Source organism: Mesoplodon densirostris, chromosome 7, assembly GCF_025265405.1.
Source record: "Mesoplodon densirostris isolate mMesDen1 chromosome 7, mMesDen1 primary haplotype, whole genome shotgun sequence".
NCBI lineage: Eukaryota > Metazoa > Chordata > Mammalia > Artiodactyla > Ziphiidae > Mesoplodon > Mesoplodon densirostris.
The window spans coordinates 39,722,774-39,794,862 of NC_082667.1; the positions used below are offsets into that span (position 1 = coordinate 39,722,774).

General features: G+C 39.6%; 4 protein-coding genes across 6 annotated transcripts in view; 1 reads left to right on the forward strand and 3 right to left on the reverse strand.

Moving 5' to 3' along the window:
* Window positions 1-2,088: 2,088 nt before the first annotated feature.
* LOC132493860 (lysine-specific demethylase 4D-like) lies at window positions 2,089-4,051 on the reverse strand. The gene is given in 2 exon segments (XM_060104774.1): window positions 2,089-2,227; window positions 2,229-4,051. Coding segments are annotated over 2 exon segments (1,962 nt in total).
* A 22,676-nt stretch (window positions 4,052-26,727) lies between these two features.
* LOC132493648 (lysine-specific demethylase 4D-like) lies at window positions 26,728-28,681 on the reverse strand. The gene is given in 2 exon segments (XM_060104384.1): window positions 26,728-26,866; window positions 26,868-28,681. Coding segments are annotated over 2 exon segments (1,953 nt in total).
* An 11,027-nt stretch (window positions 28,682-39,708) lies between these two features.
* On the reverse strand, window positions 39,709-41,274 carry LOC132493789 (lysine-specific demethylase 4D-like). The gene has a single exon (XM_060104602.1). It carries the CDS (start codon window positions 41,272-41,274, stop codon window positions 39,709-39,711), a length of 1,566 nt encoding a protein of 521 aa, XP_059960585.1.
* Window positions 41,275-69,953: 28,679 nt separating this feature from the next.
* CWC15 (CWC15 spliceosome associated protein homolog) overlaps window positions 69,954-72,089 on the forward strand; it is an 11,013-nt gene continuing 8,877 nt past the window's right edge. The window contains exons 1-3 of one of the 3 annotated variants that reach the window (XM_060104330.1): window positions 69,954-70,068; window positions 71,236-71,374; window positions 71,964-72,076. In XM_060104330.1, coding sequence (XP_059960313.1) covers window positions 71,244-71,374; window positions 71,964-72,076 — 244 coding nt within the window. In that variant the 5' untranslated portion in view covers window positions 69,954-70,068; window positions 71,236-71,243. Of the gene's footprint in view, window positions 70,069-70,209; window positions 70,339-71,235; window positions 71,375-71,963; window positions 72,077-72,089 lie in introns of those variants that run through there. The other 2 variants (XM_060104331.1, XM_060104332.1) reach the window with 2 other exon arrangements.

Here is a 72,089-nt window from a genome sequence, read left to right on the forward strand (position 1 = left end):
ACTTTACAGTTGAGGAAACTGAGTTATCATGAAGTTAAATAATTGAAGTTAAATAATTTGCCAAAGTCATACAAACTGGTAAGAATAAAGCTGGGATTCAAAATCAGGCAGTCTGGCTCTAGAGTTTATACAGTTATCAAATATTTTTTCTATGTCCTTGTCTCCAGGGTATTTAGCTATTGTGGTTTATATCCCTCTAACTTACAGGTCTTTTAATAGAGAATTTTTAACTTTCCAGGAGGGACCTATATATTTCCCGATTTTTAAAGTTAATTTCTAGTTTTATTGCATGATAATTAATGAGTTTGATTTTTTTCCCTTACTTTGGAATTTATTGGTATTTTCTATTCATCCAAATGTATTGTCAGTTTTTGTGATTGATCCTTTGGTAATGACAAAACTGAGTACTCTATTACCAGGTATGTAAATTCTACCTAACTGTTAATGCTGTTGACGTTTTCTACATCCTTAAGTTTGTCCACTTTTTCTCTCTTGCACGAAGTAAGGTAAAAGGGGGTTCCATGCCCTCTCTAGGTGCAATACTGTCCCCAAATGTCTACATGTTCACCGACCTAGAAGCTCCCCAAACTTCATCCTTCTGGGGTTTTATGGAGACTTCATTATATATGCACAATTGGTTAAATGAGTGGCCACTCATGATTGGTTCAACTTCCAGCCCCTTCCCCCCCCAGCCCCTTGGAAGTCTAGGGTGGGACTGAAAATCTCAACACTGTAATCACTGTAATCAGGGTTGGTTCCCCTGGCATACAGCCCCCACCCTTAAGTGACCTAGGGGCATTCCAACAGCCACCTCATTAACATAACAAAATCATAAAACATAACTCTCTTAGGAAATTCCAAGGATTTTAGGAGCTATTGACCAGAAACAGAGATGAGGACCAAATATATATTTTATTATAAATCACAATATCATATAAGGTGACTTAAACTCTCCTATTTTTAATGCATTTCTTTCAACTTGTTTGATTTTCTGTAATTTATACTTTATCAAAGTTGCATGGGTATTCATGACTGCTACACCTTCATGGGGAAATTTAGCCTTTAGAGCCCTTTCATGCACCTTTGACTTTCTCTGATACAAGATCCATGACTTCTGCTTTCTGTTTGCATTTTGCTTGGTATAGTTTTGTCTGTTCTTTTAATTTTAACTTTTCTGGATCACTCTGTTTTAGACAGTTAAAAGATAAACTGAGGCATATTAAACATTTTAAAATTTTATTTATGCGAAATTCAATTCAAATTTGGCAGCATTCCATCTAGCAGGAAGTAGCACCGAGGAGCTGTACAAAATAAAAGATGTAGGCAGAAGGGAGTGGGAACAGGAAGTGATACTAAGCAAAAGAGCGGGTTGGTTATTGCAAGGTTACTTTCCTTTAGGGGATAATTCTGATTTTAAAAATATATTTTAAGGATGTTACCTTTCTTTGCTTTGCAGATACACATTGGGATAACAACTTTAATAAACATCAATAAAGTTAAAAAATCTATGAGACAAAACTAGCGAACAGACCCAAATGGGCAAAGGTCTAGTTTAGGCCATGAGCAGTGGCCTGGGAAGAGGAGGGTGTCAGATTCACAGGCGTGTGATATGAGAAGCTCCTGAGGCTTGCTTGTGGTTGCAGCACTATCCACTGGAAACCACGGTCAGTGACTCAGAGGCCCAGATGAAGCTTGGGGATGGAAGGGGCTCAGCCAGATCCTCAGCATCATCCAGTGTTGCCCCAAATTATTATGGGGACTAGAGGCACACCACTGCAAGGAGGTCCCCTGAGGGTGCCATCAGAAGCGAGCAGTGTCCATACCATCTAAGCCAAGGCAGAAGCCAAAGGCCCGTCAATGTTCAGTTGCGAGATGAGAATACCTGAGAGGTACAACATTCTATGGCAGCTGTCCTCGTGGGAAAGTCCACTTCAGAGGCTGCTGGGAGCCCTGGTTGTCATGGTAGGAGAAAGCATCTGGCAGCTTGGGAAATGGGTCATTTCTAGGAGATAAAGCATCTCCACTGAGGACAGGCCCAGCCCAGCTTGTTGCTTGGCTGGGAGCTTCTGTGGTTTCTGAGGTGGAGGGTCAGATAAAGTCACATTTAGCAAATTCTTCAGTAGTCATGGGCTCACAGATTGAAGACCATCCACTGGTGAGGAATTCCTCCCAGGACTCGAGAGATGCAGGTGCCTCTAGCTTTAGCCCCAGGGGATCACAGTCAAGGGTGCGGGAGACTGGTCTCTGCAGCTGGGACAAGACTCTTAGAGGCATAGGAGTGGTCCAACCTTACAACCTCACAGAAGTTCACGGGGGCCCTGCAGTTCCCAACATCAGGGAACACTCTCAGACTCCCAATGACGTTGGGAGGTATCAAAGGGAGGCTGTCAAGGTAACTGGATGTAATACCCTCCAGAGATGGCAGGCATGGGCCAGGGTGCATCGGATTTTCGGGATCCAATGGAGGACCCAAGAGTTGAAGATCAGGGGCACAACAGCACCCGGAAGCCTTAGAAGGATGCTGGAGCCATGGGCTCAGCAACGCAGGGTTGTCCATCAAGGGATCGCCAGCAAACGGGAGCTGAGCTTCGAAGTCCAGAGATGTGGCCGTTGTGTCTAAGGAGAGACGCCTCTTAGCCCGGGCCCGGACAGTCTGGTCCCGAGTCCCCTCCTCCCGAGCACGATGAAGAGGACCGTATCGGCCAGTTAGGTGGAGATCCGCGACAGATGGACCTGCGGTCAGCAGCGGAGTCAGGCCGGGTGCCGCAGAGCTGTAGGCAGCCGCAGCCCCGAACTGGGCGGCAGAGCAAGAACCCCGGGCATGCGAGGGGCGAGGAGACACAGCACGCACAGGGACTTGGTGGCGTGTCCCACCGTACGTGGCTACAGGCCCAAGGGGGCGCAGAGCGCGTCAGGGCTGGTGATACCTCGAGCCCAGAGCGGCTCCGCAGGACGTGCAGACGTCCCTCCAGGCGTTCATGCCCTGGCTGCTGGGCTCCAGGAACTGGATGTGCTTCAGCATGGTCTGGTCCTGCCCGCGTTTCCACAGCTCGTAGCGCTCTGGTTGCAGGATGCACACGAAGGGGTCCATGGAGAAGGCGACCCGGGCCTCCCCGCAGCTGCACTGCGAGGCCACTTTGCCATAATCGATCCAGCGTGGGGTGGCGAAATTGATGGCTTCTGCACAGTTGAAGCCATGGTTGAAGCCAGAGTGGTAGCCATAGGGAAACGTCACTATGAACTCTCTAGCCTCCTGAGTGACCCGACTGAAGGGGATGCCGTTGTCCTTGAGGACCGTGGGCGAGATGAGCGCCACCTTGTGCCGCAGGAAGGCCTCACAGCCCCGAGAGCTGCCCGGGAAAAGCTCCCTGGGCAGGGGTTCCAGGCACTGGCCGTGCTCCGGGGGCACTGCATACCAAGTCTTGGGCTCCCCGAAGTGCAGGTAGTTGATGCTGTAAAGGTCCATGTCCTCCATGTGCCAGGCGAAGGCGGTCTTCCACATGCCGAAGTACAGGTAGGGGGTGTTGATGCCTTCGATGACCATTCCGCACTCCTGTTCCAGCAGGTCCTGATTGGTTCCCAGGTGTCCAAGGTTCCACTGCTTCGTGTTTTTATTGAATAAGGAGCCACTGACGTCCGCACCATATACTGGTGAATCATAGGGGCGTTTTTTCCAATATTTTCGCTCCAGATCCTCAAAATCAGAGTAGAATGGAGTCCGGTGTCTTTCTCCGTTTGTTAAGCGGCAATACTCGCTCACGGTCATGGCTTTCTTCTGTTTGTGGTGCTGAGTAAACACACCTGCCTTCCCAGAAGCCACCTGCTGGAGGGGAGAGGCTATTAAGATGTCATCGATATCATCATAGGTCTCTCTGGCTTTCCAGTCCTTGGGTGGAATTATCTTAGCCAGGCCTGCTCGGTGTGCACCTTGGGATTCCATATAAGCAATGTATTTCTCGAAATCATTAAACTCTTCTTTGGTTGGATGAAATACCATTATGCTACAACTTGGGTTCTGGTCCCAGTTGGACTTAGACTTCATGGCTTTCATTAATAAGCAAGAAACTCCCAAGTTTTTATTTATGTTCTGGATAGGTGAGGATGCTGGAAAACACTACTTTTTCAAAAATGGGTTGGAGTATATCAGCAGGAAACCCCAGTAGACTTTAATGCAATGAGTTGATAATATTTCTTAGGCTTGCTGATTCTGCAGGGGACTCCACGCTGGGCAGAAGCCTTGCTCAGGACTGATGCTGGCTGAGCCTGCAAGTCTTGGATGTCCTCGGTTGACACTTGACTCTGTCCTCTTGAGGTCTAGTGAATCACCCAGCCCTGGGTGGGTATCCCAAATGTAGTGTCTTCAGGGCAGTATTGAAAACAAAACCTAAAAAAAAAAAATACAATAGAGACAGGTTGAAAACTAATGTTTGCAAATAGTTACTAGGGAACTACAAATAAAACACCACCATGGAATATAATTGCATATTCAAATAAAGGCTAAAATTTCATAAGATTGACAATACAAGAAATGGTGTTGTGAACAGTGGAAATTCCTGTACTCTAGTAAGGAGCATGGAAATCACTACATTCACTTTGAAAAACTATTTGGACAGTATCCACTAAAATTGAACTTACCCATGAGCTATGATTCATGCCTAGGATATGTGTATGTGCAATGAAAGTCAAGTCCAAGAATGTTCAGAACAACATTATTTCAGTAGCCAAACACTGGAAACAACTCAAATGCCAGTCAACATTAGAATGGCTAAGTACGTTTTAGTATATTCATACAATGAAATACAATACAACAATGAAGATGAACAAGAACTACATGAAAATATAAGAATAATTCTATAAACAGAATACTGAGCAAAATTATCCAGACTCAAAAGAATGCCTATTCTATGCTTCCATTTATATAAAGAGAAAACGGAGGCAACATAATCTATGTTAGAAGTCAGAGTAGTGGTTACCGTTGTGAGAGAGGTTGTGAGTGGGGGTGTGAGGAAGTCTCTAGAATAATGTGAATATTCTATCCTGAAGGCAGGTGCTGGTTACACAGCTATCAGAATGGCTCATTGTCATAAAACATCAAGTTATGATTTTTACAAATTTTGGTGAAATTTTTTAAAATTTATTTAAATTATTTAAATACATTTTTAAAAGTATAGTTTAGGGTGAAACGAATTAAAGGAGACATATCTTTCATCGTGCCAAAAGGAAAAGTGTGATTGAAAATACATGAACTAAACATTCAATTGAAGAAGCTACAAAAGAGAAGAAGAGAAAGAAGGGGTAGGAGTAAACAAATAACAAAGAATAAGGAGAAAGTTCATCAAAGAAAACACATACAAGACCAAACACTGATGACCAAAATTATTCTTGGAAGAAATTAATGATAGCAATAAAACATGGGCATAACTGAACCTAAGAAAAAAAGGGAAAATAAACCCCTAGTAATGAAATAGTGCACAAAAGAATTTTTAAAATCTCAGAATCTTAGGAGAAACTTGATAGCAAAATTTTCAAAAGATAAGAGAAAAGAATAATTTCCTGGAGAGGAAACATATCCAAAATAGACCCATGAAACACCAGAAAGCTTGAATAATACCCCAGGAAAAGACGCTGGTTCAAAGTATTACTCCTGAAAGTCCAGGAGACATATCATTTTATATGTTAATCTAGAAAAGTTTCAAGAAGCAGTTAACTCTTATTGTGCACATTGTTTCAGAGTATAGAAAAAGTTGGAAAGCTACTCAGATGAGGCCATTCCGATCTCTGATAGCAAAACGAAAAAGGAATAAAAAATAAAGCTACAGGCCATCTTTGTTTATAAGCATAGATGAAAACATAAAATGGAATGTTATCCAATGAAATACAGCAATATAATTAAAGAATAATACTTCATGACCAAATAGGAAGGATGATTCAACATTGGAAAATTTAATGATATAATTCAGAATATTAAGAAAGTAAATGAAAAATATCATCATCTTATAGTTACCAAAAAAGCATTTGATGAAATGCAAAATCCATTCATGATTTTACAATTCTTATTTGCAAAGCATCAAGAGAAACTTGTTTTGTAAGATAAAGAATTTCAAGGTAAAAAATACCAAGGATCATTCTTCACAGTGAAACAAAAGTAACATTCTCATTAAAGTTAGGAAAAAGAGATGCATCAACATGAAAAGCTTCTCAACACCACTAATTATTAGACAAATGCAAATCAAAACTAAAATGAGGTATCACCTCACACCACTTAGAATAGACATCATCAGAAAAACTACAACAGAAGCTAGAGAGGGTGTGTTGAAAAGGGAACCCTCTTGCACTGTTGGTGGGAATGTTAGTTGATAGAGCCACTATGGAGAAGAGTATGGAGGTTCCTTAAAAAAGTAAAACTAGAAATACTATATGATCCAGCAATCCCGTGACTGAGCTTACACCCAGAAAAAAACCATAATTCTAAAACACCCAAGCACCCCAATGTTCATTGCAACACTATTTATAATAACCAGGTCATGGAAGCAACCTAAATGCCCATTGACAGACGAATGGATAAAGAAGTTGTGGTACGCATAAACAATGGAATATTACTCAGCCACAAAAAAGAACGAAATTGAATCATTTGTTGAGACGTGGGTGGATCTGGAGACTGTCATACAGAGAGAAGTAGGTTGAAAGAGAAAAGCAAATATCGTATATTAACGCATGTATGTGGAACTAGAAAAATGGTACCGATGAACCGGTTTGCAGGGCAGAAGTTCAGACACAGATGTAGAGAACAAACATATGGACACCAAGTGGGGAAAACTGCGGTGAGGCGGAGATGGTGGTGTGCTGAATTGGGCGATTGGGATTGACATGTATACACTGATGTGTATAAAATTGATGACTAATAAGAACCTGCCCTATAAACAAACAGCTAATACTAAACTTTCTTTAGGTTATTTGTATGGAAATACGTTAAAATAAATGTTTCAGACATTACACGAAATTTCTAAAAATCTTATATGTTCTCGTATAATGTTATAAGTCATAATTCTAGTTATTACTTTAAAATGTATATCTCAGAAATAACTAAATTTCCTTGTCAATTGCATTATTATGAACTTTCATCAAATCTTTAACAGTGGTCATTTTTAAGTCTTTTGTCATTTACAGAGAGTACTGCATGTACTCTGATGCTTTTGCAAAAATGTTCCTATAAAAGTGTTTCATCTTGAAGAAATTCATGGACAACACTCTGACAATTACAGGTTTCTGGTAACTGACTATACTGTGGAACTGAAGGAATAAGCATTTTCAGAACTCTAATGGCAAACTGATGAATTCATAAAAGTGCCTTACAAAACATCAAGAAGAAAAAGAAATTAATTACATGGGAATGAGTGAACTGAAGAGGATGATTATAATTTTTGTGACTTTGTGTTTGAATAAAAAAAAAATCCCACAAGAACTCAGAGGCAAAAAATATACAAGTTAATTTTCACTGCAAAGTAAAGGAGCTGTTACAGTGGAAGATTACTGGACTGAATGTCACTATTATGACATAATAAGAGTGTGTTTCGTGTTTGGTAACTGCAATCATTTTTGCTTTTCTCATGGTCATCCATTTAAAATGCTTCGTGTCAGTTTATTTATCACTTGTAAAAATAAAGTGTGTGTGTGAAGAAAAACACTGAAAAAAATGTCAAAAATAAATTTCACTATGTATACTCCATGTTCAACTTGAACTCTAAGGAGCATATGTGATAGTTATAATTCTAGCACAGAAAATATATGTGTACAAATAAAAAATGAAAAAAAAACTATCTCAGCCCAATTTCAAGTGCTCCCTTAATACTGTTTCCTAATCCTCTTAAGCTCCCCTCATTTCCACCATTCAAAAATTCTCTTTTACTTTCCACTGTTTTCAAACTTCAGGCACACCTATTCCACCCCACTTCTAATCCTTCGAATGTCCTAAAAGTCCCTAAGTGATCTGGCCCACCATCACCTCTTGACCTCAACGCTTTCTACCCGGCTCCTTGCTCTCCTTCCAAACACATACCTAGCTGTGTCTCAAAAAAGGCCGATATACTCTTGTCTGATGGTCTTTGCACCCAGGCAACTCTCAAGCCTCAGCCCAAGCATCACCTTCGCAGTGAAGTCTCCTCTGATCTTCGTGCTTTGGATAAAAGTAGAGACAATTTTCCTTCCAAGAAAACAGGTACTCTCTCAAGAAAACATTTCCAAATGAAACTTGAACTGATGGCCAGTACCCATGTATCTCTCCCAGATTCTACTCAAATCAGCCCCACCCTAACTCCATCATTCCTGATTCCATCACAATTGAATGCAACCAGCTCTTGACACTGTCTACTAAAAGGCCTCATTTTTAATGTTATCAGCCCCCAAAACAGGTATTTCGCCTGAAACTTTCCCTTTAAGACTTCTTACAAGAAAATATATGAGATCGATAGGTTATACAAATTTCAGGGTCCTTTTAAGTACAGAGGGTTTTCCCTGGGAAAGCTGCCAGAATGGGTAGAGGTAGCACAGTGGTCAGGGCACTAAACACCACTAGTATCGGGTCAGCACAAGAACCAGGGAGAGGAGAAGAAAACCATGTAAAGAAATTGGTGAGGAAGAGCTCAACTGCCTATAGAGAACAAAGGCATTTAAACTTCCTCACCCTGTAGTCTCCTCAATAAGACTAAGAAAGATTAGCTGGCCTGCCATTGTTCCAAGTAATAGAAACTCCCCACATCTCCTATGGTCTGCAAGAGGTGCCAGAGGTCCCTATATCTTATCTGAGGTCCATTCAAGACAAGAAGAAGCTGGGGCTGGGGCCCAATCCTCTACCACCCCTCTCCCCAAAGAGGTCACCACAATTTGGCTTAAACATTAACCCTTTATTCTTTGGGTCTGAGATCATGGTCAAAAAATATAACCAAGGAAAGCCTTGCTCTATATGACCCCTGCTGGTAGCTTTTGTAAGAGTGCATCAAAGTGTTTGCTGCAGATCTGAATACTGATGGCAGGGACCCTGTGAGTGAGCAGTAGTAGTTCTTTGTACCTCTGCCCTGGAGCCTCAATCACCATGGAATATGCAGCAGGTAGGTAATGGAGGATCAATGCACTCTTCTCCTTTTCCAACTTGAATGTCAAAGGATAAAAGAAACAATCTCGAGGTCTCTATACAATGAATTGGTAATAAATGGTGGGGAGGGTAAGGGGTTGACAATGTAGCTCATCGCTGAGGGAGTGTGACAAATGCAATTAGTGTAACCCCTAACGATTAGGTGGAAGTCAAATAATATCTCTCTTCCTATTCCAGAAACACCTGATGAGCACTCAAGGGTCGTGGGGATATATTGTTATGAAGGAGAAGCATTGTGAAAAAATGATCTGAGATGTTCATGCTGAGATGCCTGAACAGTAGGCTAGCCTAGACTCCTTCCATGACTGGAGGGCTATAGCATCCAAAAGGGCCCAAGGTCCCCAGGTGTCTCCTAACGTACAGGGCTGCTGGCTTTCCCAGACAGCTCCTATAAATGGCTGGCATGATATCTAGGCAGCTTAATTCCCCAAGCATTCTGAAGGTCCCTTTCCTAATAAAGTTGCTGTCATCAAAGCCCTATATGAAGGAAGAGCAGTGGGGAAGGGGCCTCCACTAGAACAAAACCCTCCTCAACATGGGATGCTTCTCCATGTAGATGCTGAAGAAATGCAGAACCTATGTGTGCCTTGGTCTTGATGTGTTTCCTGAACTCATATTGTATGACTTTGTGGAATTTTCCTCCATGCAGAAGAGGACTCAAAAGATGTGAAGAAAGCAAATAGTAAGGTTTCAACAGGGTTAGGGTTTTCCAGCCATGTGTATTTCAAGAAGAGAGGAACAAAGGTCTTTATGGATTGGAGGGAGGGAAAAGATAGTGATTAAAGTGATGGGATAGTAAATTTATCCTGGGTAAAAAAGGAAATGAGAACATGAGGGCAATGATGGAGAATGAAACAGTGTTTGATTCATGGGCTGAATGTCTCCATTAGGTCAAATACTTGTATTAGAACACTAGGAAATGTAAGCTAGAAAGAGAATGGGATGCTTGAAACATAGCTGTTTCTATGATTATTCCTATTTTATGGAGGAAGAAACTGAGGTGTAGAAAAATGTATATTTAAGTTAATAGCTTGTGTTCTCAATCCCTAGAGTTATTTTTGTACTTGGCTTATCTTCCATATAAAACTACTTTGAGAGCATTTTGTAGGTCTTTTTAGTCATATTTTCCAAGGGATCTTGGTACTTCATATAGTGCACACTCCAAAAATGTTTATGAAAAAAATAAGTAACTAAAATCATTTGGCGCACACTGCAGTCTCTCTCCTCTTGGTTACACCCCATCTTCCTACTCTCCTATCTCAGGGAAAGAGAAGATACTGCCCCTCTCCAGAGATAATCTTGACATTCAAACTTCTTAAATTGACACCTCCCATGCATTCCAAAACTATGGTCAACTAAATGATCACTATCACCTCTGTAAAGAATTAAATCGGGGCTTCCCTGGTGGCGCAGTTGTTGAGGGTCTGCCTGCCGATGCGGGGGACACGGGTTCGTGCCCTGGTCTGGGAGGACCCCGCATGCCGCGGAGCGACTGGGCCCGTGAGCCAAAATTGCTGAGCCTGCGCGTCTGGAGCCTGTGCTCCGCAGCGGGAGAGGCCGCGATAGTGAGAGGCCTGCATACCGCGATGAGGAGTGGCCCCCGCTCTCCGCAACTAGAGAAAGCCCTCGCACAGAAACGAAGACCCAACGCGGCCAAAAATAAATAAATAAATAAAAAGCAAAACTGTCAACGACAACAACAAAAAAAGAATTAAATCATCAGTCATCAGTGTGTTTCCTGATTTAAGCTGCATCCATTCTCTTACCTTCATTTCAATACCCAACATGTCAAAACATAAACAAAAATAATCTACGTTTACAAAAACATTTCCTTATCTCTCTCGTCTTCTGATTCTGACCCCACTTCTCCACTGAAATTCATCTCTGTAAATCATCACATAGTCTCCCAAGTGCTGCTCCATGGGTTACACTTTATCTCTCTACATCATTGATTCATGGAACACCTCCTTCCTCCTAAAATGTCTCTGACCTCCAGGGTACTGATAGTCTTCTCTGGTTCTTTTTTTTCTCCTTGGTTCCACTTCGTTTTCTACTATACAAATGCAGTCTTATTTCAAAGCTCAATTCTCATCTCTCCTTTAACTCTTTTTATTTCTCCCCTTAAATTTCCTTTTTATGTTCATGGCATTCTTTAGTATCACACTCTCTCTCTTTAAAGATATTATTTATTGCCATAGCTTTCTCTAATAGCACTGAACTACTCCTGCGCTTCTGATTTGCTTTTCCTTCTTGACTGGCTACTGAGCCCCTGAAAATCAACTTGTTTAGTACAAATTGATCATCTTTCTCCTGAAATTAACTTCCTCCTTTAGAAATCTTTTTTTCTAACGATGGGAATACAGTATCCTAGTTACCATTGGCTATTACATCTCCCTCTCCTTAGGCATATATTCGGTGATGTCAGGGGATCCCAGGACAGTCTACTGTGAGGCCCAGGGACATCTGTATACCCAGGGAGGCTTCCTGTGCTCTCCTTCTTTATATAAGGACCCAAGGATCCAGCTTGCCTTCCTCTCCTACTTATAGCTGTCACCACTCAAGCTAGACCCTGAGGATCTACAAGTAACAGTCACCTGTATCACGTGATAATCTGCCCATCTCACCCTAATTTTTCATCTTAAAAATTCTTCTACAATGATTTTATTTAAAACTATTTAAATATATAATGAAATTTTTCATTCTCTAAGAAAAACTTCCTCAAAGATATGAAAAGAGAAGAGTGAAACAATTTTGAAGGGAAATTAACGTCAAAAATTTAAATACCATGCTAAGGGTCTTTCCCCTAATAAACAATAAAATGCTGATTATGAATATCACACAGGCCCTCATTTCCTATTGAATGATTTATAGACAACTAAAACTAGGCTAGAGTTGTGTACTTTTTGTTTTTGTTTTTGTTGGCTTTGCCACGTGGCATGTGGGATCTTAGTTCCCTGACCAGGGATCAAACCCATCCCCCTGCAGTGGAAGCACAGAGTCCTAACCACTGGACTGCCAGGTAAGTCCCCTGTATTTGTTTTATAAATTAATTATTTCCTTTTTACATTTCTAAGGATCCTAGGAGGAATGAGGCAGGGCTACCATCTATACAAAATAACTAATCTAGATACATATTAGCCTTCAGATACTGAGCATCCAAAGGAAACACTCTGCTTTCGTAAGTGTAAGTCTGTGCGCAAATCAAAACTTCTCAGAATTTGCCGATTATAATTACGGTGATCCTTCAGCTCCAGAGAAATGTCTTCTCTTTGGGTCTTGGATGGTTGCTTTTACTGTGAAACCGCCTCCGTGTTTCTTTCAATTGGAGCCACAGGTACTAGTTGAGAATAAGTACCCTTTCATTTCAGTTACTCTTCCATTTTACCCGTATTCATAGTATCCCCTGTAACACAGAAATTCTTCATCTAAGGAAACCTGACAATCTTGACAATTGAAGAAAAGTATTTTTATCAGAATGATTAGATTTGATGGATTTCCAGAAATTAGGAGTCTTTCAAAAATAATTCCTCCAAGCTTTCTTGGTGTGTGTGTGTGTGTGTGTGTGTGTGTGTGTGTGTGTGTGTGTGTGTTTCAAACTGCGGAAGGTAAGAAGTGAAATAAGTTTAATAAATACTCTCACTGCAGCCATTGTCCAGTTTGCTTATTGTACACATTGCTCAACAATTTCAGGACAGCAGGAAAGCCTTCTTGTCTTTTATGTTCCATGCATATTTCAAAGCTATTATTTCAAATGAGGAATGTTGACTGAATGACTCAGACGTTAGCCATTGTTTCTGCTGACAGCCAATATCTAAATGTTGTGTTTAATAAATTTCTTCTAAAGATAGAAAGTCTACTTACCGTTTATTGAAAATAATTATAACCATAATATTTGATCGCTAAATAAATTCTATTTGATGGAGATAAGTGACTCAACATTCCCCCTATTATTGGACAGTTATTTTGTTTTTCACTTTTCCACAAGTATTCCTAATCCCTTATAAATATCCTATACTTCAGTACCTAGATCAGTATATTTGGTAAAACTTAAGTTAAATAATGAAATTCCTTGGATTAGATATCTAGAAATGGAATTACTGCATTGCAAGATTTAAACATTAAAAATACTTATAATGTATCGCCAAAACTTTCCAGAAACATATCACTGTACATCGTCACCATTAACTTGCCTCTGAAAAACAATCTTTAATAATTTGGTAAGAAAATTATTGTGAAAAATTTTGGTGAAAAACTGTAGCTCAAGTTTTAATTTATACTTCTTAAATTACAACTAAGATTGACTTTTTCTTCTTCACTGAATGCTAGCCATTTGTATTGGTTCATATCCTTTGCCCTTTTTTCTCTAATATGGTTCTAGTGTTTTTTCTCATCTACTTACATGAAGCTTTTATATATTATGTGACTATTTCGCATATTTTACACAGTATAAGAACATTTTACAAATTGCTCATGTGAATATTTTACATGTTAAACCCTTTGTTTAATCAGTTCATAGTTTCATCCAAGTTTGCCATTTCTTAGTTTATATTTAATTTTCATTTTAAATTGTTTTGGCATATATTTCATTTTAATATATTAAAATGTTGAGTGGGTCTTTTCCTTTGTAATGCCTTTCATGGCCTTTATGCTTAGAAAGTTAGAAAGTTATTTGCCCATCCACAGACAGATAAATATTATGTTATGGGGTTTTTCCTTTTTATATGTTAATTTTACTTTTAATTTGGATTTTAATTATACCTTTAATTCTAACTGGAGTTTTTGGGTTTATTAACTTTTTTATAGTTTTGTGAGTATGATATGAGGAATAAGGGAGATGTAAGTATGGTTCTTAGTGCTAGTTTTTTGTGTTCCTCTCTATTAGTTTATAGGAGGTTTTCTTTGTCTCAGTGCTCTAAAATTTCTTCCATCTCAAAATTCTGGTTGTTTAGTTTAATGAAAACTTTTTAGTTCCTTCTTTGACAACTTCCTCTAGTTTTTCCCTCTGTACATTATCTTTTGTATTTGGATATCAGACCTCATGAACACGACCTCCAATTTTGTGTCTTTTCTTTTTCAAAATTTCTATCCCTTTATCACTATGATTTATCTTCTGAAATTTTCTCTCATCCTTATCTTGTAAACCTACTCCTATTGTCTTTTTCATTTCTCCTATCAAACTTTTAATATTTAACAGCTCATTTCTGTCCCCTCAGCTTTTTCAAGTGTATATAGCTTCCTTATCTGCCCCCCACCATGGTCCTATTTTTATTTCACAGGTGCACTTATTTCTTCTCTCAGAAAATACTAAAACCTGGACCCATATTGAGAACAAGTTTCATGTAACAATTCTTATTCTTAAAATTGACATTGCAATCTAGTATTTCTGTTGTGTTCTATTTTGTTCCCCTTTAAAAAATATGTTTCTGGGAACCCACAAATTTGTTTCTATGATCCACTAATGGCTCATGTCCTGCAGTTTGGAAAGAAATATTATATAAACCATGGTGAAGCTTTTGATCTTTCAATGGCGGAGACACAAGCACATTTGTTTTCTGGGCAGAAATGGACAGACTGGAGTGGCCCAGAATGAATGAAGGAAAACATTTATAAAGATCCAGATGAGAGATGGTAGCTTGGACTGGGGTGGTGGTAGAGACAGAAGCCCAGTGCCTACTAGGGTGCCTTCACTCACATCTTATTATTTAATCTTACTTCCTCAGTGTGCCACATGGGGAACTGGACCAGAGCATTCAGATGCTTGTCCAAGATGGCATAATCAGTGAGTCCTGAGCCGGATTTGAGCCAGGCCCGTCTGCTTCCTAAGCCTGGCCTTTCCTCTAAGTCACAGCAAATCCATGAGGTCAGCCTGTAAAATAGAAGGGAAAACGTCAGAAGAGCACATTTTGGAGCTTAAGAACCAATTCCTTGGAGACTTCAGTACCTGAAAACGTTGACTATGTTTGGCCCCTGAAATGAAACCTAAATTTATTGCTTAATTAAAAAAACAAAAAAAAGGTGTATACAGTGTGATGTCACAGTAACAACCTGGCTTGGAGTCCCCTTTGATCTGGAGTTGATGACCCTGGTCATGTGGTACTTGTCCCTCAGCCAGGTCATCCTTACCCTTGTACACCTCTGCCATGTCCTCCATGCGAGGCTGTGAGGATTAGGGTTTTCATGGGATTTTTTAATATTTATGTTACTACCTAGGATTATACATGGTCCCCAATGTCTATTCATGTTGTCAGCTCTAAACACAATTAAACAACGAGAAATCAATCCCTCTCTTTCTCATGTTCTTTATACATGCTCTATTATGCTATTTGTCATGTAAGGGTATTAATCGTTCCTCTGTCTTCTCTACTAGATCATGTACTTTGGGGAACAGGGTGGTTCCTTCTTAGTCTCTGGGTCCCATTGGCTACCACAGGGCCTGCTGTAATAGATGTCAAATTTGATAATTATGTTGTGTTTGAAAAAATGCTGAATATATAAAGAAATTCTCTGTTTTTATGACTAAAGCATTTGTATGATTTTAATTCACTGTTTTTAAAACTTTCTTGATCCCCGCCCCCCCCCCTTTGATAAGCATATCTACCTCTTCCACTACTCCCCCATCCCCTTTGGCAAATTCTAGTTTTTCCTCAGAACCCTGTCAGTGACCAACATGCACATAACACAGAACATTTGCACATCCCACAGCCAGGCTGATTTTGCGTACTTTAGTTCCTTTTAGTTTATAGTACAAACAAGAAAGCTTCTTTTTGTTTGCCTGCTTTCCAAAGAGATGTTATATGATGATATTGAGTTTACTTTTGCAAATTACAAATGTCCTCACCCCAAGATTTTAGAACACAGTACGTCATGGGAGTACCTTGATCTAATTAAAGTTTTTACTGACAGCTCATTCTAGGGGAAGCCTGTCTTTCCCAGCATCTTTATGAACGATAATTCGCTGTCTCCATTTGATCACCTCTGTTCCATTTTCTTTGTCACTGACTCCTTTCTCCTGGGGACAAGGTTTCAAACCAGATCCTCTTAGGCCTCTGCACTCACACCCATGCCAATCCAACATCTGTCAATAGCTGTCAGCAAGGACCTGAAGGGGAAGAATAATGGCTGATGTGCAATAAAATGACATTCTACTTGGGTTTCAGTGGTTTGGTTGATTCTTTACCAAGCTGTTTGAAGAAATGAGTCAAACTAGACCATTCTCCAGCCCTGCAGTCCTCACCACCTCATCTCTCATACCCAGTTTTGAATCCCTTCATCCCCGCCAATCCATTCGGCTGCTGGAGTGACTTCCTACAATAAATCTGATGACATCATCCTACTCTAACATCCCGTCAATCGCTCTCCATATGCCCTAGGATGAAACCCTGCTCCCTACATGACCCCCAACACCACTGAGATCTGATCCCTTCCTCTTGGGCCTAACCTCTGTCCTGTGCCACCGGGCCGTCTATGCTCTGAGCAGTGCTATTCAACTTCTCACATTTTCTACCACAGACAGTGTTCTCTCTTGTCCCTGAGACTTTGCATCATAAAATATTTCCCTTGGCCTGGAATTCTCACCTTGTATTCCCATCCCTTCATCTCTTTCATTTACTTTTTTTTTTTTAAACACAATCCAGCTAAACATTAGGTCCTCAAGTCATCCATCTTCCTAACAAGCATGTCCTCACTCACCCCTTGCCCTCCTCCTGCCCTACGTGATGTTAAGGGCCCTTTCTAATTGTGCCTTTCTTCTTTTGCAGCCTGTGGGACCTTAGTTCGCTGACCAGGGATCGAACACATGGCCCTACAGTGGAAGCATGGAGTCCTTAACCCTTGGACCACCAGGGAATTCCCTGATTGTGCCTATTAATCCCAGTATTTCCCCTGTGTCTAATTGCGACCTTCCCCCTCAGACATATACATAGTGCCTGCTATACAGTAAGTATTCAGTACAGGGAGTAAATAAATGAAGAAAAGAAAGGAAGAAAAACACTTCCATGAAATTTCATTTGGAGTATTTTGGCTCTAGTTCATTCATTCATTTTCAAAATGATTTTAAAACATCTACCATGAGCATTGGCTAGATGCCGAGCATTCAGGGCTGAACGAGGTTAGACTGGGTCCCTGCTCTCATGCCAGCACCTTGCAGGGCTCCATGGGTAACCAGAAAAGAAAGCAGAGGTTAACTGATGCTCTGCCTTAGACAGGGAAGGGCAACGCTGGGGAACTTTCACTCCTCGAGTGAGTTCTGTAACATAGACTTCATGCTGTGTCACCTCTAGCCCAGGGCAAGACAGATACAGAACTTTGTACCACAGAACTTGAAGTAGGTAGAGAAGACAGACACACAGACAGACAAGGAGTTCCGATACAGTGTGAGAAGTGCTCTTTAAGAGAGCTATGTGCTATGAGGACAGAGAAGGGTCGCTGAAGCTAATCTGGGGAGAAGTAGCTCTGGAAAGACAGTAGCAATGGTGTAAAATCATGCTTAATGTTGAGATATGTTGAAACTGTGGCTTGTAAACTAGAATAATGGTTAAATTTCTAGGTCCCTGAAGCTACTTCTTGGTCACTCCTCTCTGTTGATTGTCAAACACTTGTATGAAATTGACAGGCAGTGAGGAAATTAACCCCATTTGCATTATGAGGGGCATCCATAACTGATTTGCATCCATAACTGATGCTTTTTTAAATCTTAGAGGAGTCCCAAGACCCGAACTCCAACCTCTACAAGTTACGTTTAAGTACAGGTACTAATGTCCATCTTGCAACTTTGGGTCCTAAGTAATAATGATAATAGGTAATATTTATTTAGCACAAATTATGTTTGCCCTGATCTGAACTTGTTATGTGCAAACTCTAACAGAGGTGCAATGTGGCTAAGAGCTCATTTTGCCTAAACTGGCAAGTGGAGAGCCATTGAAACCTTATTTGTTGAAAGACTACTAAACAATTTGGTGTAGGAGTCTGAATAAACGCTGGGTCCTCTGGCTCTTGACTGATTGTGAAATCTTTACCTTGCCTTTATAACACTGTAACAAGGATGAATAGGACAAGGAGTGAAATTTGCAAATGGGTATGTGTGACCTTTTTTGCAAACATGCAGTAGATTATGAGCAAAAAAAAAAAAAAAAAAAAAAAGATCAGTTTTCTACCAGTAAAAATAATTGGCAGTTTCTTACAAAACTAAATATGGTCTCACCATACAATCCAGCAATCACACTCTTTGGTATTTACTCAGATGAGCTGAAAACTTACATCCACACCAAAACCTGCACACAAATGTTTATAGTAGTTGTATTCATAATTGCAGAAAAAATTGTAAGCAAGCAAGATGTCCTTCAGCACATGAGTGAATAAATAAAGGGTCATACATCACACAATGGAATATTATTCACGAATACAAGGAAATGAGCTATAAAACCACTAAATGTGGTGGAAACTTAAAGGCATATTACTACCTGAAAGAAGTCATCTGGAAAAGACAAAACTATGGAAGCAGTAAAATGATCAGTGGTTGTCAGGGGGTGAGGGGGGATGATTAGGCAGAGCACAGAGGATTTTTAGACAATGAAACTACTCTGTATGGTATTATAAGTGTAGATACATGTCATTATACATTGGTCAAATCCATAGACTGTACAACACCAAGAGTGAACCATAAATTAAACTAAGGACTCTGGGTGACAATGAGGTGTCAGTGCATGTTCATCGATTGTAAAAAATGTTCCTTTCTGGTGTGGTTGCTGGTGGAGGAGCCTGTGAAGGAGAATGTGGGAATCCTCTGTATTTTCCACTTAGTTTTGTTGTGAAGTACTCTGAAAAAATAAAGTCTATTATTATTATTATTTATTTATTTGTTTTTTTTGGCGTTACTTGGGCCTTCCACTGCTGTGGCCTCTTCCGTTGCGGAGCACAGGCTCCGGACGCACAGGCTCACCGGCCATGGCTCACGGGCCCAGCCGCTCTGCAGCATGTGGGATCTTCCCAGACCGGGGCACGAACCCGCGTCCCCTGCATCGGCAGGCGGACTCCCAACCACTGCACCACCAGGGAAGCCCAAGTCTATTATTTAAAAGAAAAGTAACGTGTAAGACTGGGGGTGGTGAGGAAAACAACAGTAGAACTGACCATCAGAGAAAGAATACGAGTGGATATCCTAGGCATTGGGCTGGCCCTAGAGGCCACGAGAGTGTATGAATGCACATCAAATTAACTGAGCACCTCTTACATGCCTGTCACATTTACATCCCCAGTACCTTCACAAAACTCTCGCACGGTAATTCTGGCTCAGAGGAAAATCAATGACTTTTGTGCTGAAGTTCCCACGACTAGAAAGTAGCAAAGCGCAGGTTTGAATGCCATTTCTGCTGACTCTAAGTCCAGTTCTCACCTCTAAGTAACTGCTGGAAATGTCAAAGCGGTGACTACGGAAAAGTTTGCTTTACGAAAGACATCATGCTTCAGATTCAACTTTGCACTTACACATACAGAGTGGGTCCATGGATGGACTGAGTTTGTGGATGGAGGGAAAACACAAACCACATCAACAGCATCACATTTATTTACTTCACCATTAAAAGAAAAATAAGAGGCTGCACGGGAGGTGATAGGGAAGGAGAACTGAATAGAGAATCGTTATTACTCTCCAGAGTAATAGCCTTTCTGGAATTTCCCATACCAAGGACAAAACTTCATAATGGACAGAGTGAGCTTCCCCTGGGGGTCACCCTCTCTGTCATGATGAGGAAGGAAAGCTTCCTATTTCCTTGTTGCTCCAAGAAAACAAAGTCTCCATTCCATATGGCTTCAGGAAAACAGAAGACACACACACACACACACACACACACAATTTCAGTTCCTTACAAAGCTCTGGTCTTAACGTTACTACTCTAATCCCCAACTCCCTTCCCAGTTGGTAATTATAGGCCCCCTTTAGAGTCCCCACCCAACCACCCATTTTTAATCTCCTAAGGGTGCTCACCTGAAATATCCCTTATTCTGACCCAGATTTTTCCAAAGGTCATGCAGAGCCCTATTCCCAGGCCACTTTGCCATAATCTATCCAGCGCTGGTTGGCGAAATGGATGGCTTCCACGCAGTTGAAGCCATGGTTGAAGCCAGAGTGGTAGCCATAGGGAAACGTCACCATGAACTCTCCAGCCACCTGAGTGACCCGACCGAAGGGGATGCCGTTGTCCTTGAGGACCGTGGGCGAGATGAGAGCCACCTTGTGCCGCAGGAAGGCCTCACAGCCCCGAGAGCTGCCCGGGAAAAGCTCCCTGGCCAGGCATTCCAGGCGCCGGCCGTGCTCCAAGGGCAGCGCGTACCACGTCTTAGGCTCCCCGAAGTGCAGGTAGTTGATGCTGTAAAGGTCCATGTCCTCCGTGTGCCAGGCGAAGGCGGTCTTCCACATGCTGAAGTACAGATAGCGGGTGTTGATGCCTTCGATGACCAGTCCGCGCTCCTGTTCCAGCAGGTCCTGAATGGTTCCCAGGTTTCAGAGTTTTTATCATATAGGGAGCCACTGATTTTTTTTTTTTGAATTTTATTTTATTTATTTTTTTATACAGCAGGTTCTTATTAGTAGTCTATTTTATACGTATTAGTGTATACATGTCAATCCCAATCTCCCAATTCATCCCCCCCACTTCCCTACTTGGTGAAGGAGCCATTGATTTTTAACACCATAATTTGGTAGTAAGTATAAGCGTTTCTTTGAATATTTTAGCTCCGAATTTTCGGAATCCACCTATGCCTCAATCTGATACTTTTAGCTTTTTCCTAAAACTGGAGATGCTTGCTCACCGCCAGGACTTTTCTTTTCCGGTATTTAGTTATCACACCTCCTTCCCCCTCGCCCCCTGTTGGACGGACTGGCTATTACAATGGTATCAGGCGTCCGATTTTCCATTTCTTAACGGGGCCTGTTCTGTGCGAGTCTTTGGATTCCATGTAAGCAATATATTTGTGAAATAATTTTTTTTCACGACTGGACGAAATGTCATTATTGTAAAATTTAGGTTCTAGATGGCATGTTCCTCAGATGCTATGGTTTTAAATTAATAAGCCTCAAACTCCCAAATCCCAAGGTCTGTTCTGGATATAGCTGAAGTTGCTGGAGATACACATGAATCATTATCATATAAAACATAAGTATTAACTACTACAACGGTATAACCTCTCATATATGTCACTGACCACCAACAATTGTCACCTGAACTCTAAGCAACTACAATTTTAAAAATATCTCCCAGCTTTCCAGTTCATTCAGGCACCGAATCTTAGATTCAGCAGTTTCTCGCAAAAGGAAATGCGATTTCAGTAGCTGAGACATGGAAGCAACCTATATTGTCCATCGACAGAAGAAAGGATAAAGAAGATGAGGTACATATATACAATGGAACATTAGTTACTCAGCCATTAAAAAGAATGAAATAATGCCATTTGCAGCAACATGGATGGACCTAGAGATTCATACCAAGTGAAGTAAATCAGACAAAGATAAATATTGTATGATACCTCTTTTAAAAAATGGACCCAAATGAACTCATTTACAAAATAGAAACAGAGTTAGAGAATGAACTTACGGTTACCAGGAGGGAAGGGTGGAGAGGAGGGATAGGGAGTTTGGGCTTGACATGTACACACTGCTATATTTAAAATGGATAACCAACAAAGACCTAGTATATAGCACCGGGAACTGTGCTCAATAATATGTAATGACCTGAATGGGAAAAGAATTTGTAAAAGAGTGGATACATGTATAAGTATAACTGAATCACTTTGCTGTACACCCGAAATTAACACAACATTGTTAATCAACTATATTCCAAAATAAAATAAAAAGTTTTAAAAAATTAGTGAAGATTTATATTATGGATATGATTGAGGGAATAATTTTATTCAGTCGGCTCTGATATAATTCCATTGTCTGAAGACCAATCATGGACTCCAAAATGTTCTTTTCCACTACGAGTAAACTCAGTTTGTTATCATCTCACTAAAGGAAACTATTTTGAGTGAAACTATTTCTTTGAAACCTGAACATGAAAAGATAAATTTGATAAAATTTTTAAACATTTAATCACCAAAATAAAAAGTAAAAATTAAAAAAATGTTAACTCCATCTCAAATGTAAATAGTTCTTGCCTTAATCTCTTTTACATATTCTTTTTTAAATAAGAAACAAGAGTGGAGAAGTAAACAGGCAATTGTCTAATAATGTGAAATCCTAACTTCACATGAACATTTTTCAAGATCCAGAAATATGCTTTCCCCTTTGGACTCAACCTCAAAATGAAGCAGCATGGACTGATGGTCTAGTTCTATGTGTCCCATCAAAAACTGAATTCACTCAGCACCATTCCTTTCCAATCCCTCAACACCCTCCAAAATCATTGATGTCCAACTCTGGTCCATTCCTTCAGTTTCCCATAAAATGAAAGTATTTTGCCTGATACAAACCTGTGTTTAAAACTTTTAGCTTGACAACATAACATATCACCCATGAGACAATAACTATGTATTACATATATATTTATATATTTATGTATAAATAATACATATATTAGTTACACATATATATTCTTTTTTAATCTAGGAGAAATAAGAATTCCATCTCCCAGGGCTTCCCTGGTGGTGCAGTGGTTGAGAATCCGCCTGCCGATGCAGGGGACGCGGGTTCGTGTTCCGGTCCGGGAAGATCCCACATGCCGCGGAGCGGCTAGGCCCGTGAGCCATGGCTGCTGAGCCTGCACGTCCGGAGTCTGTGTTCCGCAACAGGAGAGGCCACAACAGTGAGAGGCCCGTGTACCACAAAAAAATTAAAAATAAAAATAAATAAAAAGGTGTTCCCACAACTGAAAAACAAACGCTTTAAACTTTTAACAGAAAAGCTTCTCCCTTTCTATCAATTTCACACATTTAACAAGAAAAAAAGAATAATTTTTAGTAAGGAGAGAAAAAGATAAGAAACTCTAGCTAGATGATTTAGCTTAATCATTTACTCAAATAAACATGAATTGAGTGACTACTATGCTTAAGGTATCAAAATAGGTTCAATGGGGAATATAAAAATAAATCAAGACTTAGACCTTCCTGAAAAGATGTCTATTTCCATGGGGAAGATAAGTCAAGTACAGAATTAGCATTAATCAATAAGTTGGATTTGAATACTCACCCAAGATTTACAAAACAGTCACCTTAAGTATTTTATTCAACTTTTCTATCATTCTGTGTCTTCATCTATTTAAAGAGAATAATAGTAGTTTCTACCTCATAGGGTGATTCTGTGTATTGTGCTGATCTTGAGGCTTGGTATGGTGCCTGGCATGTTGTCTGTGCTCAGTGATGATAGTGTGTTATAGAAGATCAGAGAGGTCTGGGACAATGAGGGAAACCTTATCAGTAAGTAGCTGCTTAAAAATGAAAGGAGAAATAAAATGGAAGTTCCGGGAAAGGTAGGAAGTTTGAAATAATAAGTAGGTGAAGGTGACCATTGACATAAGCGAGAAAAATATGAAAGTTAGCAAGAGAGTTTTCTTACATTGTTCAGCAAGCTGACCTCTCAGCTTCTTCACCTCCTCCCCTTTTTTAAATCATTTTCCTCTCCACCCCAACTAAGTCACCCTTGTCATCTGACCTTTTCTGAAATTTTGATTTTAGGAATCCTAGTCTTGAACAAACGCTGACTACCCTTTTGCACACAATAGTACCCAACAATTTTTTACCTAATAAAGAATCTCTGAATGTTTGGCCCTTCTTTGGTTCTTTCCATTTACTTTTACTCATTGTATTTATTTATTTATTTACTTACTTACTTACTTATTTATTTATGGCTGTGTTGGTTCTTCATTACTGGGAGCGGGCTTTCTCTAGTTGGGGCAAGTGAGGGCTACTCTTTGTTGTGGTGCACAGGCTTCTCATTGAGGTGGCTTCCCTTGTTGTGGACCACGGGCTCTAGGTGCATGGGCTTCCTTAGTTGTGGCACGTGGACTCAGTAGTTGCAGCTCGTGGGTTCTAGAGCACAGGCTCAGTAGTTGTGGCACACAGGCTCAGTAGTTGTGGCTTGTGGGCTCTAGAGCACAGGCCCAGTAGTTCTGGCACGTGGGCTCAGTAGTTGTGGCACACAGGCTCAGTAGTTGTGGCACACGGGTTCAGCAGTTGTGGCTAGAGGGCTCTAGAGCACAGGCTCAGTAGTTGTGGCACACAGGCTTAGTTGCTCCATGTGGGGTCTTCCCGGACCAGGGCTCGAACCCATGTCCCCTGCATTTGGCAGGCTGATTCTTAACCACTGCGCCACCAGGGAAGCCCTATTTTTACTCATTTTAGATGGACAAAAAAGTTCTGACTGAGTTCTGCTTCAATTCCCTCGGCATCTTTTTTTTTTTTTCTTTTTTTTGCGGTACACGGGCCTCTCACTGTTGTGGCCTCTCCCATTGCGGAGCACTGGCTCCGGACGCGCAGGCTCAGCAGCCGTGGCTCACAGGCCCAGCTGCTCCACGGCATGTGGGAGCATCTTCCCGGACCGGGGCACAAACCCGTGTCCCCTGCATCGGCAGGCGGATTCTCAACCACTGCGCCACCAGGGAAGCCCCCCCCCCAGCATCTTGATTTAGGAAAATTAATTCTGCCTCCTCAATGCAGAAATGCTTTTCACCATTGGTAAAATATCCCAAGAAGTAAAATGTGGGCAGCACTGAGCCCTGCTAGGGTGAAGAGTAAGAGAAAAAAGATAGGTATAAATAGCCTCTTGGTTGGGTTTTCCAGGAACCAGGGTTTTCACAACCATCAAAAAAAGTAAATTTTGTCTCTTCCTTTCCATCACTTACAGCTGTAATATTTTGCATTGCTTAATACCTCTAATTCTATTTTAATTACTGGCAGAGATGTCACATATGTTTCCCTCTTAAGTAAATTGCTGACTTTTGGAATAAAATATTTAACTAGATAAACAGAAAATGTTTTCAGTTTAAGGAAGTATTCATTGATTCCTCTGTGGGGGCATGTTTTTTTGGGTTTTTTTGTTGTTGTTTTTGGGGGGGCATGTTTTAAACAGAACTGAGCATTGAATTCTATCATATGTCCATCAGCATCTATGAAAATGATCATATAACTTTTCTTCTTGGATCTACTAATAAGTCACTTTACTAGGTTTCCTTATTTTAAGCCATCATTGTTTTCCTACAATAAATATCATTCAGTCATTATGTTATTCTTTTAATGTAGTTAAAATTTTAATTTAAAACTTTTGCATCAAAGATTGGTTCAAGATGGTGGAGTAGAAGGAGTTGCTCTCACTCCCTCTTGTGAGAGCAAGAATCGGAATCACAAATAACTGCTGAACAGTCATCAACAGGAAGACACTGGAACTCACCAAAAAAGATACCGCACATCCAAAGACAATGAAGAAGCCACAGTGAGATGGTAGGAGGGGCACAATCACAATAAAATCAAATCCCATAACTGCTGTGTGGGTGACTTACAACCTAGAGAACACTTATACCACAGAAGTTCACCCACTGGAGTGAAGGTTCTGAGCCCCACATCAGGCTTCCCAACCTGGGGGTCCTCCAACAGGAGGAGGAATTCCTAGAGAATCAGACTTTGAAGGCTAGTGGGCTTTGATTGCAGGACTTCAACAGGACGGGGGGAAACATAGACTCCACTCTTAGAGGGTACACACAAAATAGTGTGTGCATCGGGACCCAGGGGAAGAAGCAGTAACGCCATAGGAGACTGAACCAGACCTACCTGCTAATGTTGGAGGGTCTCCTGCAGAGGCAGGAGGTGGCTGTACAAAATAAAAGATGTAGGCAGAAGGGAGTGGGAACAGGAAGTGATACTAAGCAAAAGAGCGGGTTGGTTATTGCAAGGTTACTTTCCTTTAGGGGATAATTCTGATTTTAAAAATATATTTTAAGGATGTTACCTTTCTTTGCTTTGCAGATACACATTGGGATAACAACTTTAATAAACATCAATAAAGTTAAAAAATCTATGAGACAAAACTAGCGAACAGACCCAAATGGGCAAAGGTCTAGTTTAGGCCATGAGCAGTGGCCTGGGAAGAGGAGGGTGTCAGATTCACAGGCGTGTGATATGAGAAGCTCCTGAGGCTTGCTTGTGGTTGCAGCACTATCCACTGGAAACCACGGTCAGTGACTCAGAGGCCCAGATGAAGCTTGGGGATGGAAGGGGCTCAGCCAGATCCTCAGCATCATCCAGTGTTGCCCCAAATTATTATGGGGACTAGAGGCACACCACTGCAAGGAGGTCCCCTGAGGGTGCCATCAGAAGCGAGCAGTGTCCATACCATCTAAGCCAAGGCAGAAGCCAAAGGCCCGTCAATGTTCAGTTGCGAGATGAGAATACCTGAGAGGTACAACATTCTATGGCAGCTGTCCTCGTGGGAAAGTCCACTTCAGAGGCTGCTGGGAGCCCTGGTTGTCATGGTAGGAGAAAGCATCTGGCAGCTTGGGAAATGGGTCATTTCTAGGAGATAAAGCATCTCCACTGAGGACAGGCCCAGCCCAGCTTGTTGCTTGGCTGGGAGCTTCTGTGGTTTCTGAGGTGGAGGGTCAGATAAAGTCACATTTAGCAAATTCTTCAGTAGTCATGGGCTCACAGATTGAAGACCATCCACTGGTGAGGAATTCCTCCCAGGACTCGAGAGATGCAGGTGCCTCTAGCTTTAGCCCCAGGGGATCACAGTCAAGGGTGCGGGAGACTGGTCTCTGCAGCTGGGACAAGACTCTTAGAGGCATAGGAGTGGTCCAACCTTACAACCTCACAGAAGTTCACGGGGGCCCTGCAGTTCCCAACATCAGGGAACACTCTCAGACTCCCAATGACGTTGGGAGGTATCAAAGGGAGGCTGTCAAGGTAACTGGATGTAATACCCTCCAGAGATGGCAGGCATGGGCCAGGGTGCATCGGATTTTCGGGATCCAATGGAGGACCCAAGAGTTGAAGATCAGGGGCACAACAGCACCCGGAAGCCTTAGAAGGATGCTGGAGCCATGGGCTCAGCAACGCAGGGTTGTCCATCAAGGGATCGCCAGCAAACGGGAGCTGAGCTTCGAAGTCCAGAGATGTGGCCGTTGTGTCTAAGGAGAGACGCCTCTTAGCCCGGGCCCGGACAGTCCGGTCCCGAGTCCCCTCTTCCCGAGGACGACGACGAGGACCGTATCGGCCAGTTAGGTGGAGATTCGCAGCAGATGGACCTGCGGTCAGCAGCGGAGTCAGGCTGGGCGCCGTGGAGCTGTAGGCAGGCACAGCCCCGAACCGGGCAGCAGAGCAAGAACCCCGGGCCGGCGAGGGGGGCTGGGACGCAAGACCCACAGGGGCACGGAAGCGGGTCCCATGGCAGGCGGCCACAGGCGAACGGCGGTGTGAGGGGCTGCGGGACGGACAGTGCCTCTGGTGGAGCGCGGATCCCCTGGGCGCGTGGACCTCCCTCCAGGCGTTCAGGGCCTGGCTGCACGGCGCCGTGGGCTGCATGTGGTCCAGCACGGTCCGGTCCTGCCCGCGTTTCCACAGCTCGTAGCGCTCCGGTTGCAGGATGCGCACGAAGGGGTCCATGGAGAAGGCGACCCGGGCCTCCCCGCAGCTGCACTGCGAGGCCACTTTGCCATAATCGATCCAGCGCGGGGTGGCGAAATTGATGGCTTCCGCGCAGTTGAAGCCATGGTTGAAGCCAGAGTGGTAGCCATAGGGAAACGTCACTATGAACTCTCCAGCCACCTGAGTGACCCGACCGAAGGGGATGCCGTGGTCCCTGAGGACCGTGGGCGAGATGAGCGCCACCTTGTGCCGCAGGAAGGCCTCACAGCCCCGAGAGCTGCCCGGGAAAAGCTCCCTGGCCAGGCGTTCCAGGCGCCGGCCATGCTCCGGGGGCACCGCGTACCACGTCTTAGGCTCCCCGAAGTGCAGGTAGTTGATGCTGTAAAGGTCCATGTCCTCCGTGTGCCAGGCGAAGGCGGTCTTCCACATGCCGAAGTACAGGTAGGGGGTGTTGACGCCTTCGATGACCACTCCGCACTCCTGTTCCAGCAGGTCCTGAATGGTTCCCAGATGGCCAAGGTTCCACTGCTTCATATTTTGATCGAATAAGGAGCCACAGACGTCCGCACCATATACTGGTGAATCATAGAGGCGTGTTTTCCAATATTTTCGCTCCAGATCCTCAAAATCAGAGTAGAATGGAGTCCGGTGTCTTTCACTGTTTGTTAAGCGGCGATACTCGCTCACAGTCATGGCTTTCTTCTTTTTGTGGTGTTGAGTAAACACACCTGCCTGCCCAGTGGTCACCTGCTGGAGGGGAGCGGCTATTAAGATGTCATCGATATCGTCGTACGTCTGTCTGGCTTTCCATCCTTTCGGTGGAATTACCTTGGCTAGGCCAGCTCGGTGTGCACCTTGCGATTCCATGTAAACAATATATTTGTTGAAATCTTCAAATTCTTCCATGGTTGGGTGGAAGATCATAATCTTACAACTTGGGATCTGTCTACCAAAGTGCTTAGACTGCATGGCTGCAATAGAATAAGCAACGGACTCCCAGCTTCTTAGGTATGCTTTGGATACCTGAAAATGCTGGGGAGTAACCTCTTCCCTATACTTTCTTTATTTTGAAAGAAGTTTTGATATATCTGAGAGGCAGGAACTCAGAGCAGAAGTTTATTTTTTTTCTTTTTTTTTTGCAGTACGCGGGCCTCTCACTATTGTGGCCTCTCCCGTTGCGGAGCATAGGTTCTGGGTGCACAAGCTCAGCGGCCATGGCTCACAGGCCCAGCCACTCCGTGGCCTGTGGGATCTTCCTGGGCCAGGGCATGAACTCGTGTCCCCTGCATCGGCAGGAGAACTCTCAACCACTGCGCCACCAGGGAGCCCAAGACTTGAATTTTTAAGCAAACGAGGTGATGTCTTCTCCAGGCTTGTCAATCCACAAGAAGGACCCCACTCTTGTCAGCATTTTGGAGCCAAAGGAAATAGAGAGTATTTCCCAGAGGAGACGGCTCTCTGCGCCAAGTCCTGCCTCAGCCTGCAGCTCTGTGAGTTTCCTCTGTTGGGGGTATAAGTGCCTGAGGCCTCTTCAGATTCCAAGACTTGAGTGCATGGGTGGCTTCTCACCTCACTGTAGCAGAAAGTCTCTTCATCGAAGTTTCCAAGCCAAACCTAAAGAAAGTACAAAATATTGAAAATAAGTGAATGACAGAACAAACTGATTTAATATCAAGTAAAAGAAAATTGTATAGCAATCTTAATTTCAAAGTTTGAATTTAAGGGCAAGAAGTACACTCTTTTGGTAGGCATGTAAACTGGTGCAGCTATGGTGCATACTATGGAAAACAGTATGGAGGTTCCTCAAAAATTTTAAATAGAACCACCATATATGTGGCACATATATACAATGGAATATTACTCAGCCATAAAAAGGAACAAAACTGAATTATTTGGAGTGATGTGGATGGACCTAAAGACTGTGATACAGAGTGAAGTAAGTCAGAAAGAGAAAAACAAATACCGTATGCTAACACATATATATGGAATATTTTTTTAAAATGGTCTAGAAGAACCTAGGGGCAAGATGGGAATAAAGATACAGACCTACTAGAGAATGGACTTGAGGAGATGGGGAGGGGGAAGTGTAAGCTGGGACAAAGTGAGACAGTGGCATGGACATGCATACACTACCAAACGTAAAATAGGTAGCTAGTGGGAAGCAGCCGCATAGCACAGGGAGATCAGCTCGGTGCTTTGCAACCACCTAGAGGGGTGGGATAGGGAGGGTGGGAGGGAGGCAGACTAAAGAGGGAATAGACATGGGAACATATGTATATGTATAACTGATTCACTGTGTTATAAAGCAGAAACTAACACACCGTTGTAAAGCAATTATACTCCAATAAAGATGTTAAAAAAAGTAAAGAAATATAGGGTTCAACCAAGTTTCTAGACACTGATTAGCAAACAAAATCTATAGATCCCATACACCAGTTAACAATCAATTATAAAGTGAAAGAGCTAAAAAGGTTTTAATCCCTTTAATAACAGAAATACATGGCCCCAATGAAGAAATCTAAAAATGATATGCATGCAATGCTTTTCCTTTAAATGCATAAATAAATGAGAATATTACCAGGGAAAAGAAGTGGCTTTCTGATATAAAATATCATCCTTTTCATCTTTATGCTTTAAAGGGAAAAAAAAAAGACCAAAAAAGTGCTTGCCTTCTGCCAGTCCAAAATCTTAATTCCAAATGAGGATACACTAGGACCCAGAAAATGGTTTCCTTGAAGGATTCAGCCTCTGGATGAAACAGGCTGTGCTCAAAGTCTGGCTATATATGTCCCACACCAATTTCAATTCAATGGGTACCGCCCCAATTCTAATAACCTCATATCCAATCAAAATCTCTAATTTGATCCCACATATTTTTCAAGTCCCTTCCAATTGACACACTCCTTACCCAGTTCTAGAAACCCTCTCATTCCCATTAGATCACAGTTCACTAAATGAGGTGCTTTTTCCTGAAAATCTTTGTGATTTTTACCAAGAAAATATTAAGAAAAATATTAACTTCACAACTTGGAAAATAGTTTAAAAATAAAAACTCAAGGAATCGATATCCCAATGTATACTTCCCTCTCTCTCGCTCTCTCTCTCTCTCTCTCTCTCTCTCTATATATATATATATGCATAAATAGTGTCATTTTTTATAACTTCTGGTAGGAAAATAACTCTTTTGCTCATAAGCACAAATTACAGAAATAAAATGACCTACCTTCTACCAACAAAATCCTGATTCCAGTTGGAGATATTCAAGGACCCAGAGAGAGAGACAGTGTGCTCTGGGCAGCTGGCCTCCAAATGCAGACCCATGTCCTGATGGCTCTGGCTTTATACCTGGGCAAATGTATAATTTGATCAGCACCAATCAACAGTAATTGCTCTGGTTGATCAGCCCACTTTGTCGGCGCCCTTTTGATTTTTTAAACCAATCTTACAGCCAACTAAGAATTTGAAAATAAAAGGAGTGGGAAAGTCAAACCAAGCAAATATTAAACAAAAGAAACCTGGTGTAGCAGCAATTAATATCGAATGTATTTATAAGGTAAAAGAAGGACAGCTTATAGTTATCAAAAAGAAAAACTCATGGGAAAGATTACAATGATGCACTTTAGCACCTAGATACATAGCACTGAGACATAGAACACAAAGACTGAGAATTATAAGGTAAACCTGACATATTTGCAATAATGGTGGGAGGTTTTTTTTCAAACACCATTCTCTCAGAAACTGATAGATTAGAAGGAAATTAATAATGTTATAGAAGTTTAAACAATAAATTTAACAACTTTGGTTATATTACCTGCAGCAACCACATAGCAAAATGCTTTTCAACACATGTAAAATATTTACAAAAATTTACCACTGTTAAGACCACATAATAAATCTCAGTAAAAATTCCATAGAATCAACATATTGACCATCCTGATCAATCTTTTATTTCAATCATGAAATAAAATTGAAAGTGAATATTCAAAAAACTGAAAACAACCATATTTATTTAAAAATGAATATCCACATAACATCTACAACAATATCCATATAATAGCCAAAAATCTATTGATTTTTAGGTTGTATGCCAGTATTTAGTAAAAATTAAACCAAAATACCTCAGAATTATTTGAAAGAAAAAAAGATTAAAATGATAAAACAATTCAAAAAAACAAAAGGAAAAACAAACATATACAAAAATATGAATGATTAATAAAATAGAAGTCTGTTACTTAAAAAATAAAATAAAGAACTGGTTAATAAATTATATAGAGTGCTTTCATTGCCTAGGGCCCAGGCTCTATCCCTGGCCAGGGAACTAAGATCCCACAAACTGCGAGGTGAGGCCAAAAAACAAAAAGCCATAAATTACTTTGATAGTATATGTCCTTGATATGATGTGATTTAAATGTGATAAAATTCCCTCCATAATCTTCCTCCAAAAAAATACAGTAACCCAAGATAATCATAAGAAAAGCATCAAATTCCAATAGAGGGGCATCCTACAATATACCTGACCAGTATTCCCCCAAACTCAGGTTTCTTTACAAAATTTGGTCAAAACCAAGGAAAGTCTGAGAATCTGTTACAGTCAAGAGACACCTAAGGAGACATGAAAACTAAATGAAACTTGATATTTTAGATGAGATGCTGGAACAGAAAAAGGATGTTGGGTGAAGGTGAGGAAATCTGAACCAATGATAGCCTTTAGTAGACAATAACATATTGACATTGGTTCATTAATTGTAATCAATATATCATGGGAATTAAGATGTTACTAATAGGGGGACATGGGAGTGGGGTCGGGTCAATACTCCCTGATCCACGAGCTCAAATTTTTGTAAGTCTAAAACTGTCCAGAAAATTAGGTACTACTAAATATAATATTGTAAATAATAAATAAACAGGAGAAGTCATCAATAAACAATATTAGAATGAAAACAATTAAAAACATAATCTGAGTTTTGGAAACAGTCTACAATACAACACACTATAAACCAAATGATTCTATGAACCACTATGTGACTTAATTTTTTAGAGCACTTTAAAAAATATTTTAAATTATGAAATATAAAGTGTTCACATAAATCTATAAAGCATATATGTATACTTCAACAAATAACTATAGAGTGAACAGAAGTGGAACCACTACCCAGGTCAAGAAATTCAACATTGCCAGGCACCTGGCTGCCTGACTTGTACTCTTTTTCCCAGATCTCAGGCCCTTCTGCCTCCTGGACTGACCTTATCCTAACTATTCACATAGTAATTTTAGTAAACATTATAAAACTAAAACTCTGTCAATTTTTGAAAACTTTATATAACCTTCAAGAAACACAATTGTATTTATGTCCTTTAGTGTATTTTTGGTGTAGCTTTTCATCACTTACGCCGTTGCATGCAGCTGCACTTTTCTGTTTCAGTGCTGTAAAGTATTCAACCATATAAACTTTCTAGTGTTGATGGGGCTTTGGGTTGCTTCCACTTTTGGCCTCTTACAAACAGCGTTACTCTGAAAATTCTCTGACGTGTATACTGGCCATAGAATATGTAAACTTAAACTTGCCAAATTTTTTCAACACATTTTACCAGTTTACGCACTAGCTGCATGCAAGGGTGCTCATCACCCTTCACTTTGGCAAACCTTTGGTGATTTTCTGCCTTTTCAGTTTTAGCTGATCAGGTGAGGGCATACGGGTACCTCATAATTATTTGCATTTCCTTGGTTACTAATAGGGGTGAATCAATTTTTCTGAAGATTATTAGCTGATTGGAGGTGCTCCTTCAGGAAGTGCCTCATCAAGGTTTTTTTTTTAGCTTTTCTTTTTTTTTTATTAGTTTCTGCTTTATAACAAAGTGAATCAGTCATACATATACATCTGTTCCCACATCTCTTCCCTCATGCATCTCCCTCCCTCCCACCCTCCCCATCCCACCCCTCCAGGCAGTCACAAAGCACCGAGCTGATCTCCCTGTGCTCTGCGGCTGTTTCCCACTATCTATCTACCTTACGTTTGGTCGTGTATATATGTCCATGCCTCTCTTTCGCTTTGTCACAGCTTACCCTTCCCCCTCCCCATATCCTTAAGTCCATTCTCAAGTAGGTCTGTGTCTTTATTCCCGTTTTACCCCTAGGTTCTTCATGACATTTTTTTTAATTCCATATATATGTGTTAGCATACGGTATTTGTCTTTCTCTTTCTAACTTACTTCACTCTGTATGACAGACTCTAGGTCTATCCACCTCATTATAAATAGCTCAGTTTCTTTTCTTTTTATGGCTGAGTAAAATTCCATTGTATATATGTGCCACATCTTCTTTATCCATTCATCCAATGATGGACACTTAGGTTGTTTCCAGCTCTGGGCTATTGTGAATAGAGCTGCAATGAAGTATTTTGTCCATTTATCTGCTGGGTTGTCTGTCTTGGTAGTAGTTAAATGTTCTGCTTATTAGTTCTTTACTGAGTAAAAGTAACACGATATCTGTTCTCACTCTTTGATTTGTCTTTTCACTCTCTTTTCCATTTTTTTTGATCAACAGAAGTTTCTCTGTACCTCTAATAGAACAAATATTATTAAAAATAGCTAATATATGGAGAATATCTCATGCCAGACACTGTTCAATGCATTCTGCATAGAAGAATTTATTTATGACTTATCTTCATAGTGACCCTACAAGGGAAATCCTATGAACCCTTTTTCTCATATGAGGAAACCGCATCAAGGAGATATTAAGAAACTTGCTCAAGGTGACAGATCCAGTAAGTACGGAAGTATTCAAACAAGAATCTCCAAGATGATTCCGTAAAAGAAGAAAAAAGAGGGGTGACTTCTCCTCTACCGAACTGTGATATTTGAGCTGCAATAGACAAATATATCTACGTACAGAATAGAGAGGCCAGACACAGACACATGGATATGTGGGAATCTGCCTATGATGGAGGTAGGGTACCAAACCAATGCGGAAGGATAGTCTATTCAATATGTGGTAGTGGCATTGGTACTATTTTGGGGGGTGGAATTGGAGCTTGCCCGCATACCACTTACATAAATAAATTTGAGGTGCATTACAGACGGATACAACACAGAAGTTTAAGAGAAAATATTGAAGAATGTCTTTGTGAACTCAGGGTGGAACAATGTCTTAGAGAACCAAAAGCACCATGATGGGAATGTCTGATATATTTAAATGATTCCGAAGTAATGACTGTGATGGTTAATTTCACAGGTAGACTGGGCTAAGAGATGCCCAGATAGCTGCTAAAGCATTACTTCTGTGTGTTCTGCATGGCTGTTCCGGGAAGAGATTAGCACTTGCATCAGTAGACTGAGTAATGATCGCCTTCACCACTGCAGCTGGGATCACCCAAACCACTGAGAGCCCAAATGCAACAAAAGAGCAGAGTAAGGGTGAATTTACTCTGCTTGAGCAGACGCATCCGTCTTCTCTTGCTTTGGAGCATGTGACATGGGCACTCCTGGTTCCCAGGCTTTGGAACCCAGACCCAACCATATTCCCCATTCTCCATCTTGCTGATGGCCCAGCTGACACATCGTGGGATTCCTCAGCCTCCATAACCACCAAATGAATGAGTTCCCCTACTAAGAGCTATACATATATCTCCTATCGGTTCTATTACTCTGAAGAACCCTGACTAATACAATGACGTAAAAAATTAAAAGAAATTACAGTCTAGGAGAAGTTTGTCATCATACATGAAATAGACAATGAATTAGTATTCAGAATATCACATAAGTTCTACAAAACAACAACAAACAAAAAATAGTCAAACCAAAAAAAGTAGGCAGAGCTTTAGAATAGGTAACTCAGAAAAGAGGAAATCCAAATGGCCAATAAATACAAGAAGATGTGCAGGATCCCTAGCAATCAGAGAAGCTATTCTCTGCCTATTTTGATTAGGTCTGACAATATAAAAAAGTGGGTCAAGATATGGAGAAACCAGAACTCTCCCACACTGCCAATAGAGGTGGAAATTGGAGGGTAACCTGGCTTTTCCTAAAAATTAAAAGTGAACATAAATACAACCCAGTAATCCTATATACAAAGCTGTTCTGTAAACCATTCTTTGAAATAACAAAGATTTGGAAATAACCCTATTGTTCATCAGCAGAAGAACGAATAAACTAAAATAAATTACAGAGATCTAGTTGACTTTGTTGAACTAACTAGGAACTATAGATAAGAAAGTCATTAGATCTTTTAACTGTAGTATTGACTTTTCTAAAAGGTGATGGTGGGGGTGAGTTGTTAAAACCACATGACATACTACTTTTGGTTTCGTACCCTTTATCTACAAACTTGATGAATATACACTCCACTCGTGATTGTTATTTCTCAGAAGTGGAGAGAGGCCTAGCAGAGATCGTGGCAGTGAGAACAAAGGTGGCTCTATCCTTGCCTCTATGTAATTGTCATTGTCAATGTCCCTTGCTTTTCCAAATTTAAGTATAGCAAAAACTTACTGGACATGGAAGAACAGCTGGATTTGGGCATCACTTCCTGAGAAGAGTGGTCCAGATTGTGAGTATCCAAACTGAGTGTGCCGGTTGACTTGAAATAAAATAGAATTTTCAATAGAACTGCTTGATAAACCCCCTTCATTACCACTCCCAGCTACTGATCCTCTCAAGAAGACTAATTTTATTTTTTAACGGAAGTATACTTGATTTGCAATATACTGTTAGTTGCCAGTGTACAAAAAAAGTGTTTGTTATATACATATTCTTTCAGCTTATTTTTCATAATAGGTTATTACAAGATAATCAATACAGTTCCCTGTGCTATATAGCAAATCCTTGTGTTTTTTTGTTTTGTTTTTGTTTTGTTTTATTTTGCAAATCCTTGCTGCTTATGTGTTTTCTGTACAACAGTGTGTATCTGTTAATACCATACACCTAATTTATCCCTCTCCTGCTCCCTTAGCTAATCACAAGTTTGTTTCCTATGTCTGTGTCTCTGTTTCTGTTTTGTATATAGAGTCACTTTTATTGTTTTTGAGATTACACATGTAAGTGATATATTTGTCTTTTTCTGTCTTACTTCACTTTGTATGATATTCTCTAGGTCAATCTATTCTGCTGCAAGTGGCAATATTTCATCTTTTTGTGGCTGAGTAATATTCCATGGTATGTATGTACCACTTCTTCTTAAACCAATCAACTGTTGATGGGCACTTGGTTTGTTTCCATGTCTTGGTTATTGTAAATAGGGCTGCTATGAACACTGGGGTGCATGTATCTTTTCGAATTAGAGTTTTCGTCTTTTCCAGATATACGCCTAGGAATGGGATTGTTGGATCATATGGTAGCTCTACTTTTAGTTTTTTTAAGCAACCTCCATACAGTTTTCCATAGTGGCTGAACCAATTTGCATTCCCACCAAACATGTAAGAGGGTTTCCTTTCATCCACACCCTCTCCAGCATTTATTATTTGTAGACTTTTTGATGATGGCCATTCTGACAGGTGTGAGGTGATACCCCTGTGTGGTTCTGATTTGCATTTCTCTAATAATTAGTGATGTTGCGCATCTTTTCATGTGCCTGTTGGCCATTTGTATACCTTCTTTTGAAAACTGCTTACTTAGGTCAAGAAGACTAATTTAGGAACCAGTGTACTGGTAAAACTAAACTGTATTTTTAACATTGCTTCTATATATAGGGCAAAGGAAATTTTGTTTCAAGTATAAAAGTGAGTGAAAACATAAGGAGTGTAGTGGAAGAAATATTTTCTGAAATTTATTTTTATTTCTTTTCCTTCAAAACCCCCAATTTTGTAATCCTAGGCTATTTGGAGCCTGTATCTGCCGGGAAGAGATTGTGATATCCTTGAAATATAACAAGGAAAATTTCAGTTTCTAAAATTTAAAATAGCAATATGAGCCAGGCTACTGTCTTCATAGAGACTTTTCAGAGTTCCCTTATTTCTCTGCACTGCCATATCCACAACTGACCTAAATTAAAGGACCAAAAGCCCTCAAGATCTCAGTTACTTATCACATGAAAGTTTACTCCTTGCTCATATGAGATCTCCTATGGTCCAGTTGCTCTCCAGGACTGCTGCCTTCCCAGTAATTCCAGTCTGCTTCCATCATGTGGTTCCACCATCTCAATACAGGACTTAATCATCTTTTCAGCCTAGCATATCACTGCCATCCTCCGCTGAGCATCCTGAGTTCAGTCTCTCAGCTTCAGTTTTCCACAGAATATACTACCACAGAGTTGCCTAGATGCATGTTGATAGGGAGGACACATGGGCTTTTGCTACTCCTCAATCAGAACTTCAAAGAAGCCTTACTTTTTCATTGCTCCTGCCTGTAGTTTTACATGGTGCTTCAAATTCCAGAATCTTATTGAAATTCTGGAGGGGAGAGTTGGAGGGAAGAGAGATGTGGTTTGATTCTCTGAAACGTTTCCTTCTGCATCCAAACTATCATTTTCAATTTCTAAAATTTATTCTGAGTTTGGCCACTTCTGTGTATTCTCAACACTATGGCCTAAGTCAGTAACCATGGATTCTCACCTGTATTACTTCGATGTTCTAACTACTTCTCCTGCCCCCAAGGGGTCCACAGAACAATTAAGGTGATTAGTTAAATATGCAAATTATATCATGTCAAGTGCTGTTTTAAACTTCCAATGCCTTCTTAGTTCAAGTTGAAAAAAACTCAGATATTTCACATGAGCTACAAGATCCTGCCTCTCCCTTCTCTAGCTCCAGGTACAAATGAGCTTCCTCTCTATCCACACAAAAACACCAAGCTCTATGTTAGGGCTGTTACCCTTGTTGTTTCATCCAAGTGGAAATCAGCTCTGGACTTTCCTTCTTGTCATTTGGGACTCAGAAAGGTCTCCTGCTCTATGAAATATTCCCTGACCACCGGAACCACACTGCCCATTCTGCACTATCACCCCATCCCCTTTAATCTTTTCACAGAACATATGCCCACTTGAAATTGTCTTGTTCATTTATTTATGGATTTGATGATTCAGATGTATCAATGCCTTAACCATGTGAAATATACATACAGCATTGAGAAGGCAGTGGAGACTTGGAGAGGAGATTTTCACATGCTGGCACTATTTGCCCTATGTTTGCTCATCTCTCCTAGCAACTTGGATCAGCCAAGTGCCAGGTGATTTCCACCATATCATCCTTCAGATAGGGCTGCAAACCAAATCCCACAACCCAGCCAGCCAGCTAGAACCCAACATTCAACCCCAAACTCACTTACCAACATCACACAAGGCAACAAGCTCAGAAAAATAAGTTTTGCTTGAAATGTGTTGATATAATTATTAAGAAAAGTGCAGAAAAACTGACCACCTCTCAGTTGACTGAATGAACAACACAAAAAATAAAGTCATATTTTAACATTCTGGTTACCTTCAATATATTTAGAAAAGTCAGATTTTAACATTCAGTTTTAACATTATAACATTCTGCCATACTGGCAGAGAACACATTCTCAATACATCAAAGACTCAGAATGATTATCAAATATTATCTGAGTCTCTACTGACCTAATTGGTCAAAAGGGCCTAGTTTGGCAAGAAAAGTGGGAAGGGAAGGGGGAAGAGGAAAAGGAGAGAGACTGGAGGCTAATCAAAGCCCAGGATGCTTTAGAAGTTCAGGAGCATCCAGAGCTGGCCCACAAGACGGGGGTCGGAGGTAGATTGGGCTATGGCGACCTCAGCACGACCTAGTTCCCAGAGACACTAGAGTGTCCAGTGCATGAAACCTGAGTTTGTGACACAGGAGTTAGCAGTGTCCAAAGATTCCAGGGTCTGGAAGGAAAAACAAACTTTGGAGAATTTGGAAAACACCACGGACCCAGCAGGTCCAGCAGCAGCACAGGACGGACTCTCATGCCAGACTAGTGACCTGCAAATAGCCAAAGCTCTGAAATGTAAATGCGACCAGTCTCAAAGGATCCCCACACAAGAGCAGTGGGGTAGAAAGGCTCCCCTGGGCTTAGGGGACAGGGCCACAACCACACCCAGAAGCCTTGGCGGGATGCTGGAGACCAGGGCTGAGCGGGTCAGCGTTGTCTGGCGAGGGTGCATCCACAGGCAGGGGCTGAGCCTCTGGGTACTGAGCTATGTCTAAGGAAAGCCTCCTCTTTGCCCTGGGGGGAGCAGTTGGCTCCTGAGTCCCCTGTTCCCAAGGACGACGACGAGGGCCACATCTTCCAGCTGGGTGGCGATCCGGGGCAGATGGACCTGGGGTCGGCGGCTGGGTCGGGCTGGGCTCCCCGGAGGTGCAGGTGGCCGCAGCCTCGAACTGGGCTGCCGAGCAAGAGCCCCGGGCCGGAGAGGAGAGCCGGGACACAGCATGCACAGGGACTCGGTGGCGGGTCCCACCGTCCGCGGCTACAGGCCCACGGGGGAGCAGAGCGCGGCGGGGCTGGTGGTGCCTCAGGCCCAGAACGGCTCCCCAGGCCGCGCGGACCTCCCTCCAGGCGTTCAGGCCCTGGCTGCTGGGCTCTGGGAACTGCGTGTGCTTCAGCACGGTCCAGTCCTGCCCGCGTTTCCACAGCTCATAGCGCTCCGGTTGCAGGATGCGCACGAAGGGGTCCATGGAGAAGGCGACCCAGGCCTCCCCGCAGCTGCACTGCGAGGCCACTTTGCCATAATCGATCCAGCGCGGGGTGGCGAAATTGATGGCTTCCGCGCAGTCGAAGCCATGGTTGAAGCCAGAGTGGTAGCCATAGGGAAACGTCACCATGAACTCTCCAGCCACCTGAGTGACCCGACCGAAGGGGATGCCATTGTCCTTGAGGACCGTGGGCGAGATGAGAGCCACCTTGTGCCGCAGGAAGGCCTCACAGCTCCGAGAGCTGCCCGGGAAAAGCTCCCTGGCCAGGCGTTCCAGGCGCCGGCCGTGCTCCAGGGGCAGCGCGTACCACATCTTAGGCTCCCCGAAGTGCAGGTAGTTGATGCTGTAAAGGTCCATGTCCTCCATGTGCCAGGCGAAGGCGGTCTTCCACATGCCGAAGTACAGGTAGGGGGTGTTGACGCCTTCGATGACCACTCCGCACTCCTGTTCCAGCAGGTCCTGAATGGTTCCCAGGTGTCCAAGTTTCCACTGCTTCGTGTTTTGATCGAATAAGGAGCCACTGACGTCTGCACCATATACTGGTGAATCATAGGGGCGTGTTTTCCAGTATTTTCGCTCCAGATCCTCAAAATCAGAGTAGAATGGAGTCCGGTGTCTTTCTCCGTTTGTTAAGCGGCGATACTCGCTCATGGTCGTGGCTTTCTTCTGTTTGTGGTGCTGAGTAAACACACCTGCCTTCCCAGAAGTCACCTGCTGGAGGGGAGCAGCTATTAAGATGTCATCGATATCATCATAGGTCTCTCTGGCTTTCCAGTCCTTGGGTGGAATTATCTTAGCCAGGCCTGCTCGGTGTGCACCTTGGGATTCCATATAAGCAATGTATTTCTCGAAATCATTAAACTCTTCTTTGGTTGGATGAAATACCATTATGCTACAACTTGGGTTCTGGTCCCAGTTGGACTTAGACTTCATAGCTTTCATTAATAAGCAAGAAACTCCCAAGTTTTTATGTTCTGGATAGGTGAGGATGCTGGAAAACACTTACTTTTTCAAAAATGGGTTGGAGTATATCAGCAGGAACCCCCAGTAGACTTTAATGCAATGAGTTGATAATATTTCTTAGGCTTGCTGATTCTGCAGGGGACTCCACGCTGGGCAGAAGCCTTGCTCAGAACTGATGCTAGCTGAGCCTGCAAGTCTGGGATGTCCTCGGTTGACACTTGACTCTGTCCTCTTGACGTCTAGTGAATCACCCAGCCCTGGGTGGGTATCCCAAATGTAGTGTCGTCAGGGCAGTATTGAAAACAAAACCTAAAAAAAAAAAAAAAAAAAGAATACAGACAGGTTGAAAACTAATGTTTGCAAATAGTTACTAGGGAACTACAAATAAAACACCACCATGGAATATAATTGCATATTCAAATAAAGGCTAAAATTTCATAAGATTGACAATACAAGAAATGGTGTTGTTGTGAACAGTGGAAATTCCTGTGCTCTAGTAAGGAGCATGGAAATCATTACATTCACGTTGAAAAACTATTTGGACAGTATCCGCTAAAATTGAACTTACCCATGTGCTATGATTCATGCCTAGGATATGTGTATGTCTGTGCAATGAAAGTCAAGTCCTAGAATGTTCAGAACAACATTATTTCTGTAGCCAAACTCTGGAAACAACTCAAATGCCTGTCAACATTAGAATGGTTAAGTACATTGTAGTATATTCATACAATGTAATACAATACAGCAATGAAGATAAATGAGAACTACATGAAAGTATAAGAAGAATTCTATAAACAGAATACTGCGCAAAATTATCCAGACTCAAAAGAATACCTATTCGATGCTTCCATGTATATAAAGAGAAAAAGGAGGCAACGTAATCTATGTTAGAAGTCAGGGTAGTGGTTAACTGTGTGAATGAGAGAGGCTGTGAGTGGGGGTATGGGAAGTCTCCAGAATAATGTGAATATTCCATCCTGAAGCCAGGTGCTGGTTACACAGCCATCAGAATGCATCATTGTCATAATTCATCAAATTATGATGATTTTTACAAATTTCTGTGAAAAAAAATTTTTAATTTATCTAAATTATTTAAATAAATTTAAAAATATAGTTTAGGGTTAAAAGCATTAAAGGAGACAGATATCTTTCATTGTACCAAAAGGGAAAGGAAGGGTGATTGAAAATATATGAACTAAACATTCAATTGAAGAAGCTACAAAATAGAAGAAGAGAAAGAAGAGGTAGGAGTAAAAAATTAACAAAGAATAAAGACAAAGTTAATGAAAGAAAACACATTCAGAACCAAACACTGATGACCAAAAATATTCTTGGAAGAAATTAATGACAGCAATAAACCATGGGCATAACTGAGCCTAGGAAAGAAGGGGGAATTAACCACTAGGAATGAAGAAGTGCAGAAAAGAATTTTTAAAATCTCAAGAGAGAATCTTAGGAGAAACTTGACAGCAAAATTTTCTAAAGATAAGAGAAAAGAATAATTTTCTGGAGAGGAAACATATCCAAAATGGATCCAAGAAACACCAGAAAGCTTGAATAATACCCCAGGATAGGGCTTCCCTGGTGGCGCAGTGGTTGAGAGTCCGCCTGCCGATACAGGGGACACGGGTTCATGCCCCGGTCCGGGAAGATCCCACATGCTGCGGAGCAGCTAGGCCCGTGAGCCATGGCCGCTGAGCCTGCACGTCTAGAGCCTGTGATCCGCAACGGGAGAATCCACAACAGTGAGAGACCCACGTAATGCCAAAAAAAAAAAAAAAAAAAAACAGGATAAGAAGCTGGTTCAAAGTATGACCCTGAAAGTCCAGGAGACACATCATTTTATATGTGAATCTAGAAAACTTTCAAAAACAGTTAATTCTTATTGTGCAAGTTGTTACAGAGTATACAAAAAGTTGGAAAGCTAGTCAGATGAGGCTATTCAGATCTCTGATAGCAAAAGGAAAAAAGGACAATAAAAAATAAAGCTACAGGCCATCTTTGTTTATAAGCATACATGAAAGCATAAAATGGAATGTTATCCAACAAAATACAGCAATATAATAAAAGAATAATATATCATGACCAAATAGAATGGAAGGATGATTCAACATTGGAAAATTTAATGATATAATTCAGAATATTAAGAAAGTAAATGAAAAATATCATCTTATAGTTACCAAAAAACATTTGATGAAATGCAAAATCCATTCATGATTTTACAATTCTTACTTGCAAAGCATCAAGAGAAACTTGTTTTGTAAGATAAAGAATTTCAGGGTAAAAAATACCAAGGATCCTTCTTAACAGTGAAACAGAAGTACCATTCTCATTAAAGTTAGGAAAAAGAGATGCATCAAAATGAAAAGCTGCTCAACATCACTAATTATTTGAGAAATGCAAATCAAAACAACAATGAGGTATCACCCCACACCAGTTAGAATGGGCATCATCAGAAAATCTACAAACGACAAATGCTAGAGAGGGTGTGGAGAAATGGGAACACTTTGCACTATTGGTGGGAATGTAAGTTAATAGAGCCACTATGGAGAACAGTATGGAGGTTCCTTAAAAAAGTAAAAATAGAATTACTATATGATCCAGCAATCCCACGACTGAGCATATACGCAGAGAAATCCATAATTCCAAAAGACCCATGCACCACAATGTTTATTGCAACACTATTTACAATAACCAGGTCATGGAAGCAACCTAAATGCCCATTGACAGATGAATGGATAAAGAAGTAGTGGTACATATATACAATGCAATATTACTCAGCCATAAAAAAGAATGAAATTGAGTCATTTGTTGAGACGTGGGTGGATCTAGAGACTGTCATACAGAGTGAAGTTAGTTGAAAGAGAAAAACAAATATCGTATATTAATGCATGTATGTGGAACCTAGAAAAATGGTACACATTAACTGGTTTGCAGGGCAGAAGTTGAAACACAGATGTAGAGAACAAATGTATGGACACCAAGCGGGGAAAATTGCAGTGGGTTGGGGATGGTGGTGTGCTGAATTGGGCAACTGGGATTGACATGTATACATTGATATGTATAAAACTGATGACTAATAAGAACCTGCAGTATAAACAAACAAACAAACAAAAAAACAACTAATACTAAACGTTTTGTGGTTATTTGTATGGAAATACGTTAATATATATGTTTCAGACATTACATGAAATTTCTAAAAATCTTATATGTTCTGGTATAATGTTATAAGCCATAATTCTAGTTATTACTTTAAATTGTATATCTCAGAAATAACTAAATTTCCTTGTCAATTGCATTATTATGAACTTTCATCAAATCTTTAACCATGGTCTTTTTTAAGTCTTTTGTCATTTACAGAGAGTACTGTGTGTACTCTGATGCTTTTGCAAAAATGTTCCTATAAAAGGGTTTCATGTTCAAGGAATTCATGAAAACATTCTGACAAGTACAGGTTTCTCGTAACTAACTATACTGCGGAACTGAACGAATAAGCATTTTCAGAACTCTAATGGCAAACTGATGAATTCATAAAAGTGCTTTACAAAACAACAAGAAGAAAAAAAATTAATTACATGGGAATGAGTGAACTTATGAGGATGATTATAATTTTTGTGTCTTTCTGTTTCAATTAAAAAAATATATCCCACAAGAACTCAGAGGCAAAAAATATACAAGTCAATTTTCACTGCAAAGTAACAGAGCTGTTACAGCGGAGGATTACTGGACTGAATGTCAATATTATGACAGAGTGTGAGTGTGTTTTGTGTTTGGCAATTGCAGTCATTGTTGCTTTTGTTGTGGTCATCAATTTACAATGCTTGGTGTCAGTTTATTTATCTCCTGTAGAAATAAAATACAGTGTGTGTGTGTAAAAAAAAAACGTTAAAAACAATGCTGGGGCCTCCCTGGTGGCGCAGTGGTTAAGAGTCCGCCTGCCGATGCAGGGGATACGGGTTCGTGCCCCGGTCTGGGAGGATCCCATATGCCGCGGAGCAGCTGGGCCCGTGAGCCATGGCCGCTGGGCCTGCGCATCCGGAGCCTGTGCTCCGCAACGGGAGAGGCCACAACAGTGAGAGGCCCACATACCGCAAAAAGAAAAAAAAAATAAATAAATAAATAAATAAATAACAATGCTGAAAATAAATTTCACTTTGTATACTCCATGTTCAACTTGAACTGTATGGAGCATATGTAATAGTCATAATTTTAGGACAGAAAATATATGTGTACAAATAAAGAAGAAAAAAAACAAAGCAAATTATCTTATTAACCCAATTACAAGTGCTCCCTTAATACTGTTTCCTAATCCTCTTAATCTCCCCTCATTTACACCGTTCAAATATTCTCTTTCACTTTTCCTGTCCTCAAATTTCAGGCACACCTATTCCACCCCACTTAGAATCCTTCGAATATCCTAAAAGTCCCTAAGTGATCTGGCCCACCATCACCTCTTGACCTCACCCCTTTCTACCTGGCTCCTTGCTCTCTCCTTCCAAACACATTCCTGGCTGTGTCTCCAAAAAGGCCGATATACTCTTGTCTGATGGTCTTTGCACCCAGGCAACTCTCAAGCCTCAGCCCAAACATCACCTTCTCAGTGAACTCTCCTCTGATCCTCTTGCTTTGGATAAAAGTAGAGACAATTTTCCTTCCAAGAAAACAGGTACTCTCTCAAGAAAACATTTCCAAATGAAACTTGAACTGATGGCCAGTACCCATGTATCTGTTCCAGATTCTTCTCAAATCAGCCCCACCCTAACTCCATCATTCCGGATTCCATCACAATTAAATGCAATCAGCTCTCCCAACTGTCTAGTAAAAGACCTCATTTTTAAGGTTATCAGCCCACAAAACAGAGGTATTTTGCCTGAAATTTTCCTTTAAGATTTCTTACAAGAATATATATGGGATCTAAAAATTATACAAATTTCAGGGTCCTTTTAGGTACAGCGGGTTTTCCCTGGGAAAGCTGCCAGAATGGGTGGAGGTAGCACAGTGGTCAGGGCACTAAACACCACTAGTATCGGGTCAGCACAAGAACCAGGGAGAGGAGAAGAAAACGATGTAAAGAAATCGGTGAGGAAGAGCTCAACTGCCTTTAGAGAACAAAGGCATTTAAACTTCCTCACCCTGTAGTCTCCCCAATAAGAATAAGAAAGATCAGCTGGCCTGTCATTGTTCCAAGTAATAGAAACTCCCCACATCTCTTATGGTCTGCAAGAGGTGCCAGAGGTCCCTATATCTTATCTGAGGTCCATTCAAGACAAGAGGAAGCTGGGGCTGGGGCCCAATTATCTACCACCCCTCTCCCCAAAGAGGTCACCACTATTTGGCTTAAACATAAAACCCTTATCCTTCGGGTCTGGGATCAGGGACAAAAAAATAGCCAAGGAAGGGCTTGCTCTCTGTGACCCGTGCTGGTAGCTTTTGTAAGAGTGCATCAAATGAATGTTTGCTGCAGACCCGAATACTAATGGCAGGGGCCCTTTGAGTGAGCAGTAATAGCTCTTTGGACCTCTGCCCTGGAGCCTCATGAACCATGGAATATGCAGAAGGTAGGTAATGGACAATCAATGTACTCTTCTCCTTTTCCAACTTTAATGTCTAAGGATAAAAGAAACACTCTCCAGGTCTCTCTAGAACGTATTGGTAATAAATGGTGGGGAGGGTAAGTGGTTGACAATCTAGCTCATCCTTGAGGGAGTGTGACAAATGCACTTAACTTAGCCACTAAAGATTGGGTGGAAGTCAAATGATATTTGTCTTCCTATTCCAGAAACACCTATAAGCACTCAAGGGTTGTGGGGATAGATTGTTATGAAGGAGAAGCATTGTTCAAAATGACCCTAGATGTTCATGCTAAGATGCCTGAACAGTAGGCTAGCCTAGACTCCTTCAATGACTGGAGGGCTATAGCATCCAAAAGGGCCCAAGTCCCCAGGTGCCTCCTAACATACAGGGCTGCTGTTCTTCCCAGACAGCTCCTGTTAATGGCTGGCATGATATCTAGGCAGCTTACTTCCCCAAGCAGTCTGAAAGTCCCTTTCCTAATAAAGTTGCTGTCATCAAAGCCCTATATGAAGGAAGAGCAATGGGGAAGGGGCCTCCACTAGAACAAAATGCTCCTCAACATGGGATGCCTCTCCATGTAGATGCTGAAGAAATGCAGAGTCTATGTGTGCCTTGGTCGTGATGTGTTCCTGAAGTCATACTGTATGACTTTGTGGAACTTTCCTCCATGGATAAGGGGACTCAAAAGTTGGGAAGAAAGCAAATAGTAAGGTTTCATCAGGGTTAGGGTTTTCCAGCCATGTGTATCTCAAGGAGAAAGGAACAAGTGTCTTGATGGATTGGATGCAGGGATAAGAGAGTGATTAAAATGACAGGACAGTAAATTTATCCTGGGTAAAAAAGGAAATGAGAACATGAGGGCAATGATGGAGAATGAAACAGTGTTTGATTCATGGGCTGAATGTCTCCATTAGGTCAAATAGTTCTATTAGAACACTAGGAAATGTAAGCTAGAAAGAGAATGGGATGCTTGAAACATAGGTGGTACTATCATTATTCCCATTTAATGGAGGAAGAAACGGAGATGTAGAAAAATTTATATTTAACTTAGTAGCTTGTGTTCTCAATCTCTAGAGTTATTTTTGTACTTGGCTTATCTTCCATATAAAACTACTTTGAGAGCATTGTCTAGGTCTTGTTCATCATCATATTCTCCAAGGTATCTTGGTACATTATATAGTGCACACTCCAAAAATGTTTATTAAAAAAAAATAAGTAGGGCTTCCCTGGTGGCGCAGTGGTTGAGAGTCCTCCTGCCGATGCGGGCATCGCGGGTTTGTGCCCCGGTCTGCAAAGATCCCGCATGCCGCGGAGCGGCTGGGCCCGTGAGCCATGGCCACGGAGCCTGCGCGTCGGAGCCTGTGCTCCACAATGGGAGAGGCCACAACAGTGAGAGGCCCATGTACCGCAAAAAAAATAAAAATAAAATTAGTAACTAAAATAATTTGGCGCACACTGCAGTCTCTCTCCTCTTGGTTACACCCCATCTTTTTCCTATTCTCCTGTCTCAGGGAAAGAGAAGATACTGCCCCTCTCCAGAGATAATCTTGCCATTTAAACTCCTTAAAATGACACCTCCCATGCGTTCCAAACTATGGTCAATTAAATGATCACTACCACTTCTGTAAGGAGTTAAATTGTCAGTCATCAGTTTGTTTCCTGATTTAAGCTACATCCTTTCTCTTACCTTTGTTTCAATACGCAATATGTCAAAACATAAACAAAAATAATCCACCTTTACAAAAACATTTCCTCATCTCTCTCGTCTTCTGATTCTGACCCCACTTCTCCACTGAAATTCATCTCTGTAAATCATCACATTGTCTCCCAAGTGCTGCTCCATGGGTTACACTTTATCTCTCTACATCATTGATTCATGGAACACCTCCTTCCTCCTAAAATGTCTCTGACCTCCAGGGTACTGATAGTCTTCTCTGGTTCTTTTCTTTCTCCTTGGTTCCACTTCTTTTTCTACTACACACATGCAGTCTTATTTCAAAGCTCAATTCTCATCTCTCCTTTAACTCTTATTTTCTCCTTTTAAATTTCCTTTTTATGTTCATGGCTTTCTTTAGTATCACACTCTCTCTCTTTAAAGATATGATTTATTGTCATAGCTTTCTCTAATAGCACTGACTTTCTCCTGTGCTTCTGATTTGCTTTTCCTTCTTGACTGGCCACTGAGCCCCTGAAAATCAACTTGTTTAGTACAAATTGATCATCTTTCTCCTGAAATTAACTTCCTCCTTTAGAAATCTTTTTTTCTAAGGATGGAAATACAGTATCCTAGTTACCATTGGCTATTACATCTCCCTGTCCCTAGACATAGAGTCGGTGATGTCAGGGGATCACAGGACAGTCTACTGTGAGGCCCCAGGGACATCTGTATACCCAGGGAGGCTTCCTGTGCTCTCCTTCCTTATATAAGGACCCAAGGATCCACTTGCCTTCCTCTCCTACTTATAGCTGTCACCACTCAAGCTAGACCCTGAGGATCTACAAGTAGCGGTCACCTGTATCATGTGATAATCTGCCCATCTCACCCTAATTTTTAATCTTAAAAATTTTTCTACAATGATTTTATTTAAAACTATATAAATATATAATCAAATGTTTCATTCTATATGAAAACTTCCCCTAAAGAAGTGAAAAGAGTGAAGCAATTTAGAAGGAAAATTAATGTCAAAAATTTAAATACCATGCTAAGGGTCTTTCCCCTAATAAACAATAAAATGCTGATTATGAATATCACACAGGCCCTCATTTCTTATTGAATTATGAATAGACAACTAAACAAGACTTGAGATGAGTATTTGTTTTTGTTTTTGTTTTTCTTGGCTTTGCCACATGGCATGTGGGATCCTATTTCCCTGACCAGGGATCAAACCCATCCCCCTGCAGTGGAAGCACAGAGTCCTAACCACTGGACTGCCAGGTAAGTCCCCTGTATTTGTTTTATAAATTAATTATTTCCTTTTTACATTTCTAAGGATCCTAGGAGGAATGAGGCAGGGCTACCATCTATACAAAATAACTAATCTAGATACATATTAGTCTTCAGATACTGAGCATCCAAAGGAAACACTCTGCTTTCGTAAGTGTAAGTCTGTGCGCAAATCAAAACTTCTCAGAATTTGCCGATTATAATTACGGTGATCCTTCAGCTCCAGAGAAATGTCTTCTCTTTGGGTCTTGGATGGTTGCTTTTACTGTGAAACCGCCTCCATGTTTCTTTCAATTGGAGCCACAGGTACTAGTTGAGAATAAGTACCCTTTCATTTCAGTTACTCTTCCATTTTACCCGTATTCATAGTATCCCCAGTAACACAGAAATTCTTCATCTAAGGAAACCTGACAATCTTGACAATTGAAGAAAAGTATTTTTATCAGAATGATTAGATTTGATGGATTTCCAGAAATTAGGAGTCTTTCAAAAATAATTCCTCCAAGCTTTCCTGGTGTGTGTGTGTGTGTGTGTGTGTGTGTGTGTGTGTGTGTGTGTGTGTGTGTGTGTGTGTGTTTCAAACTGCGGAAGGTAAGAAGTGAAGTAAGTTTAATAAATTCTCTCACTGTGGCCATTGTCCAGTTTGCTTATTGTACACATTGCTCAACAATTTCAGGACAGCAGGAAAGCCTTCTTGTCTTTTATGTTCCATGCATATTTCAAAGCTATTATTTCAAATGAGGATTGTTGACAGAATTCCTCAGACATTAGGCATTCTTTCTGCTGACAGCCAATATCTAAATGCTGTGTTTAATAGATTTATTCTCAAGTTAGAAAGTCTACTTACCATTTATTGAAAATAACTATAACCATAATATTTGATGGCTAAATAAATTCTATTTGATGGAGATAAGCGACTCAACTTTTCCCCTATTATTGGACAGTTATTTTGTTTTTTACTTTTCCACAAGTATTCCTAATCCCTTATAAATATCCTATATTTCAGTACCTACATCAGTATATTTGGTATAACATTAAATAATGAAATTCCTTGGATTAGTTATCTAGAAATGGAATTACTTCATTGCAAGATTTAAACATTTAAAATCCTTAACATGTATTGCCAAAACTTTCCAGAAACATATCACTTTACATCCTCACCATTAACTTTACTCTGAAAAACAATCTTTAATAATTTGTAAAGGAAATTATTGTGAAAAATTTAGGTGAAAAGTGTAGCTCTAGTTTTAATTTATACTTCTTAGATTACAACTAAGATTGACTTTTTTTTCTTCAATGAATGCTAGCCATTTGTATTGGTTCATATCCTTTGCTCATTCTTCTCTAATATGGTTCTAGTGTTTTTTCTCATATACTTACATGAACATTTTATATATTATGTGACTATTTTGCAAATTTTACACAGTATATGAACATTTTACAAATTGGTCATGTGAATATTTTACATAGTAAACCCTTTGCTTAATCTGTTCATGTTTTTTTTCCCAGTTTGCCATTTCTTTAATTTATATTTAATTTTAAATGGTTTTGGTATATATTTCAGTTTAATATATTAAAATATTGAGTCGGTCTTTTCCTTTGTAATGCCTTTCATGGCCTTTATGTTTAGAATGTTAGAATTAGAAAGTTATTTGCCCATCCAGAGACAGATAAATATTACCTTATGGGGTTTTTCCTTTTTATATGTTAATTGTACTTTTAATTTCAATATGAAGTATACCTTTAATTCAATCTGGGGTTTTGGGGTTTGTTTTATTAACTTTTTTTATAGGTTTGTCCACATGGTATGAGGAATAAGGGAGATGTAAGTATGAATCCTAGTCCTAGTTTGTTGAGTTCCTCTCTATTAGTTTGTAGGAGCTTTTCTTTGTCCCAGTGCTCTTAAATTTTTTCCATCTCAAACTTCTGGTTCTTTAGTTTTATGAAAACTTTTAGTTCCTTCTTTGACAACTTCCTCTAGTTTTCCCCTCTGTACATTAACTCCTGTATTTGGATATCAGACCTCATGGACTGGACCTCCAATTTTTGTGTCTTTTCTTCTTCCAATTTTCTATCCCTTTATCACTATGTTTATCTTCTGAAATTGTTTCTCATCTTTATCTTGTAAACCTACTTCTATTGTCTTTTTCATTTCTCCTATCAAACTTTTAATATTTAACAGCTCATTTCTGTCCCCTTAGCTTTTACAAGTGTATATAGCTTCCTTCCCTGCCCCCACCATTGTCGTATTTTTGTTCCACAGGTGCACTTATTTCATCTCTCAGAAAATACTAAAATGTCAATGGCTTTTGGAGGTATTTTTCCCTCCTGCATAGTCTGTTTCTTTGAAACTTTTTTTTGCTTTTGTTTTGGTTTGGTTTGGTTTGGTTTCTATCTTTCATGTTTAGAGCTTTCCTCAAATGTCTGGTGATTCTTAGTAGTTGGAGCAAATATAAGAGTACAGCATAAAGAACTGATTAGAAGCTCAGGGTGTGTGGATGAGTTTGAAGATTATGCTTCCCTGAATGGTGATCTGGCTGGGCTGTTTCCTGGCTGAAACTCTGATGCTGGTATCTCTACGACTGGTGATATTCAACAGTGAAGAATCTTCCAATCTTCTTCCTGAGGGGACAGGCCTGGCTTCCCCACCACATGGAAAATGGGTCCTGAATTTTCCAATATCCAGCTTGGGGAGTTCACTAAATCAATTTGTTTTCCCTATGACAAACACAGTCTCAACAATTCCTGGAAATTCCCAGTCCAGAGACCATCCTTTTCACCTGCTCTAGAAAATGAAGCTTAGTCTTCTGTTCAGGGTGAGAGAGCAGTTTACCCTGCTGCCTAGAGGGAGGGGATCTGAGGTTCTCACTGCTTCTAAGACAGACTTTCCACAAGTCCTCCTTAGCCTCATTTGAACTGCCGCATCCAGAGGTACCTGGTGCCATGAAATCCTAAGTCTTCTGGGTTCTTAGAGACAATTGTGTTGCTTCTTGGCTTTCGTCACTGCCAATTTAGCATTCAAATTTCCTGGGTTTGACAAATCAGTTTCTACTTGGCCATCTGTTTTCAAGTTTTGCTACTATATTATCTCCTTTACCATTTTTTTGGTATATTACTTCTTAAAACAAAAATCCTGTTATTGTCACTCCAGTGTAGTTTTGGAGGGAAGAAATTAATGATTGGGTTTAAACCACCATCTTTATCTTTTCTTGTTTCCCCAAATGTCTCTCACAATAGTTCCTTAAACAAACTCCCAGCTTCAGTCAAATCCGTCTAGCCATTGTCCCTGACTCCATGTGCTTCCTCCCTCACTTTTGTTCCCTTACCCTTATCTAAATTACAATCCCTGCTTTCCAGATGAATCTCCTACTTGAGGGATACTTCTCTGCAAACCCTAGGTCTCGGAAAAGACTGTCCTCTGCACTCCACCAACACTAGTTGTCTGGACCATTTATTTGGTGCTTAAAACAAACTGTTGATGTAGGAACTCTCCAGACTGTTTTACTTGACAGCTTGCTTTCACCTCTAATGGGCACTTGTCTAAAGTCATAAATCCCTTCAATGAGATGTGCTTGCTTCTTTCTCTAAGATACCTGCATGTTTCTGCTCCACAAGCTTCAACATTCCTTTCTTGAGAAGCTTCATGGAAAAGAGTAGATTAAAAGGTGTCTCTTCCTGGACTTTTTTTTTTTTTTTATGCGGTACATGGGCCTCTCACCTCTGCAGCCTCTCCCGTTGCGGAGCACAGGCTCCGCATGCACAGGCCCAGCGGCCATGGCTCACGGGCCCAGCCGCTCCGTGGCACGCGGGATCCTCCCGAACCAGGGCACGAACCGGCATCCCCTGCATCGGCAGGCGGACCCCCAACCACCGCGCCACCAGGGAAGCCCCTTCCTGGACCTTTGTATCTCGAATGCCAATATTTGATGTGTACTCCCTAGTCAGGAATATTCAGGAGTGTGGATATAGAGGAGAGGTGTCAGGCCTGAACAGCATTGATTAAATCCTGATACAGTTGAACAGCATGAATTAAATCCTGACAAAGATGAGGAGTTGGCCTTTAAATCAGCAACTTAAATGTCACATAATGACTTCATTGTGACATATAATAAATTGAGCCTGGGTATATTAACCTCAGAGATTTCTCTATTTGTTTTCCTCTTACATGGATACTGTGGCAGCCACAGTGGTATCTGTCAGAAGGGCAGAAGTCTTCTTGAACCCCTATCTGCAAGACACAGCCACTCGAATCTTAAGGCAACTTCTAACATATGCTTCTGTGGACTCTAAATAAATTTTAAATATATTTCTTGAGTAGTAGATAATCCTGGTTCTTGAAATGTTCCCAGAGATTCCATAAACTACTTAATACTTAAAAACAAACTAAAAACAAAACAGAATAAACCTCTTTTGCTTTGGAGTAAATTCTGTAGAATGCAAATAAAGAACCCTGACAAATATAATTCCTCTCCCTCATTCCCACTCCTCAAAGGCAACCACTCCTACATATTTTAGCTATTTTCTATGTTTTGTTTTTCTGGTATTTCTAGACTTTTCAGTTTTAGATATTGTGGACACAGACTATAAGAGACGTGGATCTCTTTGTGACTACCTAGAGGGGTGGGATAGGGAGGGTGGGAGGGAGGGAGATACAAGAGGGAAGAGATATGGGAACATATGTATATATATATAACTGATTCACTTTGTTATAAAGCAGAAACTAACACACCATTGTAAAGCAATTATACTCCAATAAAGATGTTAAAAAAAAAGAAAAAAAAGACGTCAATCTAGTTCTCTTATGCTCCATCCCAGCACACATAGACTTCGTCTACCCCATCCTCTCATATCAAATTTTTTGGTTAAATCAAGTCTGAATTTTTACCATGTAATATTAGATACAGCTGAGTCATGTAGTGTACCATGATTGCATTGCCTTTCATAAACAAAATGTTATTTATCCTATAGTTAATAATTGTCTTATTTCATTTGCTCGGTTTTATACATATTAATTCACTCCCAAATTCATTTCCAGCAGTGCAAATCTCTTCTAAATACATAAAATACAACACGTACTAAATCCGATTTCTCTTTTCAGAAATATTCTTCCTGGAGCCCTCCATATGTTTAACTGAATCTGGACTGGTTAGTCTTTAGGTTGTTGCACAGCCTGCATTCTGGGGTTTCTATGCACTGTAATCCTGGGGATTCTTTTTCCCTATTCTGTTAGATCCCTTAATCCACCCCCACCCCATCTCAGTCTTTTTTCTTGGTTTACTTCCTTGTGTTGCTGGAGCATATCCACCAGGAGCATCCTTGGAAGCTTCATTAAAGATTGTGAAGTAGCTTACAGAATCTCCAGGAGGACCAGAGAATAGGGTTTGGTGACTGTGCTTCCAGGAACAACACCCAAATTATCCGACCATCTATAGTAAAGTATTCTTATACCTCCTCTGGTCAAAGGCACCAAAGACCCTGAGCAAGGGACATTACCAACTAGAACCTATGCCACTGCTGCCTCTGAAAGTTCAGTGTCTCACCACCCTCCTCTAGGGACAGATCCTGTGCAAAATTGACTTCCACACGTTTCTTCAGATTGAGCTCTTCCAAGGAAATGTCTGGAAGAGCCAATGTCATATGCCTATGTCTTTGCTGCAATAGATGCTGGATAACTGAGCTATGAATTCAACCCTGGCAAGGCAGGGGTCAAAATGTGGGAATTTCCTCAAATATAAAAAGGACATTCTAAAGTTATTGGCCACAAATATAACAACAGTGAGTCCACATGTCTGAAAATGTCTGTGTTCTACCTTTATGCTTTTCTTTCAGAATTCTGAAGATATCATTGCATTAAATTCTAGTTTCTAGACATCCAAAATCTGTTTTCTGATTATTTTTTGTGTAACCTATTTTCACTTCTTGAACACTTTTACGATTATTTGTTTGTTCCTTATTTTCTGAGATTTCATTAAAATATGATTGGTAAGTCTTTTTTGTCAACTATTGTGGTAGATTTGATGTAGATTCATGTTCTTCTTTGCTGAGAAATTTTCTTATTCCATTTAAAAATATATTTCTTCCCACTATATTTTCAGTTTTCTCTCTCTGGAAATATAACTAGTTGGATATTAAACCTCTTGGACTGATCCTCTAATTTTCTTATGTTATTTTTCTCTTATCTTCCATCTTTGTTCTTTTATTTTCCAAACATTCTAGCAATTATTTTTGACTTTCAGAAATTCTTTTTGTTCTCTGAATATTCCTTTTATTATAGATTTCTCATATTTTTCATGGTTATAGATTTTCTCTTCTCTCTCTTGAAATATTAATAGGGATTTGTAAAAGTTTTATTTGCTCTCTACATATGTCTGTTTTCTCTGAATTCACTCTTCTAGGATGTTTTGGTTTCTGTTTTGCATGTTAAATTTTTTCCTTATACATCTAGTTATTCTTGGCTTATGTTTAACAGGCACTAAAGAGTTGGGTTTGCTATGTATGACTGGTAAGCTTTACTAAGAATGTTCTAAGTCATTTCCTTTGGGAATGGGGGCAACTGACAGTGTCTGAAGGTAAGAGTATAATCAGAAGACTGTAAATTTATGCATCCATCTCAATTGAAACCGGGGCCCAGGAATTTATGGTGTCTTAATATTTTTGTTTTTGAGAAACATTAAAAATAAAGAAAATAGAATGTATAACAAAACCCTGCATTCCAACCAGCCAGAACGGACATCTTAATATTTTGTCATATTTGCTTCAAGTGGTTTTTTTAAACAGCTTTATTGAGAGGTAATTAACATAACAAAAATTTCACCCATTTTAAGTGTACAATTGAATGATTTTTGGTATATTTACAGAGTTGTGCAACCATCACCACAATCTAGTTTTAGAACATTTCCTCCACTCCAAAAAGAAAGCTCATGCCCACTTTCTTGCAGTCACAGCCCATATCCACCCTCAGCTCCAGGCAACCACTAATCTACTTTCTGTCTTTATAGATTTGCCTTTTCTGGACATTTCATATAAGTAGAATCATAATAAGTGGTCTTTTATGTCTGGCTTGTTTCACTCAGCATGTTTTTGAGGTTCATGTTGTAGCATGTATCAGTATTTTGTTACTTTTTATGGTTGAATAATATGCCATTGTCATGAATATACCACATTTTTATTTATCCATTAATCAGCTGATAACATTTGGGTTGTTTTAATCTTTTGGCTCTTATGAATAATGCTGTTATGAACATTCATGTACAGTCTATGAGTGGACACATGTTTTTTTCTTTTATAGGTACCTAGAAGTAGAATGCTGGGTCATAATATGGTGACTCTATATTTAACATTTTGAGAAACTGCTGTACTGTTTTTCCAAAGTGCCTGCAACATTTTAAATTTCCATCAGCCATATGTGAGGGTTTCAATTCCTCAACATCCTCACCAACACTTGTTACTGTTTGTCTATTTTTTTATATATATCACTTCTAGTCAGTGTGAAGTCCTATCTCATTGCTTTGATTTGCATTTCCTTAACGACAAATGATGCCGAACGTTTATTATTATATTTATTAGCCATTCATATATCTTTTCTGAAGAAATTTCTATTCAAATCCTTTGCTCCTTTTTTTTAATAGTTTTGTTTTTTTGTTTTTAGATGTTGGGGGTAGGAGTTTATTAATTTATTTATTTATTTTTGCTTGTTGGGTCTTCATTTCTGTGCGAGGGCTTTCTCTAGTTGTGGCAAGCGGGGGCCACTCTTCATCGCGGTGCGCGGGCCTCTCACTATCGTGGCCTCTCTTGTTGTGGAGCACAGGCTCCAGATGCGCAGGCTCAGTAGTTGTGGCTCACGGGCTTAGTCGCTCCACGGCATATAGGATCCTCCCAGACCAGGGCTCGAACCCGTGTCCCCTGCATTAGCAGGCAGATTCTCAACCACTGTGCCACCAGGGAAGCCCTCAAATCCTTTGCTCATTTTTGTATTTGTCTTATAATTGAGTTGCAAGAGGTCTTTGTATGTCCTAATTATAAGTCCTTTTTTGAATATATAATTTGCAAATATTTTCTCCCAGTCTGTGGGTTATCTTTTCACTTTCTTAATTATGTCTTTGGAAGTGAGTAAGTTTTGAATTTTGATGAATCTAATTTATCAGTTTTCTTTATTGCTTGTGCTTTTGATATTTTAACTAAGAAATTATTGCCTAGCACAAGATCATGGAGATATATTCCTATGTTTTCTTTTAAGAGTTTTATAGTTTTAGCTTACATTTAGGTCTGTGATCAATTTTGACTTAGTTTTTTGTGTATGGTGTGAGGTTAGGAGTCGGTTTCAGACTTCCATTTGTGGATATCCATTATTCTAGCGACATTTGTTGAAAAGACTATTCTGTCACTGTTGAAATGTCTTCAAATTTTGTTGATTCTATTCCATTTAAGTATACAGCTTTTCATTAAACTATATAGCTATCCTTATACCAATGTCTTGATTATTGTAGCTTTGCAGTTAAGTTTTGAAATGGGGAAGTGTGACTCCTCCAAATTTTTTATTCTTTTTCAAGACTGTTTTGGCTATTTTGGGTCCTTAGTATCTACATATCAATTTCAGGATCAACTTTTAATTTCTGGGGGGAAAAAAGCCAGCAGGAATTATAATAAGGACCACACTGAATCCATAGATCAATTGGGGGAGTATTTCTATCTTAACAATTTTGTCTTCTGATGCATGAATATGGAATGTCTTTCCATTTATTTAGCTCTTCTTTAACAATGTTTTGTAGTTTCCAGTGTAGAAGTCTTGCACTTCTTTTGTTAAATTTATTCTTAAGCATTTTATTCATTTTGACAATATTGTTAATGGAATATTTTCTAAGTTTAATTTTCAGATTATTCATTGCTGGTGTATAGAAATCAACTGATTTTTGTATACTGATCTTGTATATCCCGCAATTTGTTGAACTTATTTGTTCTAGTAGTTGTTCCTTAAGATTTTCTCTATATAAAATCATGCCATCTATCAATAAAGGTAGCTTTATTTTTTCCTTTCCAATTTGGATACCTTTTATTTCTTTTTCTTGCCTAACTTCCCTGACTAGAATCTCCAGTGTAATGTTGAACAGACATTCTGAAGGGTCTTCTTCCTGCTTCAAGTACTTTTAAATAGAAGAAATAAATATTTCAGATGAAGTGGAAGTCTCTTTCAGATCTAAAACCCAAATCCTAATCTCCTTCTCCTCTGCAATGCCAGAAACAACAACTACCATGAATTTGGTGTATTTTCTACCTGTGGATGTTTGTGTGTGTGTCTGTGTATTGTGTATCCACATATATAGTGTTATTTTGTGTATCTGCTATTTCTATTTTCTATAAATTATTTTATACCAAATATATAATATTTTTCTAATTTTTAAATTAAACATTATTAGCTTCAAGATATATTCATATATATACATACATAGTCTGTCATAAGAATATATTTTTAATGCATTTCTCTATTGGTGGGTATTTAGATTACTCCCAGTGTTTTTTATTGTAAACAATGCTGCATTAAAAACCTTTTACATGTGTCTTAGTAATTATATGTGAGAATTTATTTAGGTTAGATATTTTAGTGTTATTTTTTTAGTGATAGAGAAACTACACTTTGTATTTTATTAGGCAATGTCATGTTGCTTATCTATTGACTTTCCTAATTAACACAGTCACTAGCAGAGTAGGAGAGTTTCTTTTTCCATATCCCCAGATGCACTTGACAGTATCAAATTTTTAGTTCTTGGTGATTTGATTGGCAAAACAACTGATCTCCTTTATATTGCTGTTAATATTAATGTTGTGTGACCAGTTTCCTGGTGGCATGCTTTTTCATTGATTTATTGGCCTTTTGTGTGTTTTGATAATTATGTTATATCCTTTACCTATTTTTATTTATTTATTTATTTATTATTATTATTATTATTATTTTTGTGGTACGCGGGCCTCTCACTGTTGTGGCCTCTCCTGTTGCGGAGCACAGGCTCCGGACACGCAGGCTCAGTGGCCACGGCGCACGGGCCCAGCCGCTCCGTGGCATGTGGGATCTTCCCTGGACCGGGGCACGAACCCATGTCCCCTGCATCGGCAGGCGGACTCTCAACCACTGCACCATCAGGGAAGCCCCCTTTACCTATTTTTTAAGTTAGAGTGTTTTTCTTTCTCTACTGATTTGTAAAAGTTCTTTAAATGTTTGGGATACTAATTCTATGTCTATTGTATTATTTCAAATATCTTATCCTAGGCACCACCTCCATTTAAATCTGTTTATGGTATCTTTTTCAGATTTTGAAAAATTAAGTGTAACTAATTTTATTAATATTTTCCATTATGTTTTGTTCCTTTATGTCTTAAGTAACCCACTTATTTTTGAAGTCACAAAGATTTTATTCTCTTTTAATTTCTTTGTTTTTCATATTTGTTTCACTCATTTAGAACATTGTTGTTAGGAGGTAGGGATCTATATTGTTGTTGCAGTTTTTTTGTAGAAGTCCAGTTGTCTACCACCATTTTCCCACTGAGTTGGAATCCTCCACTCTCATATGTCAAGTTCCAAAATAAGTATGGTTCTCTTTCTAACCTTTCCATTCAAGTCCTTTGATTTCTTTGTCCATTTCTGTGCCAAAACTATATTGTCTAAATTACTATAGCTTTATACTTAGTATTGACTGTTGGTAAGGCTAGTCTCAATGTCCTTATTCATCTTTTTCAGAATTAAATTGACTAGATTAGTAAAGTTAAACCTCAGTATACATTTTAGAATAAATTTGTCAAGTTCTATAAAAACCCTGTTGATTTGAGTTGAAATTGCATTCAGTTAAATAAAAATTTGGTGTAGACATAGCATTCCCACCCATTAATTGGTATATTCCTCCATTTATTCAGATCTTGTGTGTATTTCAATAAAGTTTCAGAATTTTATCCATAAAGATATATATCTGTTTCCTCAGATATATTCTAAGGAACTTTGTAGATTTTAGTGTAATTTTTTAGTAAGTTATGGACAGTTTTTTCTATTAATTTTTTAATTGATCTTATTATATCTCTTTTCAAACCTTATTCCTCTTATTTCCTACTAGTTCTATTAGCTTGACCATTGATTCTAGAGTTTTTCATGTAGATAATATTTTCTGAAAATATATACAAAAATTATATCTCTTCTTTTCCAGTAGTCATAGCTTTTATTACTCTTTTTTCTTTTTTTTTTTTTTGAGCTGCTTAGGAATGGAAGTCATATAATTAGATATGATCTCCAGTAAAATGTTGAATATTGACTGAGTTAGTAGAAATTCTACACTCACTTCAGATTTTCATGAGTGGTTCTCAATTTTAACATTATGTTACATCCTATCATTTATCACCTAATCTGAGATACTTTTCAGAATGACAGAGACCCAGAGAAGAAAGGCATAAAATAGAACCCCACTAATTGATCAAGTAGTTGAAAAGCTATATAGAATATTTGAGTGAGGCAATTTAAAAACTGATCTAAAGTTCATATACTGAACTTTGTACTCCCAAACTGCAGAATATAATTTTTTTCAAGTACTATGGAAATTTTGCAAAATTGACCATAAAACTGTGGCCATAAAACAGGTTTTAACAAATGTCAAAGGGTTGAAAGCAGGAAGAACATATTCTCTGACCACAAAATAATAAAGTTAGAAATTAATATTAAAAATATAACTAGAAAGCTCCCAATTCTGTAAAATTAAAAATATATTTCTAAATAAACCTTGTAATCATAAAGAAATAAAAATAAAATTAGAAAATACTTTAAACCAAATGAGAGTGAATATGCTACATTTCAAGCCTAATGGGATGCTGGTAAACAGTATTAAAAGGGAGATTTATAGGTTTAAATAAATATCTAACAAAAGAAAGAAGACTGGAAAGTTAAATGAGCTAAGCATCCACCACAGAAAGTTGAAGTACAGAAAAGAAAGTAGAACAAAGAAAACAATAAAAATAAGACCAGAAATTGATGAAATAGAAAACCAATATAAAATAAAGAGAATAAACAAAACCAATAGCTGGGTTGTTTTGAGAAGTCTAATAAAATCAACAAACCCCTGGTGAAAATGGTAAAGACCAGAAATAGAAGGCAGAAATAACCAATATTAGGAAAGACAAAGAGGTCATCACTATAGATGCTGCAGACATAAAAAAGAAAATAAAAATACTAAAAAGCACTTTAAGCCAACATATTTTAAAATTCAGATGAAATAAATAAATTCTTAGAAAAATGTAAATAGCAAAATTGACACAAGAAATAGAATGCTGAGTATATCTATAACCATCAAGGAAACTGAAGCAGTAATCAAAACTTTTTTCACAAAGAAAACTCTACACCCCAAATGGATACACCAGCAAATTTTACCAAATATTCAAGGAAGAAGTAATTCCAATCTTAGACAAATTTTCCTGGAGAACAGAAAAAGAAAGAATATTTCCCAGCATATTTTATGATACAAATTGTATGTACAAGGACATGATGAGAAAGGAAAATAATAGGCGTCTCACTTATGAACATAGATGCAGAAGTCCTAAATAGAATCTAAGTAAACTGATTCCTGCAATATATTCATCATAATCAAGATGGGTTTATTCCAGGAATGAAAGGTTAGTTTATAGTTAAATAAATTAATATAATAACACACAGTAACAGGTCAAAAGACAATTTCATTAGATGCAGAAAAGTGTTTGATAAAATCTGCCATCCATTTAGCAAACCAAAAATTCTAGGGAAATTTCTAATTGAATAAAGTACATCTACCCCAAACCTTCAGTAAACATCATACTTAGTAATTAAAGGTTTTCCCTTTCAGAGCAGGAAACAGACAAGGATGCCTGTGATCACCTCTTTTATTTAACATTGTCCTGGATGTCTTATCCAATGTAAGAAGGCAAGGAAAAAAAAGGGAGGAGGGGAGAAAAGATCAGAAAGGAAGAAACAAAACTGTTGTCATTCTTAGAAGTGATTGTATATGTAAAAATTCCAAAAGTTATATGAATAAACTATTTTACTTAATAAGAGCGTTTAGAACAGTCTCTGAATTTAAAATAGCAATATATAAAAAACAATTATCTTTATACATATCAGCAATGAACAATTAGACAACTAAAATTTAAGAAAGATGCCATTTATAATAGCATTAAAAATTAAGCAGTATCTAAGGCTAAATCTAACAAAAATTTGCAAGACTTCTGTGAAGACAATATAAATCTACTTAGGGGAAATTAAAGAAAATCTAAATAAATGGAAAAGACATAACCTGTTAATAGATTTGAAGACTCAATATTGTATAAATGTCGATTTTTAAATTGATCTATGGATTCAACATTATCACAATCAAAATCCCAAAAGTATTTTCATAGAACATGACACTTTAAATTTTATATTGAAGTGCAAAGGTCAGAGAATAGCAAAGTATTCATAAAAGAGGGACAAGGTGAGAAGGCTTGCTTTACCAGATTTCAAGACCCTTCTATTACACCATTCACAAAAATGAATTCCTGGTAGAATTATGAAAGGCTTAACTATAAAACCTTCAGAAGATAGTATCTGAGAATATCAATGTAACCTAAAAGTAGGGAAGAATGACTTAATAAAGAAATACCATGTACTAAGCAAAAAGGAAAAGATTAATAAACTGAACTACCCTCATATTAATTTTTGTATATCAAAATATACCAAAAAGAGAAGCCAAGAAGTGAAAAATTTATGCACAGCACAAATAAGTAGCAGAGAACTGATGCCCAAAGTAATAAGAACTCATAGAAATCAATAAGAAAAAAATTTCAATAGAAAGACTGAACAGATACTTCACAAAGGAAATCCAAATGGACAATAAAAATATGAAAGGAGACTAGTACTCAAGGAGATACAAATTAAGACTTCAATAAGATATCATTATACACCCACCAGATGAGCTGAAATTGAAAAGCTGGACAATATCAAGTGTGGTGAGATTATGGGACAAGAAGAATTCTTATCGTGATGATGGGATATATATATGAAATGTGTACACATGCACCTCTGCACATTTCCAAGAATGTTCATGGTGGCATTATGTGTAATAAACACATACTGGAAGCATAATTATTAGAATAAATAGGTTATACTATGTATTTTTATGCAATGAAATTCTATATATTATACCACAGCTACACATAATACACATTAAGGGAAAAAGCAAAGCACAAAAGAACACATATGATTCATTTATATAAAGTTCAAAAATTGACAAGATTAAATATTATCATTTAAAAATGAATACATAGGCATTTATTGTTATTTATTTGGGGGCTTTATACTTGATTAAATTTTGTACATGTTCATTGTTTACTGAAAAGAATGTGTATTCTCTTGCTTTGGTTGAAGGATTTTATATACGTATATAAATGTAATATATAAATATAAATAAATGCAATAAGCATACTTATCTATACACAATCTTGTTTCTGTGTATCAATGTTGTGAATTTGTCTGCTTGATCTATCAAACTGAGAGAAGTTTATGTTAAAAAAATTCCCACCATGATTGTGGATTTGCAGTTTTTCCTTTTAATTTTTTATTTTTGTTTCATATTTTTTCCAGACTATGTAGTTAGTTGCATAAATGTTCATGATTGTAACAATTTCCTAGTGGATTTCTGTGATGCAATAAGATGCCCATATTAATGTCCTTGTTAATGCTATACTATTTAAAGAATATTTTTGACAATTAATATTGCTACATAAAGTTCTTTGTTGTTGTTGTTTAGAATTTGCCTGGCCTGTTTTTTTTCTATCCTTTTATTTTCTATATTTTTAGTTGTTTAGTTTTAACTGTTTTTTAATACGCTTGCTTTTAATTGTCTTAGTAATAACAGACTGGCCAGCTAGTCAGGTAGCCATGTGCTCCGATTAAGTAAGAAGTGCTTAAATTATAATACTGTCCAGTAATCTAGCCTGGACCATCAGCAAGTTTCATCTTGAGGTTATCACCAGGAAAGCATCTCTCTGGGCTCCAGAGCATCTTCATTTAAAAACAGGATTTTGTTGGTAGAAAGCAAGCTACTTTATTTTTCTATTCTTTTCACTTTTCAAAACAGATTAAAGCACCAACTTTTTATATTAGAAAATTGGTCATTTTCAGGTTAAAAATTTTAAACAGATGTCATTTTATATCACTTTATTTTTTAAATGTGATTTCTGACTTGTGACCATTGTTTTTTTTTCCTTCATTTTCAAGCAAAAGTTTCACACTTTGTGGGTTGGTAACTTTGCAAATGAGAGGGTTTACTAAAACTGGGGAAGTGATTTAATTGGAAGAGGAGGGAGGTTTGATTGAATTAGAGCTGTGCTTGGATTAGGGGTAGGCTGATTGAATTAGAATTTTGATAACACATATAGAGCCTGATAATCACATGATTTTTCATTTTCCTGAAAAAAAAATCATCTTTCTGGGTCTTGGCGTATCTTCATTTCGAATCTGGATTTCAGACAAGCAGAATGAAAATTACTTTTTTCTCCTTTAAAATATAAAAGAGATTAAGGCAATAACATTTTTTTTTTTTTTTGCGGTATGCGGGCCTCTCACTGTTGTGGCCTCTCCCATTGCGGAGCACAGGCTCCGGACGCGCAGGCTCAGCGGCCATGGCTCACGGGCCCAGCCGCTCCAGGGCATGTGGGATCTTCCCGGACCGGGGCATGAACCCGTGTCCCCTGCATCGGCAGGCGGACTCTCAACCACTGCGCCACCAGGGAAGCCCAAGGCAAAAACTTTTTACATCCAAATATGATTTTTTTTTTCCCGTTAAAACACATTCACTCACTCACTCACTCATTCATTCATTCATTCATTTATTCACTCATTTGGAACACATTTATGGGCACCTATTGGTACCAAGCACTGTTTTAGATGCTTGGCCTACCTCACCAGGCAAAACAGATTCCTGCCCTTGTAGAATTTATATTCTGCATGGGATAGATAAAGAAATAATAAACATAACTAAATTATATAGGATCATGGATGATGATAAGTGCTACGTAAAAAAGTTGAGCAGGATAAGGGATGTAAGGCGTGCAAGATTTGGAAGGACAAGGTGGGAACACGGTTGCAACTTTAATTAGGGCTGTCATGGTTAGCTGACCTCACTTGACCAAAGACTTGAAGACAGGTAAGACTGTTCTCCACCAAGGAGATAGCTAGTGTAAGGGTCCTAAGGCAGGTGTTATGCTCAAACAACACCAGGAAGGCTGTAGCCCAGACAGGTATGAGCAAGACAGGAGGTCAACTAAGTAGAGGGGAGCCTTATGATGGGTCATGTGAGCACCTTTAATTTTTATTGTGAGGGAAATGGGAGCCAATGCCTCCTCACTGTCTGATTGGATCCCCTTTTTCCCTATCCCATCCAGCTGTATTATTAACTTTCAAAAATTGCTGCCAATCTGATGCTGTAATGTGATGATCTATTGTTAGTTTACTTTCATTTTCCTAATTAGAGAGGTTGTGTGTCATTCATGTTGATTATCTACTTGGAATTGCTTCTTCTGAATGGCCTGTTTATACTCTTTGTCCATTTTTTTATTGGGTTGTTGTATTTTTTATATTATGCATATTAGTAGTAGTGGACTAGCAGTAGTAATATTTTATATGTTATAGGCATTACAGGATTTATCTGTTAATCTAGCATTTATTTTTTGACTTCATTTTGGGCATCTTCTGCCATAAAATTAAATTTTTATATAGATAAATTTTTAAAATTATTTCTTTTACAGCTTGTAGGTGTTCTGCCTTGATCAAAAGGCCTTTAAGACCCCAAGTAGTACAAATAGTCTCTTAAATTTTCTTTCTAGGTTTTTATGATTTCCTTCTTCCCTTTCGGGTGTTTAATTCAACTGGCTGCAGTGTTTGTTTAAACTTTGAAGCTGGAATTCCTACGTTATATCCTGCCATAAAAATAGTCAGTTTTGTAATCACAGTTATGATATGAAAAGTCCTTTTCACATTGAATTAATATGACCGTTGTCATATTAAAATGAAGAAGCATTTTTTAAGGTTAAAATATACTACAACATATCCAAAAGCTGATAAGAATCATCTGAAAGGTACGGATTCATAGATTATGAGAGACAGAAAATATAGCAGGATGCCAGTTACTAAGAAGGCTGGAGGGATTTGGACCCAGAACACAGGGAGAAGGTTAGGGTCACCTCATCTCTACTAGCACATGAAAGTTGAATGTAAGGACATAGTCAAAGGCAGCTCGGTAGATCTGCTTGCAGGGAGATGAGGAATCCTCCTAGAAAAAGAGCTTCTATTTTCTCAGAGAAGTCAGATCACTCATTCCTGAGAAAGGAAATGAGGGAAGGATGGTGAAAGATGTGTGTAGATTTGAAGAAAGAGGGGAATGTGGGAAATCATAATATTGCAGAGTGGGAAAATAAACAATTAGGAGAGTATCAGAAGATTTGCAGGCAGCATTAAGGGCCCAACTAGATTTTTGTGGTAATGGGTTTATGAGGATTCTTGGGAGGTTATATATGCTTTTTGTCACCTGAGAGGGTGAATTAAGTTTTTTACTTACTTTTATTTTCTTTTTTAATACTTTCAAGTCATTTAAGTAAAAAACTTTAGAGTTTTGGTTTTTTACTAGTACTTTAAAATCATTTAAGTAAACTTTTAAATTTCTTTTTCTTATTAATACTTTCAGACCATTTAAGCCAAAGCTTTTTGGACTGATTATACTATATGTTGGTGTTAATGAAATTACAGGGATGATTATTTAATCATGGTTGGTGACCAAAATAAGGGGAGTTGGATAAGGGCTGATAAGGGCAGTTGGAACATAAAAACCAGGGGTATTTTCTATATTTGTGTCACCTCCTTGCCATTGTTATATCATTCCTCTACTTCACAGTGCATCAATCACTCATTCATTCATTCAGCAAATACTTACTCAGCACCTATTATGTGCCAGGCACTGTTCTATATGCAGAGGATACACCAGTGAACAAGAGAGACAAGGTTCCTGCTTTCCTGGAACTTATGTTCTAATACAGGAAGATAGACAATAATAATAAAAATAATATTGATAATAATAATAACTAACATTTGTTTAGCAAATACTGTTTGCTGAGACAGTTTTAAGCACAAGTATTAATTCACTTAATCATTATACTAACACTATGTGGTAGAGTCTAGAAATTATCTCCATTTAATACATGAGGAAACTGAGGGCACAGAAAGGGAAAATAACTTGCCTGAGGTTACAGTTAGGAAAGGGCAGATCTGGAATTTAGAACCAAAACAGTCAGGCTATAGAGCCCCTTCTCTTAATGACTTTGCTATGCTGCCTGTCAGACAAGAAACAAGGCAATAAACAATGAACAGAATAAATTCAGTAGTGTTTAGTACTATGAAAAAATAAAACAGGGTGATGTGATGGTATTTGTGTGTTGGAGGGACAGGGGTGCAAATGTAGATGTCAGGGAAAAACTGAGGAGGTGATTATTTGAGCTGAGACTTGAAGAATGATAATACAGCTATGTTGGGGCACAGACAGCAGAGATAAGCTAGTGCAAAGGAATCTTGCTTGTGAAACACAAATGCAGGGTTGGCTGTGGCTAGAGCTTAGTGTGTAGGAGAGTGATTGATTAGAAGTGAAGCCAGAGAGATCGGTAGGAACCAGACCCTAAGAAACCTCAGGTCACATTAAGAAATTTGACTTTTATTCTAAGTGCAGTGGATTTTTATGCAGGAGTGTAACACTACCTGATTCACAATTTTAAAATATCAGTCTCATTGTTACAGGCAAAATTGACTGTGGGAGAAAAGTGGAAGCAGGAGGATCATTAGGGGGCAATTACAATCCAGGTGGAAAATGATGGTGGCCTGGACTTGGGCAGTGGAATGAAATTTAGGGTGTATGTTGAAAGTAAATTGGCAAGACTTGCAAATAAACTGGATGAGAAAAATGAAGGGAAAGGAACTTAAGTAGGGCCCTGGGATTTTGGTTTGAGTAACTAGTATGATGGTAGTGTCCTTTACTGAGATGTGTAAGACTAGGGGAGTAATAGCTTCGCTAAGAAAAATCAAGATTTGCATCTTGAACTTTATGGGGGAAGGGACTTTTTCTATTGTTTTGTTTCATGTAAAGTTCAAAGAAAGAGTTCTAGGGGAAAAAAGCTTTTCTATGTTCAGTTTTATGAGCTCTTTACATTTGAAACCAAGTTGGGGGAGTTGAATTTTCATTTGTTCAACAAATATTTATTGAGCATCTACTGTGGCCAAGGACTATGTGATCAGATACCAAGACGAACTAAGCAAACAAGATCCCTGCTCCCAGAGTGGTTTTTTATGGGGAAAGAGTAAGGACGATTGGTGATTTTTTATCTTCCTGTTCGCTGCCTTACTAAAACTTCACCTAACACCTGAGTAGCCATCTTACATTAATAACTGCATCTAGTGCTCCTGGCAGTTGGGCCCACCGTTCTAAAAGTTCAGTGTCGGTTAATACATAAGGAAGCTCTTAATAGTGACACCTCCCCTCCCACTAGAACTCAGGCTTTTTAAAAAATAAAAATTTTAACAAACAATATGAATACAACCTTTGCTTTGAAGACTAATATTTTTGCTGGAATGGTACCTTTATAAAGATCGTGGTTGCCCCCGCACATATTTGTTCTTTCTTCATATCCAATTAAATGAAAATACTAGTCTTTCCGTAGCCCAACTCTCTAGGGTTGTTGGGTCTAGCTCAGGAGAAAGGAGCTGGAGCCGTTGGATTTAAACAGTTTGGTGTAATCCTTTTCTACGCTCTCTCTCGCTAGCCGGGGACGTGGTGTCTGCTACCCAGGGCTTTCCGTCCACGCAGTAACGGAATGAAAGAGTCTGGGAGGGGGTCAGGAAAGGAAAAGACGGAAGAGACATTAAGTAATTGGTTCTTGAAGGTATAAAATGATGCTTGGGGTCTACTCTTAAGCACTGATTTCAAATGCCCGCCCCCTGGGCAGTTTCAGCCCCGCCCCTTGCTGTCGTCACGCCGACTTCCACCTTGGCTTCCGCTGATTGGTCTCCGCCTCCGCCTCTTAAGGGCGGCTAAAGAGCTTGGGGTTTGCTTCCGGGTCTTGGGCTTTAGCCCTGGGCGCAGAGGTTTCTGGGAGCCAAGAGTTATAATGGCGTCTGTATGATCTCTTGAGGCGACTGCGTCGGAGCTCGGCCGAAGTGAGCGGCAGCAGGAAAGCAGACTGTGAGTGGGGCGGGAAAGGGCGGTTGGGGACGGAGGCGGAGAAGCGAGCACAGGCAGAGGAGGCTCTGGAGCGGCGGGCGGGTGGTGGAGCTCAGCGCTTGTCAGGAGCGTCCCAGTCCCGGGCTGGCAGCGGAGAGCGCAGCGTGAAGATGACTCTGCAGACAGCGTTAAGCAGGGTCCGGGCGCCCCCACCCCTCGCCGAGTGGGGCAGGGGTGAAGAGTCAGCGGGTTCCCGGTGACAGCCCGAAGGTGAACCCCCCAGAGGCGCTGGTAATGATAACCCGGGGGGATGTGGGGGGCGGCGGCGCCCCCAGAGGCCGGCAACCCTGTTTCTCCCTCTCTGGGTACATCCCTCTCCCTTTTTTTGAAAATCGAGAGAAGTGTACCATTTCCCCCAGTTTCCCCGACATTTGCTTTTCCGACGCTTGAGGATGTTTTAGTAGACACATCTGCTATGCAGTATCCTTTAGTTGCTCAAAAGCAAAAGTAGCATAACCTTTCGGGGTGGGTTCCTGTGTTTTGAGCATTTCTTAAATTGTAATTTGCAAAAGATCTGATTTGTATTACGTTGGCTGCTGGAGAAAATTGGATCAACAAAAGGTTGTTGGAGAACTTTGCCTCTGTAACTGTCATCAAAGTCTAGCTTTTTTTCCAGGACACTCGGTAGCTTTGTCAGTGATTTTTTTATATATCTTTTTTGTTTTTGTAGTTACTATCCTATTTTCTGCTGTGTGAGATTTAGATAAAATGGGAACCTTAAGGAGTCGGGTGGAGTAAGGTTGAGCTGAGATTTTTTAAAACTCGGACATGGCAGTACTGTATTTTACGAGGGTGTTGACATGTCAAGTCTCATCATTTCTTAATAATTCTATTAGGAATATCCCCATTCCACAGATGACAGAAACTTAAGCTTGGTGGTTTGCCGGAGGTCACAGAGCCAGAAGAACAGGAACACAAACTCATATCTTCATGACAGACTAAATATCTGCCATGTTCCTTGTACACCCTGAGCCTCATTATTTGTTTTGTTCAGAGCATTTGAGATTATTTTATAAGTTTTGGGGAATAAGTTAGGGAAATTGTTTCACAAGGAGGGATATTGATTAATACTTTATAAAATGAGAGTTCATCATATTGGAAATAATTTGACCCTGTTTTTCTTCAAAGCATAGAAGATGACAACAGCAGCTAGGCCAACTTTTGAACCTGCAAGAGGGGGGAGAGGAAAAGGAGAAGGTGATTTGAGCCAACTCTCAAAGCAATATTCAAGCAGAGACCTACCCTCTCATACAAAGATAAAATATAGGTAATGAAGCCTTTTATGTTTTTCTTGTTTCACAAAGCAAGACCAAATCTGTTGAATGACATGGTCATGAGATAGTACCATGTGTGGGTTATTATTACTTACCTATTTTCATAGGAGTAGAATGCAATAGTGTTTCTGACACTAAAATTATGCTCTATGATTGTAAAATGCTACTAGATATTCCTTAAGCAGAAATTCCAATTAACAAGGAATTTCCATATGTAGATGGAACAATAACTAACACATTACTTCAGAGGCACCAGGCTCTGTCAGTACTAATCAATATGAGATTAAAAGTGTTACTCTAACGAGCTCTGAATTAACATACTAACAAAAAGTAAAGACATTGTGATCAGCCTGCAGCCTTATTATAAGAAAGTATGTGATTTAGTTTCAGTTTCTTGAAATATTGGATACATCACAGGATTCCTGTTAGTAACCTTCAGATTAGGGTGATCTTGTCCATTTCCCCCAATGGGACTTTATGCTTCAGGGACTCAGGACAAAGTTGCTTTTTGTGAATTGTCTTCCATTACTACAGCCATGTGTTTTTTAGAAGTATTTCTGCCCTGTTTTGTTTCTACTTTAGACAGACCACTCAGGATGCCCCTGAAGAAGTTCGGAACCGTGACTTCAGGAGAGAGTTGGAAGAGAGAGAGAGAGCTGCGGCAAGGGAGAAAAACAGAGACCGGCCAACCCGAGGTGCCAACACGAC

What these genes read in the sequence shown, in the direction of transcription:
- LOC132493789 (XM_060104602.1), bottom strand. Translation starts at nt 41,274, where the DNA reads ATGAAAGCTATGAAGTCTAAGTCCAACTGGGACCAGAACCCAAGTTGT.